Raw genomic sequence first — 72,089 nt, 5'->3', positions numbered from 1 at the left:
GGTGAAAAAAATTGAAAAACGGTGAAAAAGGTGAAAAATGGTGAAAAAGTGAAAAAGGTGAAAAAAGTGAAAAAAGTGAAAAACGGTGAAAAAAGTGAAAAATGGTGAAAAAGTGAAAAAAGGTGAAAAACGTGAAAAATGGTGACAAAAATTGAAAAACGGTGAAAAAGGTGAAAAATGGTGAAAAAGTGAAAAATGGTGAAAAAAGGTGAAAAAGGTGGAAAAGGTGAAAAAAGTGAAAAACGGTGAAAAAAAATGAAAAATGGTGAAAAAGGTGAAAAAAGGTGAAATAGTGAATTACGGTGAAAAAAGTGAAAAATGGTGAAAAAGTGGAAAAAAGGTGAAAACGTGAAAAATGGTGAAAAAGTGAAAAATGGTGAAATAGTGAATAACGGTGAAAAAAGTGAAAAATGGTGAAAAAGTGAAAAAAGTGAAAAAAGGTGAAAAAAGTGAAAAATGGTGAAAAAGTGGAAAAAAGGTGAAAACGTGAAAAATGGTGAAATAGTGAATAACGGTGAAAAAAGTGAAAAATGGTGAAAAAGTGAAAAATGGTAAAAAAGGTGAAAAAAAGTGAAAAACATGAAAAATGGTGAAAAAGTGAAAAATGGTGATAAAAATGAAAAAAGGTGAAAAAAGTGAAAAATGGTGAAAAAAGTGTAAAGTGAAAAAAGGTGAACGCGCCCAAGCTGGGCTGCAGCTCTCTCAAGCTGCTCCACATCTTGTCTCAGAAATTTGACTATTTAAATACATTTGGGCATGGACAGGACTAAAGATACAGAGGAATCCTATGCATCACCTCTCTGGCAACAACTACAGCTCATCAGGAATTATGGAATACTTTGGATGGCTGAGATTTAAACTGGATTAAAATTGGACTTGGACTGAAAATGCCTAGCCTGCTAGGAGCTGACCTCAAACTTTGAAATTCTTCAACTTTCTTCAACCCTCAGCTCCTGATCCTTCTGTAAGTAACGGAAATGGCAAAAAACACCTTGTGAGCTTTCTATGTTATGACTATCCTATTTCTACATTTATTCCAAACTTTTTAAATTGAAACAAGGAACTGTCTTAATTTGTTTTAATCTGGAGCATCTCCTTTTTTTTCTGAGAAGTACAGCTTGCAAAAGACTCCTTCCCTTTGATCTCAGCAGGGTGTCTATCAGCTGTCCAAATGCCTCCATTAAAATACTCAGCTGAGATGCTTATCTATATTGCAACCTCTGTTCCCAAGAAACTCTTACAAATAGATTCTGCTTTGATTACCCCTCTAAAATCCTTTGGGATTCTCAAGAAAACAAGGCGGGGGAAGAGGGGAGGAGGTGCAGGCACCCATAAATCAAAGCCAAAGCAATCATCACATATCTATAAATCAGCTGTATCAGTAAAGGACCCAGATAACAGAGACAGCTGACACACTCCTGATTACAACCCCCAGCCAGGAGCTAGGAACACAGACCTCAAAGTCAAGGGAAACAACATTAAAGCAGTACTCTGCAATGCCAGGTCCATAAACAACAAAACAGCAGTTATTCATGATCTAATAGAGGCTTCAGATCTAGCTTTAATTACAGAGACATGGTTGGATCAGAACTCAGGACCCACTCTCGCAGCTGTGGTACCAGACAATTACTCAGTTTTACACTGTGAAAGGCAAAACCGCAAGGGCGGAGGATTAGCTCTGTGCTTCAAATCCAGTTTGAATATTAAACCCCTTGCTGTAGCCCCCACCCACTCTTTTGAATGTCTAGCAGCCCAGCTCTCAGCTGGAAAAAAAATAAACATACTGCTTGTCTACCGACCCCCTGACGCTGGCTCAGCTTTTCTCAAGGAAATAGCAGAACTTGTATCTTGCATAACACTGAAACACCCTAGGTGGATAATTCTTGGAGACTTTAACGCACGGGTAGATACACACTCTTCCCAATTTGGAACTAAGCTACTTCTCTCCATGAATGAACTGGGCTTCTCTCAAGCCGTCAACCTCCCTACCCACAAAAAAGGACACACTTTGGACCTCATTTTCCATTCAGAACTCCTAATATCCAATGTGGAAATTGATCCAGTAGTTTGGTCAGACCACCACACTGTCCACTTCTCCTTTACAGCACCGGCTACAAAACACCAAGTGAAAGAACTAATAAAATATCGTTCCTTGAAAGGTTTGACACCCCAACACCTTCAGAACAGCCTCAATCTAGGTGGACTGACAGATCACAACTTAGGCCTTGAATCCATGGTCCTTAAATATAACCACGATGTCTCAGCCGCTTTTGACGCCATAGCTCCCTTAAAGATTAAACGTTCTGCACCATTACATCACGCTCGCTGGTTTGACAACTCTATAAGGGAACTAAAGAAACAGGGACGCAGACTGGAACGAAGGTGGCGCAAACATCAGTCTCCTGATGACAAACTTTCCCTAATTGCTCACCTGAAAAAATATCAAACGATGATTAACAAAAAGAAGTCCTTATTCCTGTCTCACGAAATTGCAAATGCAGCCAACAGACCTGCCCAACTCTTCCGCACGGTTGACAGTCTCTGCAATCCATCTTGCAGGAAATCCAGCATCAGACCTTCACAGGAACTGTGCGAGAAATTTGCCCACTTCTTCTCAGACAAAGTCTCCTCCATACGATCTGCCATTCAATTCACAGCCCCAGAAACCCATGCAGAGCCATATAACAGGTGCAAAAATAGCCTACCACCATGGTCTGATTTTAAGGTAATCACTGAAAAAGACATCTTGGATATCCTCTCAAACCTTCGCCAGACTACCTGCGATCTGGACCCTGGCCCCACTAAGTTCATGTTGAAATGCCCTGAACTATTTACACTGGCATTCCACAAAATAGTCAACGGCTCCTTACAAGAAGGGTGGTTTCCCTCTACTCTGAAAGAAGCAATCGTCAGGCCTCTACTCAAGAAACCATCCTTAGACCCAGATGCTCTAAACAGCTACAGACCTGTCTCAAACCTCCCCTTTCTGGGAAAAGTTATTGAAAAGGCTGTCTACCTCCAACTTGAAGCCAGGCTCTCCAGAAACAACATCCTTGACCCTCTTCAATCTGGTTTCAGGAAATATCACAGCTGTGAAACAGCCCTCACCCAGATTTGCAATGATCTGCTTATTGCAAGAGACAAGGGTCAATGTTCCATCCTGATTTTGCTCGACCTCTCAGCGGCTTTTGACACAGTCGATCATGAAATCTTACTCAACAGGCTACAAGAGTACTGTGGCATAGATGGCATTGTTCTCCGGTGGTTCAACTCCTTCCTGGCTGGCAGAACACAAAGGGTAACCTTAGGGCCCTTCCTCTCCAACCCTGTACCACTAAAATACGGTGTACCTCAGGGCGCAATATTATCCCCTTTACTGTTCACCATATACATGCTGCCACTTGGAGAAATCATACAAAAACATGGCCTGACATATCATTGCTATGCTGATGACACCCAGCTATATTTGTCATTCAAACCTGATGTCACAGACCCTACTCCACAAATAAACGCATGCTTAGCTGAGCTTCAGGAGTGGATGAATAATAATTGGCTAAAACTTAATGCTGACAAAACTGAGGTTCTTGTTATCGAGGGCCAGGGCTCAACAGCAAAGCAGCTCCAGTCTCAACCAACACCGCTAAGGATAGGGAGCTCAGACCTGAACAACTCAGACTGTGTGCGCAGCCTGGGAGTAGTGTTGGGCGAACATCTAGATGTTCGGGTTCGGGCCGAACAGGCCGAACATGGCCGCGATGTTCGGGTGTTCGACCCGAACTCCGAACATAATGGAAGTCAATGGGGACCCGAACTTTTGTGGTTTGTAAAGCCTCCTTACATGCTACATACCCCAAATTTACAGGGTATGTGCACCTTGGGAGTGGGTACAAGAGGAAAAAAAAATTTAGCAAAAAGAGCTTATAGTTTTTGAGAAAATCGATTTTAAAGTTTCAAAGGGAAAACTGTCTTTTAAATGCGGGAAATGTCTGTTTTCTTTGCACAGGTAACATGCTTTTTGTCGGCATGCAGTCATAAATGTAATACATATAAGAGGTTCCAGGAAAAGGGACCGGTAATGCTAACCCAGCAGCAGCACACGTGATGGAACAGGAGGAGGGTGGCGCAGGAGGAGAAGGCCACGCTTTGAGACACAACAACCCAGGCCTTGCATGAGGACAAGAAGCGTGCGGATAGCATGCTTTGTACCACCATGCAGTCATAAATGTAATAAAGATAAGTGGTTCAATAAACAGGGACCACGCGGCAACGCTAACCCAGCAGCAGCACACGTGATGGAACAGGAGGAGGCGCAGGAGGAGAAGGCCACGCTTTGTGAGACACAACAACCCAGGCCTTGCATGAGGACAAAAAGCGTGCGGATAGCATGCTTTGTACCGCCATGTAGTCATAAATGTAATAAAGATAAGAGGTTCAATAAACAGGGACCACGCGGCAACGCTAACCCAGCAGCAGCAGCAGCAGCAGCACACGTGATGGAACAGGAGGAGGCGCAGGAGGAGAAGGCCACGCTTTGTGAGACACAACAACCCAGGCCTTGCATGAGGACAAAAAGCGTGCGGATAGCATGCTTTGTACCGCCATGTAGTCATAAATGTAATAAAGATAAGAGGTTCAATAAACAGGGACCACGCGGCAACGCTAACCCAGCAGCAGCAGCAGCAGCAGCACACGTGATGGAACAGGAGGAGGCGCAGGAGGAGAAGGCCACGCTTTGTGAGACACAACAACCCAGGCCTTGCATGAGGACAAAAAGCGTGCGGATAGCATGCTTTGTACCGCCATGTAGTCATAAATGTAATAAAGATAAGAGGTTCAATAAACAGGGACCACGCGGCAACGCTAACCCAGCAGCAGCAGCAGCAGCAGCACACGTGATGGAACAGGAGGAGGCGCAGGAGGAGAAGGCCACGCTTTGTGAGACACAACAACCCAGGCCTTGCATGAGGACAAAAAGCGTGCGGATAGCATGCTTTGTACCGCCATGTAGTCATAAATGTAATAAAGATAAGAGGTTCCATAAACAGGGACCGGCAACGGTAACCCAGCAGCAGCAGCAGCAGCACACGTGATGGAACAGGAGGAGGCGCAGGAGGAGAAGGCCACGCTTTGTGAGACACAACAACCCAGGCCTTGCATGAGGACAAAAAGCGTGCGGATAGCATGCTTTGTACCGCCATGTAGTCATAAATGTAATAAAGATAAGAGGTTCCATAAACAGGGACCGGCAACGGTAACCCAGCAGCAGCAGCAGCAGCAGCACACGTGATGGAACAGGAGGAGGCGCAGGAGGAGAAGGCCACGCTTTGTGAGACACAACAACCCAGGCCTTGCATGAGGACAAAAAGCGTGCGGATATAGCAGCAATGCTTTTTGCCGCCATGCAGTCATAAATGTAATACAGATGAGAGGTTCAATAAACAGGGACCGGAAACGCTAAACCATCCCAGATGTTCATCGGTCATGTTACTTGGTTGGGGTCCAGGAGTGTTGCGTAGTCGTTTCCAATCCAGGATTGATTCATTTTAATTTGAGTCAGACGGTCTGCATTTTCTGTGGAGAGGCGGATACGCCGATCTGTGATGATGCCTCCGGCAGCACTGAAACAGCGTTCCGACATAACGCTGGCTGCCGGGCAAGCCAGCACCTCTATTGCGTACATTGCCAGTTCGTGCCAGGTGTCTAGCTTCATGCCCGGTTTCAGGTCCAGCGGTGCCAGCCACAAATCCGTCTGTTCCTTTATTCCCCTCCAAATTTCCTCCCCTGTGTGCTGCTTATCCCCAAGGCAGATCAGCTTCAGCAACGCTTGCTGACGCATGCCAACAGCTGTGCTGCACTGCTTCCACGATCCTACTGCTGCTGGTGCTGGGTTAGCATTTCCGGATGAGGTACAGCTTTGAGATGCGTTGGAGGAGAAGGAGTCAGAGAGGTAGGTGCTGCTGTTGTTATCCAGCTGTTTGCGGCGTGGGCAACACCCGCGCCGTAGCAGGTGAGGAATCGCTGCCAGGCTCCACAAGGTTCACCCAGTGCGCGGTAAGGGAGATGTATCGACCCTGGCCGAACGCACTCGTCCAGGTGTCAGTGGTGAGGTGAACCTTGCAGGCAACGGCATTCTTCAAGCTTCGGGTTATTTAGCTGACCACGTGCTCATGCAACTCAGGCACTGCAGAGCGCGCAAAGTGGTAGCGGCTGGGAACAACGTAACGTGGGATGGCCACTGACATCATGCCCTTGAAGCTGTTTGTCTCCACCACTCGATATGGCAGCATTTCGCAGGCCAGAAGCTTGGCTATGCTGGCTGGCTGTTACTGCCACGGCCCGGGGGTCATTTGCTGGCAATTTCCTCTTGTGCTCAAACATCTCAGAGACAGACAACTCAACCGTAGCGCTGCACACCGAAGGGCTGTTGGTTGTTGTGTTTGATGAACACTGGGAGACCTCAAGAGCACTAGTCCGGAAAGTGACAGTGTCAGCATCGTCTGATGTTTGTGAATGTTGTGAACCACGCAATGGCTGGGCTACTGCTGCTGCTGAGGCGGGTCTGGTGGTGAGTCTGGTGAACCCAAGGGAGGCAGTGTTGCTGGTGGTACCCTGTCCTGCCGCGTTTGCCCACAGAGTGGGATGTTTGGATAGAATGTGGCGGCTCATGCTGGTGGTGGAGAGGTTGTTAATACTTTTCCCCCTGCTCAGGCGGGTCTTGCACACCTTGCAAATCGCCATGGTAACATCCTCAGTGCAGTCTTCAAAGAAAGCCCAGACTTTAACTGGCTGAGGACTCGGACCTCGTGCGTGATGTGCTGGTGCTGCTTAACCCACTGCTGGACGCTTGAGAGGTCATCCAAGTAATTATCTGGTCCTGTTCTTTTGGATCTGTGAGGGTTGTTGTCCTGGACAACATGGGCAGTATTGAGTGGGTTTTCTTGGGTGCTCCCCTGTGGCCTGTACGTGAACCGTCAGGGGAAACACCTCTTCCCTTGCCCCTCCCTCTTTCACCGGATTTCTTCCTCATTTCACTTATCCTTAAAGTACACGCTGACTGGCAGCAGTACAGTGGCAGTACAGAAATGCTATACAGTGGTGGGTGAGCGGTGTACCACTATTGTCAGCAGTGACACAGAGCACAATGCTATACAGTGGCGGGTGAGCGGTGTACTACTGTTCCCAGCAGACACAGAGTGGAAGTAAACACAATGCTATATAGTGTGGCTGAGCCGTGTACACAGAGTGGCATTAAACACAATGCTATATAGTCTGCTATATAGTCACCCCGAACAGGGTGATGTTCTGCAGAACCCGAACAGTGGCAAACACTGTTCGCCCAACACTACTGGGAGGGAACGCAGATTTTAGTACCTAAACACACGATACAACATGTTTTCCGGGGTCGGACTCTGAGGCACATACAGATGGTCCCGATCATCATCCTCATCATACAACTCTTCTCCTGAGTCTGACCCACCCACCACCTCTGCCACCCCAACATCCCCAGACACAGACCCCTCATCGTCCTCAACATTAACTTGGGATGCTGGCCTGAGCCAGACCTCCTCCTCCACATCAGGCCCCATCATCTCCTCAATGGCAGCCCTCATTAATCGCTCTGGCGACGGACTGATGGACACAACGTTCTCCTCCGGGGAGGGCTGCTGCTGACCACTGGCTGCTGGGGTGGATGTTATAGCTTGCGTGGGGCGTTGGCTGTTGCTGTTGTTGGGAGTGCTGCTCACAGCGGAGGTCTCTGGGGAACTCATGTTGAGCTCATATAGTGGTTGACGGTGAGTGGAGTATTACTGATCCCAGCAATATACACACTGACTGGCAGAGTACGCAATGCTATATAGTGTGGCTGAGCGGTGTACACAGAGTGGCAGTAAACACAATGCTATATAGTCTGGCTGAGCGAGCGGTGTACTACTGTTCCCAGCAGAATCAGAGTGGCAGTAAACAATGGTATATAGTCTGGCTGAGCGGTGTACACAGAGTGTCAGTAAACAATGGTATATAGTCTGGCTGAGCGAGCGGTGTACTACTGTTCCCAGCAGAATCAGAGTGGCAGTAAACAATGGTATATAGTCTGGCTGAGCGGTGTACACAGAGTGTCAGTAAACAATGGTATATAGTCTGGCTGAGCGGTGTACACACAATGCTATATAGTCTGCTATATAGTGTCAGTAAACAATGGTATATAGTCTGGCTGAGCGAGCGGTGTACTACTGTTCCCAGCAGAATCAGAGTGGCAGTAAACAATGGTATATAGTCTGGCTGAGCGGTGTACACAGAGTGTCAGTAAACAATGGTATATAGTCTGGCTGAGCGAGCGGTGTACTACTGTTCCCAGCAGAATCAGAGTGTCAGTAAACAATGGTATATAGTCTGGCTGAGCGGTGTACACAGAGTGTCAGTAAACAATGGTATATAGTCTGGCTGAGCGGTGTACACACAATGCTATATAGTCTGCTATATAGTGTCAGTAAACAATGGTATATAGTCTGGCTGAGCGAGCGGTGTACTACTGTTCCCAGCAGAATCAGAGTGGCAGTAAACAATGGTATATAGTCTGGCTGAGCGGTGTACACAGAGTTTCAGTAAACAATGGTATATAGTCTGGCTGAGCGGTGTACACAGAGTGTCAGTAAACAATGGTATATAGTCTGGCTGAGCGGTGTACACAGAGTGGCAGTAAACACAATGCTATATAGTCTGGCTGAGCGAGCGGTGTACTACTGTTCCCAGCAGAATCAGAGTGGCAGTAAACAATGGTATATAGTCTGGCTGAGCGGTGTACACAGAGTGTCAGTAAACAATGGTATATAGTCTGGCTGAGCGGTGTACACAGAGTGTCAGTAAACAATGGTATATAGTCTGGCTGAGCGGTGTACACAGAGTGGCAGTAAACACAATGCTATATACTCTGGCTGAGCGAGCGGTGTACTACTGTTCCCAGCAGACACAGAACAGTGAACAGAATGCTATATAGTGTGGCTGAGCGAGCGGTGTACCACTATTCCCAGCAGACACAGAACAGTGAACAGAATGCTATATAGTGTGGCTGAGCGGGCGGTGTACCACTATTCCCAGCAGACACAGAACAGTGAACAGAATGCTATATAGTGTGGATGAGCGAGCGGTGTACCACTATTCCCAGCAGACACAGAACAGTAAACAGAATGCTATATAGTGTGGCTGAGCGAGCGGTGTACCACTATTCCCAGCAGACACAGAACAGTGAACAGAATGCTATATAGTGTGGCTGAGCGAGCGGTGTACCACTATTCCCAGCAGACACAGAACAGTGCACAGAATGCTATATAGTGTGGCTGAGCGAGCGGTGTACCACTATTCCCAGCAGACACAGAACAGTAAACAGAATGCTATATAGTGTGGCTGAGCGAGCGGTGTACCACTATTCCCAGCAGACACAGAACAGTAAACAGAATGCTATATAGTGTGGCTGAGCGAGCGGTGTACCACTATTCCAAGCAGACACAGAACAGTGAACAGAATGCTATATAGTGTGGCTGAGCGAGCGGTGTACCACTATTCCCAGCAGACACAGAGTGGCAGTAAACAGAATGCTATATAGTGTGGCTGAGCGAGGTACACAGAGTGGCAGTAAACAGAATGCTATATAGTGTGGCTGAGCAAGCGGTGTACTACTATTCCCAGCAGACACAGAGTGGCAGTAAACAGAATGCTATATAGTGTGGCTGAGCGAGGTACACAGAGTGGCAGTAAACAGAATGCTATATAGTGTGGCTGAGCAAGCGGTGTACTACTGTTCCCAGCAGTGACACAATGACAGGGGGGACCCTGGCTAGCGTGGCTGGAGCGCGAACTACCCTGCCTGCCTACCCAAAGCTAAACCCACAGACAAATGGCGGAGATATGACGTGGTTCGGGTATTTATTTACCCGAACCACGTGACCGTTCGGCCAATCAGAGCGCGTTCGGGTCCGAACCACGTGACCCGTTCGGCCAATCACAGCGCTAGCCGAACGTTCGGGGAACGTTCGGCCATGCGCTCTTAGTTCGGCCATATGGCCGAACGGTTTGGCCGAGCACCGTCAGGTGTTCGGCCGAACTCGAACATCACCCGAACAGGGTGATGTTCTGCAGAACCCGAACAGTGGCGAACACTGTTCGCCCAACACTACCTGGGAGTACTGATTGATGGGAAATTAAGCTTCAGGAATCAAATCTCAGCTGTTGTGAAACAGTCCTTCTTTCACCTAAGGAATATTGCAAGGATTAAACACCTAATTCCTTCAGAGGATCTTCCAACCCTAGTTCATGCCTTCGTCACATCAAGGTTAGACTACTGCAACGTCCTCTACACAGGCCTGCATAAGAAAGACTTACGCCGCCTGCAATTAGTACAGAATGCCGCCGCAAGGCTGTTAACGAGCCAACCCCGCCATTGCCACATAACACCAACCCTGAGCTCACTCCACTGGCTACCGATAAAATGGAGAATTCTGTTTAAGATTGGCTTACTGACATTCAAATCCTTGCACAATCTGGGCCCTGGATACCTGAAGGACTTGTTACAACTACATCACACGCCCCACAATCTTAGATCAAAAGGACGTAACACCTTGGTCACCCCCAGAGTCCACCTCAAAACCTTTGGAGACAGAGCCTTTTGTCATGCTGCCCCTACACTTTGGAACTCCCTGCCACACCCAATCAGGACAGCCCCATCCCTGGAAGCATTTAAGTCTAAACTGAAAACCTACCTTTTCAGTCTGGCATTCATGAACATCTGACTATCTCCTCTGTAACACAACCCAGCCTGAAACCCTGTATTAATCTGAGACACAGCTATGCGCTTTGAGTCCTATGGGAGAAAAGCGCTTTACAAATGTTATTGTATTGTATTGTATTGTATTCTGTTCTGTCTCCTGGGATCGCGCTAGCTACTTTTTGCTAGCGCTGGGGATCCTTCTGTTCTGTCTTCTGGGATCGCGCTAGCTACTTTTCGCTAGCGCTGGGGATCCTTCTGTTCTGCTACTCTGTACCTGGATCACGCTAGCCACTTTTCGCTAGTGCTGTGGATCCTATCTCTCGTTTGTCCCTGTTTTCGTGTGTCTGTCTTGTCCGCTACGCTTGCTGCAGGCTCGGTGAGGTAACCGTTAAGCAAGCGCTCGCGTCCTCTTTTTCATGTTTGTCTGTTAATGGTTAGTTAGGCGTGCTTGTCTCTATTGTGCTTATCACGTGGAGATCGCGCATAACCGCGTGCACTGTTGCGAATGAGTGCGGTGTTCGTGGTTAGCTAGCGTTTGTTATTTTCCGTATCTCCTTATTGTATTTGCTGTGCCTTTGCTACCCTCGTATTCTATCCTGATCTGCCTTGTGTCACGTCTGGCGATCGCACCTCCCGCGATCGCGTTCCTATTTCGTATCTGCTGTTGTGTGTGCGCGGTCGTGGGGTGGCGACTGGATTGGCGCACACACATACAACCTATCCCTTTGCTCAATCTCATTCGCAATCGCCTCTCTTGCGATTGCGTTCTGCGCTTCGTACAATTCCTGTCTGGCACTTGTGGAGGTACAGAGGATTGGTTCCTCTGCACTCCCCAGCGCCAACTGCCGACAGGAATTTCCCTCTACAGGAGCGTAGCACCTTTTGCTGGGTGCCTGCAAATATACGCTTGTGGAGGATTTCCGTCGTGTCAGCGCACGCGTTGTGCGCTGATCACGGAGAAAGTTCCACAATCGTTACAGGTCTGAGTCTAAGGTCACACGAAGCATTTGCAACAGCAGACAAGTTGCGAGTGATTCTCGGAGGCTTAAGAAGCGGAGGAGACCCCTCGGCCACGCCCATGCTCATCAACCAATTAGAGCTGCCGAAAGTCTCCTCTGACGTCAGCCAACCGGCAGGTCAGCTGACGCGCCTCCTCCCCGCATAAAGGTCCTGTCTGTGCGCACACGACAAAGCCACCCTATGAGCTAATGACAATCCCCTCGGCGTGCTAGACGCCGGAGGGACAGGAGAAACGCCCGACAGGGAAACCGAAGCAGCTGCGGGGGCATCCTGACTGCCCGCAGCTGCATCTCCACAAAATGTTACATGGGGAAATTGCTATTCAAAGCGTTTTTTCAAGAGCTATACCTTTCGCCATACCTTCCGTTGAGGCAAATCGCCCCCCAAAATGGTACAGGCAGCGCTTTGGTGAGAGGATTGGAATCGAACCGCTCATATGTGAACACTCTCATAGGGAATCATTGCACAAGCGCTTTTAGGGCAATTTTGAAAATTGCTGGCGCTTAAAAAAAGCCAAAATCGCCCTTAGTGTAAACAAGCCCTAACTGCTGGCTTCATTTGTATAATTCCCATTTTGTTTTTCAAAGTTTAACTTTAGTACATCAAATCTCCCATCAGCTGCACACACTGTAATATAAGGAACAATGAAAAAAATAAACAAATAAAACATATATTATAGAGAGTTGTGTTGTAAGTGATAAATCACTGTTTTTTGTTACAGCGGTTGTAACACGTTCCAAAAGAACTTCCAAAAAAACACTAATAATGAAATAATCCTCAATAGTATCATACATTCCATATATAATATTATAATGATGGAATGCAGAGTCCATCAGTAAGAATAAAAAAAATCAATTAGAAAGAATAAAGAATGTGTCAAAGGACAATACTTGTCTTTTCACATAGATTTTAACTGCTAGCTTCATATGTATAGTTCTCATTTTGGTTATCAAAGTTGAACTTTGGTACATCAAACATCCCATCAACAATGGAGCAAATAGAAACAAATAAGACAGATATTATAGAGAGTTGTGCTGTAAGTGATGAATGACTGTTGTTTTTTGTTACAGCGGCTGTTACACTTTCCAAAAGAACTTCAAAGAAAACAGACATCATGCAAGATTCCATCCATGGTGACCAGGAACCAGAAGAGCAGAACGTGACAGATGACAGATTAGTGACATCACATGAACAGAGTGACAGCTGCAATGAGTCAGAGTACAACCCCTCTAATGATGAGCTGGACACCCACTCTGACACAGAGGAGCAAGAGCAAACGACAACATCCAAAGGAAAGTCGGAGTTCTCCTGTGATGAGTGTGGGAAACACTTCATATATAAATCCTCTCTAACTATCCACCAGAGGCTTCATATGGGAGAGCAGCCTTATGAATGTTCAGAGTGTGGGAAACATTTCACTCAAAAACAAAATCTTCAGAGTAATCAGCATATCCACACTGGGGTGAAGCCTCTTCACTGTGACGGGTGTGGAAAAGGGTTTCATTGTAAATCAGCGCTTATAACCCACCAGAGGTATCATACAGGAGAAAGGCTTTTCCAGTGTACAGAGTGTGGGAAAAGTTATGCTGCAAAAAACATACTCCGTACACATAAACTGTCCCACATGGAAATCAAACAATTTTCATGTTCTGAGTGCAGTAAAAGCTTCCCCACCAGAGGCCAACTACAACTCCACCACCTTGTCCATACCAGAGAGAAGCTGCATGAGAGTCCTGAGTGTGAGAAATGTTTCTTTACAAAGTCACATCTCAGCAGCACCCACCTAACAACTCATAGCAAAGAGAAACACTATAAGTGTTCTGAATGTGGAGAAGGTTTCCACCTTAAAAGTCACCTTGTTCAACATGAAAGCTGTCATATGGTAGAGAAACCATTTAAGTGCAGTGAATGTGGGAGAAAGTTTACCCAGAAGTCTGATCTTCTTACACATGAGAGAAGTCATACAGCAGAGAAGCCGTTTGAGTGCCGTGAATGTGGGAAGGGGTTTTCCACTAAGTCTGGCCTTCATATACATGAGAGAAGTCACACAGGAGAGAAACCGTTTCAGTGCAGTGAATGTGGGAAGGGGTTTTCCACTAAGTCTTATCTTTATGTACATGAGCGAAGTCACACAGGAGAGAAACCGTTTGAGTGCCATGAATGTGAGAAGAGGTTTTCTACTAAGACTGGTCTTCATATACATGAGAGAATTCACACAGGAGAGAAACCATTTCAGTGCCATGAATGTGGGAAGGAGTTTTCCACTAAGTCTTATCTTCATGTACATGAGAGAAGTCACACAGGAGAGAAACCGTTTGAGTGCCGTGAATGTGGGATGGGGTTTTCCACTAAGTCTAATCTTCATACACATGAGAGAAGTCACACAGGAAAGAAACCGTTTGAGTGCTGTGAATGTGGGAAGGGGTTTTCCACTAAGTCTAAGCTTCATATACATAAGAGAATTCACACAGGAGAGAAACCGTTTGAGTGCCCTGAATGTGGGAAGGGTTTTTCCACTAAGGCTGAGCTTCATGTACATGAGAGAAGTCACACAGGAGAGAAACCGTTTGAGTGCCCTGAATGTGGGAAGGGGTTTTCCACTAAGGCTGATCTTCATGTACATGAGAGAATTCACACAGGAGAGAAACCGTTTGAGTGCCGTGAATGTGGGAAGGGGTTTTCCACTAAGGCTGAGCTTCATGTACATGAGAGAAGTCACACAGGAGAGAAACCATTTGAGTGCCCTGAATGTGGTAAGGGGTTTTCCCAGAAGTCTAATCTTCATATACACGAGAGAAGTCACACAGGAGTGAAACCATTTCAGTGCCATGAATGTGGGAAGGGGTTTTCCACTAAGTCTAATCTTCATATACATGAGAGAAGTCACACAGGAGAGAAACCATTTCAGTGTCGTGAATGTGGGGAGGGGTTTTCCACTAAGTCTAATCTTCATATACATGAGAGAAGTCACACAGGAGAGAAACCATATGAGTGCCGTGAATGTGGGAAGGGGTTTTCCACTAAGTCTAATCTTTATAGACATGAGAGAAGTCACACAGGAGAAAAAAACGTGTCATTGCTATGAATGTGGGAAGGGGGTTTCCACTAAAGCTGGGCTTCATAGACATGAAAAAAGTCACACAGGAGAGAATCTGTTTGAGTGAAATGAATGCGGGGAAAAAGTTCCTCTGTAAGTCTAAACTTCCTAGACACTTTGCCTCAATTCGCGAAGCTTATCTCTTGTCTTTAATAACTCTTCTGAGCTGTTTGTACTGTTATCGCCATGGTAACTGTAGAAACAGCTCAGAAGAGTTACCACTTAAGGACCGGGGCTGTTATTGCAGATCTGCGCTGCGTGGGCTCTCAGCCCGCAGCGCAGATCGTGTGCACGGCAGGGCAATCAGACTTCCTCACCTTTATTCCTCACCTTAACTCCATATCCAGCTACTGCCATCTCCAACTCAAAAATATATCTTGCATCCGTCCCTTTCTCACTCAAGACTCAACCAAAATGTTAATACATGCTCTTATAATTTCTCGTCTGGACTACTGCAACGTACTACTTTGTGGACTACCTTCTAACAAACTGGCCCTGCTCCAGTCGGTACTGAACTCAGCTGTCGTCTCATTCATCTTTCTTCTCGATCTTCCTCAGCTGACCCTCTTTGTCAAGCTCTTCACTGGCTTCCAATTAACCAGAGGATCCAGTTCAAACTCCTAACTCTAATCTACAAAGCTCTCCACAATCTCTCTCCCCGGTACATATCATCACTCATTGCCAGATACAAACCCAATCGCAATCTCAGATCTGCACACGATCTTCTGTTGTCCTCCTCTAGAATCACCTCCTCACATTCCCGCTTACAAGATTTTGCACGCGCTTCACCCCTTCTCTGGAATCCCCTCCCACAACACATCCGCCACTCGCCAACCTTTGTTACTTTTAAACACTCTCTAAAAACTAATTTGTTCCGACAAGCATATGCGCTACCCTAGGCCACTTCCCTTTGTCCTAAGACCAAATTACACTCCTACTGGGTATCCTAAAACACACTGCCTTTATATATTTCATAGTATACTACCCCTCATCTTGTTTCCCCCCATTCCCTTTAGATTGTAAGCTCGCAAGGGCAGGGCTCTCTCCCCCTTTTGTGTCTTGGAAATCATTATACATTTTATTCATCATGTTACTTTTATCACTGTCATTACCACTGTATATTGTATTCTGTATGCTGTATCATTTTTTGTCACTAATTATGTATCTTGTATATTAGTGTACACCATTGTCTGTATTATGTACCCCATGTTTGTTTCTTACTTTGTACAGCGCCACGGAATATGTTGGCACTTTATAAATCAATAATAATAATAATAATAATCGTTACAGCTCCTCCTATTTCTTTCATTAGATCGAGTATGTGTTGCAATTGTCTATTTGGATCAGGAAGAAAGATCATAATATCGTCTGTGAACATTGCACTGGACAATCTAGTGCCCCCCAATTTCATGCCCTCCATATGTCCCTTCACTATCCGAGTCATTGGCTCCAGTGCCAAATTAAAGAGCAAGGGTGAAAGGGGGCACCCCTGTCTTGTACCTTTTTCCAATTGAAATCTAGGAGAAAGAAAGCCAGGGGTATACATTTGACCATATGGGTTTGTATGCATGGCCCTGATAAGATTGCAAAATACGCATCTTGTCCAACACTGCTCACCCAGTCCCAATGCATATTGTCGGAAGCCTTTTCAGCATCGACTAGTAGCACAGCATAATTCTTACAGGTTTTAGGATAGGCTTTGACATAATCTTGAGCTATAAAGAGTTTGCGTATGTTTGTTATTGCAGATTTACTGCGTATGAACCCTGTTTGGTTAGGGCTAACAAGTTTAGGCCTTAAGTCTGCCAGTCTATCAGCCATGATTTTAGAGAGGAGCTTGAGATCCTAATTGATAAAAGATATTGGCCAGTATAAACCTAGGGAGAGGGGATCTTTACCTGGTTTTAATAGACGCTTAAAGGGACTCTGAGCTCAAATAAAAATAAAAATCTGAACTTACCTGGGGCTTTCTGCAGCCCAGTGTAGGTCGGAAGATCCCTCGACATCCATCTGGCTCCTCTCCTAGGCCCCGCTCAGAAATGGCTCCGCGGCAGCTTCCCAGCGACACTGGGCCCGAGTGTGGGGCTCCTTCCTCCTCATACGTCACTGCTGTCATCACCACGCCGGCCGCCTCGCATCATCACTTTGGTCGGTGTGACAGTATGGCGCATGCACGATTAAAGCGCGCATGTGCAGTACTGTCACGCTGGCCCCCGTGATTTTGGCTCGGAACAGAAGTTATATACTCCCAATTACACATTACAATCATTCCTCCTACTTCAACCATGATTGGATACTTACACAATATCTGAGCTAACTATTGGAACACACAGTACTGCATAAATGAATACATCAATACATATAAATACTTAAAGAGGAACTCCAGTGAAAATAATGTAATAAAGAAAGTGCTTCATTTTTACCATAATTATGTATAAATGATTTAGTCAGTGTTTGCTCATTGTAAAATCTTTCCTCTCCCAGATTCACATTCTGACATCTATTACATGGTGACATTTTTACTGTGGGCAGGTTATATAGCTGCTCCTAGCTGTTTTGGCTGTTGCAGACAGCTATAAACAGCCATTTCCTGTCTGTGAACATTGTTACATTGTGGCAGTTTGCCCAGAGTACCGTACGGTACCAGAGCCTCTTGTGGGAGGGGTTTCAGCACAAAATCAGTCATACAGCGCCCCCTGATGGTCTGTTTGTGAAATGCAATAGATTTGTCATGTAAAAGGGGGTATCAGCTACTGATTGGGATAAAGTTAAATTCTTGGTCGGAGTTTCTCTTTAAATAGACAAGGTCAGTTAGTCATCAGTTGTTATTAGAGGTATTTGCTTCAATAGAAGCTTGTTTAATGTAAATTTAGTTTTACTACTGAGATTCACACGGGGCCATCTCTTATCTACAAGACAGAACAAATAGTCCCTAATAGCACATTCCAAACCCATGAAACCAAGTGGAAGAAGAGAACTAGTCTTTTATGAGCAACTATAAAAAACAAAGGGAGTGTGGCAAAATGGCTTACAGGTGGCCATTTTATTATAATGTTATCAATTTTACTTCAGGTTCTCCAGCCATCATCCAAACTTACTGACTTTACATACGGTAGTCTGATAATAAGTCGGACTTAGCTTGAGTAACAGGGCAAGCCCTAGATGTGCCTATCTTCTTTGACATTCAAGAATGCATTAAAGAGAAGCTGTCAGCCATACTATCTCAGAAAAAACACACATATATAAGTAGATAAATACTTGCTCTACTTACATAACAGATGTATGGCACTGATTTTAGTGATTTTTCTATAGTAAAAAAAAGAAAAAATCCTTCTTAGGATGTGTCTGTGTCTATCTTGAAGTCAATACTGAAGTAATTTCCTCCCTTACTCTCCTATGCCTGATTGTGTATACATTGAACGCCCTCCTCCCAGTCTTCAGGCACTCCCACCCAGCTCTGCAATAGAAAGTGCATTGTCTCAGCATGAGAAATATTGGCCAATCAGAGAGGAAAAAAGGTGTGGGAGGGGGAAACAGGAGGAAAAGAGGCTTCAGCCAATCAGGCTGCATTAGTGAAGTCTGGGGGGAAAGTTAAAAAAAAAGACAACCCAGCATGCCCTGCAACTTCCTTTGTGCGGCTATGCACCAAATAAGAGTCAGGTAACCTGGGAAATTATCATTTATCAACAAGAAAAGTAATAGTGATTTTTAACTTTTTGGATTGCCTGGTTAGCATCCCTATTACTTGTTAATCAGATAAAAATAAAGAATTGATTTTTTTGATTTTATGCCTGACAGTTACACTTTAAAATCACCCCTTTGGATAAGTTTAGCATGCCCAGAAGAGGTTGTTTGAGATAACAAGGAAGTAAAGAAAGGTTTATCTTCAGCTGTGGGAGCATATACTTTCATTATCTCAAATACATCACAGTGAACCTGCAGTCTGATTCGTACCCATCGGCCTTCATTGTCACTGCTATACTCTAGTACCTTACCTTGTAAACTTTTGTGTAGTAGAATTAGGACCCCTGATTTTCTCTCTTGCGCTCGGGAACCAAAAACTTGACCCACCCAAGACATATATATAAATGGGTCCCTAGTTAAATGTGTTTCCTGCAGTAATGCAATTTCAGAATGCATTTTCTTAAAGAGGAACTCCAGCCTAAGCCAACATACTGTCATTAAGTTACATTAGTTATGTTAATTAAAATAGATTGGTAATATAATCTCTTACCCACACTGTTTTAAAAGAACAGGCAAATGTTTGATTTCATGAGGGCAGTTATCTTTTTGGTTGAAAGGAGGTGACAGGGAGCATGAGACACAGTTCCAACTGCCCTGTGTTCTGAGCACCTCTTCCAGTTGCTAGGCAACGTGAACAGCAACATAGGAAATCCCATCATGCTCTGCACAGCATCAGGGAAAAAAAGCCTGGGCTTTTTTTCTTTGATGAGGCGGAGCTTAGGTAAAAATGCAGCTAAAAATGATGCTTTGGTAAAAAAAAACAAAGTTCTGATGCTGTGAAACTGTTAAAGAAACACCAGGCCTTTTCAGTTCTGCTGAGTAGATTTTTAGTCCGGAGGTTCACTTTAAGGTTTCTTAACACAATTTTGCTTCAATATTTCTATATTATTTTATAACAATCAATCAATAAAAAAAAATACAGACTGGTATAATGAGCTGCCCTTTCGGGACCCAGGAAATATAAATAGCATATTCTATCAGTCACAGCAAAGTGATAAAGAATATCTAAAAACCTTAACCAGTAAATACAATGGAGTAACCACAGTAGTGAGAAGACTATAAAAAATTAACTGAACATTCTTATAAATGTCGCTAAAATGAATTAAGGGAATAACTGAGGGAAGGGGGGGGGGGGGGGTGTAGATATGTAGGTAGAAAAAAACAAAGTCTTGTAAAAGTAATACCTTTTAAGTACCAGACGTGAGTGTCTCAGCAAGAGAGGGTAGTCTGGGGAAAGATTTTAGACCAATTTTGAATGTTGTGGAGGAATGAGTTAGTGGAAGCATTTCTGTCAGTGATACATTTCTCTGTGTGGAGGTGAAAATCTATTTTATAGAATATAGAGCGTCAGTGGCGTAGCATTAGGTATAGCAACCATAGCGTTGCTATGGGGCCCTTGGTAGCCCTACGCCACAGGGGGTCCGTGCCTCTCAGAGGACTTTTTTTTTTTATTACCACTGCCAGTCCGGGCCCCCCGATCATTTTAGAAGAGCGGGGCCCTCCCAGGCCCTCCCCCGGCCTCCTTCCTCTGATAAGGTGGCTGGTGAGGAGGGGGACTAGTTGGCGGCGCATTGATCCTCCCTGGCGGCCGGGCCCGATACTTACTCTATAGTTCCGGGTTTCCGGCCACCCAGGGAGGCTGAAGGAGTCGGAGGAGTGACGTGCGACCAGGAGGGAGCGTCAGCGGACCGTGGACTGGCTGCAGTCACAGTGCCCGCACTGCCTATCCTCAGAGGACCAGAGCCGGAGCAGAGGAGGCAGAGCTGCCCTCGAGGCACTCGAGGAGTGACGCACTCGAGGAGAGCGGAGCACCGGTCCTGACACCACGCAAGCTGCAGGCAGCATAGGTAAATGCTCCCCCACATAGCGATTATTGTCTGGTAAATGCTCCCCCACATAGCGATTGTCTGGTGGATGCTCCCCAACATAGCGATTATTGTCTGGTGAATGCTCCCCCACATAGCGATTATTGTCTGGTGAATGCTCCCCCACATAGCGATTATTGTCTGTTGAATGCCCCCACATAGCGATTATTGTCTGGTGAATGCTCCCCCACATAGCGATTATTGTCTGGTGAATGCCCCCACATTCTGATTATTGTCTGGTGAATGGCCCCACATTACGATTATTTTCTGGTGAATGCTCCCCCCCCCACATAGCGATTTTTGTCTGGTGAATGCTCCCACATTGCGATTATTGTCTGGTGAATGCTCCCCCACATAGCGATTATTGTCTGGTGAATTCTCCGACATTGCGATTATTGTCTGGTGAATGCCCCCACATTGCGATTATTTTCTGGTGAAAGCTCCCCCCCACATAGCGATTATTGTCTGGTGAATGCTCTCCCACATAGCGATTATTGTCTGGTGAATGCTCCCTCCCATAGTGATTATTGTCTGGTGAATGCTCCCCACATAGCGATTATCGTCTGGTGAATGCTCCCCCACATAGCGGTTATTGTCTGGTGAATGCTCCCCCCCATAGCAATTATTGTCTGGTGAATGCTCCCCCCACATAGCGATTATTGTCTGGTGAATGCTCCCCCCATAGCGATTATTGTCTGGTGAATGCTCCCCCCCACATAGCGATTATTGTCTGGTGGATGCTCCCCCCCACATAGCGATTATTGTCTGGTGAATGCTCCCCCACATAGTGATTATTGTCTGGTGAATGCTCCCCCCTATAGTGATTATTGTCTGGTGAATGCTCCCCCACATAGCGATTATTGTCTGGTGAATTCCCCGACATTGCGATTATTGTCTGGTGAATGCCACCACATTGCGATTATTTTCTGGTGAAAGCTCCCCCCCCCACATAGCGATTATTGTCTGGTGAATGCTCCCCCACATAGCGATTATTGTCTGGTGAATGCTCCCCCCTATAGTGATTATTGTCTGGTGAATGCTCCCCCCACATAGCGATTATTGTCTGGTGAATGCTCCCCCCCATAGCGATTATTGTCTGGTGAATGCTCCCCCCCCACATAGCGATTATTGTCTGGTGGATGCTCCCCCCCACATAGCGATTATTGTCTGGTGGATGCTCTTCCACATAGCGATTATTGTCTGGTGAATGCTCCCCCCCCCACATAGCGATTATTGTCTGGTGAATGCTCCCCCCCACATAGTGATTATTGTCTGGTGAATGCTTCCCCCCACATAGCGATTATTGTCTGGTGAATGCTCCCCCCCACATAGTGATTATTGTATGGTGGATGCTCTCCCCCCACATAGCGATTATTGTCTGGTGGATGCTCCCCCCCACATAGCGATTATTGTCTGGTGGATGCTCTTCCACATAGCGATTATTGTCTGGTGAATGCTCCCCCCCATAGCGATTATTGTCTGGTGAATGCTCCCCCCCCACATAGCGATTATTGTCTGGTGGATGCTCCCCCCCACATAGCGATTATTGTCTGGTGGATGCTCTTCCACATAGCGATTATTGTCTGGTGAATGCTCCCCCCCCCACATAGCGATTATTGTCTGGTGAATGCTCCCCCCCCCACATAGCGATTATTGTCTGGTGAATGCTCCCCCCCCATAGCGATTATTGTCTGGTGAATGCTCCCCCCACATAGCGATTATTGTCTGGTGAATGCTCCCCCCCATAGCGATTATTGTCTGGTGAATGCTCCCCCCCCACATAGCGATTATTGTCTGGTGGATGCTCCCCCCCACATAGCGATTATTGTCTGGTGGATGCTCTTCCACATAGCGATTATTGTCTGGTGAATGCTCCCCCCCCCACATAGCGATTATTGTCTGGTGAATGCTCCCCCCCCCACATAGTGATTATTGTCTGGTGAATGCTTCCCCCCACATAGCGATTATTGTCTGGTGAATGCTCCCCCCCACATAGTGATTATTGTATGGTGGATGCTCCCCCACATAGCGATTATTGTCTGGTTAATGCTCCCCCCACATAGCGATTATTTTCTGGTGAATGCTCCCCGCACATAGCGATTATTTTCTGGTTAATGCTCCCCCCACATAGCGATTGTCTGGTTAAATGCTGCCCACTTTACGATTTCCGGTCAAATGCTGCCCGCATAACGCTTATTTTCTGGTGAAATGCTGCTCTCTTTACGATTATTTTATGGTGAAATACTGCCCACTTTATGATTTCTGGTGAAATGCTGCCCGCATAACGCTTATTTTCTGGTGAAATGCTGCTCTCTTTATGATTATTTTATGGTGAAATACTGCCCACTTTACGATTTCTGGTGAAATGCTGCCCGCATAACGCTTATTTTCTGGTAAAATGAAGCTCTCTTAACAAATATTTTATGGTGAAATGCCGCTCTCTTTTCGATTAATTTATTGTGAAATGCTGCTCTCTTTACGATTAATTCAGGGCTGAGGAGTCGGAGTCGGGGCCATTTTGGGCACCCGGAGTCGGAGTTGGAGTCGTTGATTTCATAAACGTCGGAGTCGGGAGTCGGATGATTTCTGTACAAAATCCACAGCCCTGTTAAGTATTGGACTGAGGAGTCGGAGCCATTTTGGGTACCTGGAGTCGGAGTTGGAGTCGTGGTTTCATAAACTGAGGAGTTGGAGTCGGAAGATTTTTGTACCGACTACACAGCCCTGGATTAATTTATGGTGAAATGCTGCCCGCTTTACGATTAATTTCTAGTGAAATGGGGGGTGGGGGTGGCGGCGCGGGGGGGGGGGGAGGCATACAAAAAATTTGCTATGGGGCCCAGTCATTTCTAGCTACGCCCCTGTAGAGCGTACTGAAGATATGTCAGGGGATTTCCAGTTGGAGGCTATTGCTAATCTGGTGGCAATTAGAATATGAGAAATAATCAACTTATCTGCTTTAGGAATAAAGGCGCGTACACATGCCAGACTTTTTTCAACTATGGGTCATCAGATCCACCCGGCGGAACAGTCAAAGCCAGTCTTATCAGTCTGCCGACAGTTTGTACTGATGTGCAACTGTTGTCAGAACAACCGCTCCGCGGGCGGGTCTGAGGAAGCCGTAGTTTAAAAAAGTCAGGTGTGTGTACGCTCCTTAAGTTGGGTGTTTAAATGTAAGATAGCCAAGCAGGTTAGCGCTTACCTGGGGTGCGCAACCCCTTAACATTCCAGGAAGTGACTTTTATAGACATGTTATCCTGGGTCTATGAATCTGACTGTGAATTGTGACCAGTATACCCAGGGCCGCCATCAGAAATTTTTTGGTCCCAATTTTTGCTTCCCCCTCCCGAGATGAGTACACCCAGGCAGAGCTGGGACAAGGTCCTCCAGCACCCAAGGCTGAGACACCAAAGTGCCCCCCCATCCCCCCGACCCCAGCTGTCACACACTGATTGCTATTAGACTTAAGCTCAACACACACCATACAATCTTGGTTGTACAGATTTACCAAATCTATGTAGTATAAGGGCCAACAGATTTAAAAATACCTTGAATGATTGATTGGATAAGCTCTTATACTACATGAAAGTGGTAAGATTGAACAACCACGATTGTATGGTGTGTGTTGAGCCTAAGAGAGGCCCCAGGGCCCCCAAATCTTAATCTCTAGTTATCAGGCTTGCAGACACTGCCATGAATCCCCTTTTTCTTATTTCTCTGTGCTTAAAAACATTAGGGGAATGATAGCTGAGTGAGTTGTGCGCCCCCTCCTACATGGCGCCCAGAGGCTGGAGCCTCTCTAGCCTCTGCCTCCACCCGGCCCTGTCCCGAGGGGCATTACAGTAGTGGTTTAGTGCAGTACTGCTGATCTACCATTATACCACTATACCACCGTGTCCAATTGAAAAATGCACTGTTTGATTGTAATTTTGATATATTGTTGCCACGGATTGATTTAAATTATGATCGATGTGGGTGGTTGATAATCACCAGATTCGATCATAGTGAAAGAATCTGTGGGTAAAAATGAATGCATGTATTGACAGCTATAGGCTAGGGTTACTAATAACAAGATTGGGGTGATTAAATTGTGAAGGTAAGGGGGGGCAAAGTAGAGAGTAACAGGGAATATTTTAATTGCCCTATTCTCCTGGCGGACTAAAATTGCTGCTGTGGCCATGGCCCCTACGCCCCTGCAGGCAGGGACATGGACACTGCTCTCCTGTGTCTTCAGTGCACTGGTCTGAAGTACTACCACTGCCCACTGCACCAGACGGTGCAGCAGGGATCAGGACTCAGAGGAGTCAGAGGAGGTAAAGGAGCATGGGGTGGGGGAAAGGAGGCAGGTGGGATGGGTAGGAAGGGTTAAGGTTAGGTGTGGGAAAGGGGGTGGTTAAGGTTAGGCATCGACATTGGGAGGGTTCACTGTGAGAATATGCATGGGTTTAGCTATAGAAAAATTTCAGTACGGTGGGATGCGAAAGTTTGGGCAACCTTGTTAATTGTCATGATTTTCCTGTATAAGTCGTTGCTTGTTACGATAAAAAATGTCAGTTAAATATATCATATAGGAGACACACACAGTGATATTTGAGAACTGAAATGAAGTTTATTGGATTTACAGAAAGTGAGCAATAATTTAAACAAAATTAGGCAGGTGCATAAATATGGGCATTGGGCACCAGAAAGAAGAAATACAATCAATATTTAATAAATCCTTCTTTTGCAGAAATTACAGCCTCTAAATGCTTCCTGTAGGTTCCAATGAGAGCCTGGATTCTGGTTGAAGGTATTTTGGACCATTCCTCTTTACAAAACATCTCTAGTTAATTCAGGTTTGATGGCTTCCGAGCATGGACAGCTCTCTTTAACTCACACCACAGATTTTCAATTATATTCAGGTCTGGGGACTGAGATGGCCATTCCAGAACATTTTACTTGTTCCTCTGCATGAATGTCTTAGTGGATTTTGAGCGGTATTTAGGGTCATCGTCTTGTTGAAAGATCCATCCCCGCTGCAGCTTCAGCTTTGTCACTGATTCCTGGACATTGGTCTCCAGAATCTGCTGATACTGAGTGGAATCCATGTGTCCCTCAACTTTGACAAGATTCCCAGTCCCTGCACTGGCCACAGAGCCACACAGCATGATGGAACCACCAGCATATTTTACTGTAGGTAGCAGGTGTTTTTCTTGGAATGCGGTGTGGGACAACGGCTGGGAGCGGAGATGCAGCATGGGACACATAGGCTGCCGGGGCAGAAGGAAGCTCCAGGTAATTAGATCTGATTTTTAATTTTAAATGCCTGATGTTTCCTTTAATACTGATATTTTACCATTAGGATTACTGGGTGCCAAAATGTCTACGCACCCTTTTTGACGTACCCATTACCTATGTATCCCCGAGGCAGGTGAGCAGGTGGTGGAGGCACAGACATATTAAAAAGTTTCACTTTGCAGCTTCTAAGCAGCACAGCTTTTTCATGGCCCTGGCTGGCCATACACACACTAGGTGTGGATTTTATCATTTCAAGTGGACTTTGTATCTCTGCCCTTTGGTAACACCCAATGAATGGAGATCACACACCTGGTTATCTACACAGAGGTGTAGGGGGGCTGGGCACACTAGTGCTGCTGTGTAGTGAGCTTTCTGTCACTCTCACTGACTCTTCTGGTGTATCACAGAGCAGGCTGTGTGTGCAGATCTCTGCCTGGCCCCACAGGTTATACATCTCTGAGCAGTATAGTGCTGTGCAGGTCTGAGATGAGAGGAGTGCGCAGTGTGAAGGTGACGGTGTGCCAGCAGGAAGGAGCAGATACAAGTTACATTCTATCTGCAGGAAAAGAGCTGGAGAGGACAGGAGAGCAGACAGGCAGCTCACAGCCCACTGGTGAGTAGACAGAGGCTGCTCAGCTCACTGGGACACTATTGGGTGGGTGGGGGGACACTAGTGTGTGTTGTATTGTGTTACTTGTCACTTATGAAAAAAATTAGTTACATTTTTGGAGTGCATATTGTTATGGTACTGGGCAGTTCAGCGCGGGGTGAGCAGAATGACGGCTCTCCCCACTGCCGCAAAGCTCCCCGGCGGTGTTAAATACTATTCCCCCTCCAAGTTGTCGCAACTCTGAGGGAGATGTAATTCAGGGCCTGGCAGCTGCCTGCGCCCTGAAGTACCGATATACGCACCCTGCACAGCATTAAATTGCCGCTATTGGGCGCCCACCGCCCAGCCCCGCTGAGCACTGTGCGCCGAAATAACCTGCTTCAACGTTTTTGATATCCTCCATTTTGTGTTGCCCATCTCCAATTTGTGATATCTTAGCTTAGCATAGTATAGAAAAGTTTTGTGTGGTATTTGTGTGGTATTTTCTAGAAAAAGGGTCTCTCAGCTTCACACGCCAACAAGCACATGATCGCTATCAGAGGTTCAAGACTTCACACACCAGCCTAGACCCTCTGAGGACACAGGACAAACAACTTGCTATGTGGACTATGTGCTCACATTTCTGACTTGAGGCCAAATGCTTAACAACAAGTGTGATCGGTTTAACCACTTGAGGACCGTAGCATAGCTCCCAACTGTCCCTCTTTCAGAGGGACAGTCCCTCTTTGGGAGCCCTGTCCCCCTATCCCTCTTTAATCCTCATTTGTCCCTCTTTCAGGACTTTGTCCCTCTTTCTATGTAAATATATATATTTCTCTACTAAAAAATGTGTTTGATTGACTTTAAATCAGGGCTGCCAAATAGGTCGATCGCGATCTACCGGTAGATCACGACCACCTGATTGGTAGATCGCGGCCTCATGGCCTCGTCCCATTGAATTTTGCGGCCAGCAGCTCTAGAACGCGTCCTATCAGATTCTGCTGCTGGCTGCTGATCTAGCGGGGAGAGAGGCGCGGCTGAGAGGCCAGGGGCGGCTCTGCCATGACGCATTGTCATGGCTGGGGGTGTGGCGCTGGAAGCAAAATTTCCTCCTCAATGCGCGCAGCCCGCCGGAGCCTCCCTCAGCCGCCGAAATGGATTATCTGCTCTCCAGGCAGCTGCGGCTGAGGGGGGTGAAGAGCAGGAGGCTCGGAGCTGGAGGGAGGTAAGTTGCGTGTACCCGGTAGTGTTGGGCGAACAGTGTTCGCCACTGTTCGGGTTCTGCAGAACATCACCCTGTTCGGGTGATGTTCGAGTTCGGCCGAAGACCTGATGGTGTGCGGCCTTTTAAGTTCGGGTTCGCCCCGAACTACTAATTGGCCGCCGAACAGGGCCGAACAGGGCCCCTGTTCGGCCGAACAGGGCCCTGTTCGGCCGAATACTGCCCCCCTATGGGGTCGCAGGCATAAGGGGGGAGCATGCCCCGATCGCGCGGGGGGGGGGGTCGGAAATTCCCCCCACCCCCTCCGCTAGCGATCCCCCCTCTGCCCGCTTCCCCATACAAAAGTTTCAGGAAGTACCGGTCCGGTGGTAGTGGGTGGCTGGCAGTGGGCGGCACTGTGAAGTGAGTGACTGAGGAGGAGGAGTCCGGAGAGTGACGCGTTGAGGGAGGCCGGGCAGCGGGCGGTTCAGCAGTAGTACCGTACTACTGCTGAACCCGTACTACTGCTGGCCCTGGCCATGGCTAACCTACACTAAGGGCTCCTATACCCAGCTAACCTATACTAAGGGCGCATATACCTGGCTAACCTATACTAAGGACACATACACCCAGCTAACCTATACTAAGGGCTCCTATACTCAGCTAACCTATACTAAGGGCACATATACCTGGCTAACCTATAATAAGGGCTCCTATACCCAGCTAACCTATACTAAGGGCACATATACCTGGCTAACCTATACTAAGGACACATACACCCAGCTAACCTATACTAAGGGCTCCTATACCCAGCTAACCTATACTAAGGGCACATACACCCAGCTAACCTATACTAAGGGCTCCTATACCCAGCTAACCTATACTAAGGGCACATATACCTGGCTAACCTATACTAAGGGCTCCTATACCCAGCTAACCTATACTAAGGGCACATATACCTGGCTAACCTTTACTAAGGGCACATATACCCAGCTAACCTATACTAAGGGCTCCTATACCCAGCTAACCTATACTAAGGGCACATATACCTGGCTAACCTATATTAAGGGCTCCTATACCCAGCTAACCTATACTAAGGGCACACAAACCCAGCTAACCTATACTAAGGGCTCCTATACCCAGCTAACCTATACTAAGGGCACATATACCTGGCTAACCTATACTAAGGGCTCCTATACCCAGCTAACCTATACTAAGGGCACATACACCCAGCTAACCTATACTAAGGGCTCCTATACCCAGCTAACCTATACTAAGGGCACATATACCTGGCTAACCTATACTAAGGGCACATATACCTGGCTAACCTATACTAAGGGCTCCTATACCCAGCTAACCTATACTAAGGGCACATATACCCAGCTAACCTATACTAAGGGCACATATACCTGGCTAACCTATACTAAGGACACACATACCCATCTAACCTATGCTAAGGGCACATATACCTGGCTAACCTATACTAAGGGCTCCTATACCCAGCTAACCTATACTAAGGGCACATATACCTGGCTAACCTTTACTAAGGGCACATATACCCAGCTAACCTTTACTAAGGGCACACATACCCAGGGCCAGTGTGGTTTGAATTATAAAACAACATATTTTTCTTATGAAATCTGTATGAAATGCATGACTAGGGGTGTGACGGGGGCATGATCAGGGGTGTGGCAGGGGCGTGGCTTAAGTGTCCCTCTTTCTCATCTCAAAAAGTTGGGAGGTATGCCGTAGGCTCACACTCCCCTAGTGACCAGGCTATTTTTTACAATTTAGGCCACTGCAGCTTTAAGGCCTCGCCGCAGGACCGTACAACTCAGCACACAAGAGATTCCCCCCCTTTTCTGCCTGTTGGTGGGTTTTGATCCCTGACAGCATGTTTGTTTATTTTTATTTTTTTGTCTTTTAAAATAAATAAATTTACATTTTTTTTTAATACAGGCCCTCCACCCCCCTGCTAGCCAATCACTGCTATCGGCTATCATAGGCATCAGCCTATGACAGCCGATCGCTCCTGGTGCTCTGTAGGGGACAGCCGAGTGGCACGGCTGTCCCCAGTACAGCGTTGCCTTATATAGGAAGTGCTGTACATTGTAACGGATTTGCCATCTAACAGTATCCTAGCGCCGATCGCCGATGGGAGACTGATGACGGAGCGGAGCTCCATCTTTCAAGCAGAGGTGTGCGTGCATTGGCATGCGCAATCTCCTGCAAAACCCCACCCCAGGACTGCACGCCAATTGGTGTTGAGCGGTCCTGTGGCTGCCGCTGTGTCCCCGCCAATTGTCCTGGAGCAGTCATTAACAAGTTAAAGGATACCAAATATCAAGAAGGTAAAAGAAACGGGGGGAGAGCAGGCATATACTCTTACCTGTCCTCAGGGCTGGATTTGTACTTTCCAGTGCCTTAGGCCTGCTGTCACCAAGTGCCCCCCCCCCCCCCAAAAAAAATATTTTGTCCAACCCTCTGACTTCTGACTAGCCTTCACTGGTTTGAATGGGCTCATTTCAGTTGTGCTGCTCTGCCCCTCAGTCAACAAATAATTCCTGTAATTTGCGCTCCTGCACGAATGTGCACTGCAGCCGATAGTGTTCTGGGCATGCATACTTGAGAAATAACGCTGATGTATGACCGGTACTTGTCAAGAATGCATAACACTGTACCTGCTATGGGCAGGAGCGAGAAATTACAGGGATCGCGAGTGGCCAGAGCATGTGCTGCTTCTTTGTCCTCTGTGCGACTGGCTGCAGTCGGAGCCACAAACAGGTGGCAGGGCAGTGCAATGGAGAGAGGCCCATCCAAAACAGAGAACAGGTAAGTAGAAAACATCCTGTCAAGACCCTCTTTGGATGTTCTGTTGTAATTAGAGTGGATCTGAACTCAGAACTTCCTCTCTGCTCTAAAAGATATGCAACAACATAACCTTTAAATAAAAACACTTCTTTGTCTACTTCCTGCTTTTATGGAAGCTGACATATTTCTAACATCCTTTGCTTTCAAATGAGCTTAGATGTTGTGGCAGTCAGGTGACACATTGTAGAGATAAATTACAATTTGTGATTAGACACAGAGGAGGGGGAATTAGACAGGCTCTCTACATACGTACATTTCTCTGTTTTCCTTCTGTCCTGTGCAAGAGTTCAGCTCCACTTTAAAGCATCTGAATGACTGTTATTTATATTTTCTGAAAAATCTATGCATCTCTTTTGAATGCTGAATGTACATATGGTGGTGTTCTCTAACATATTGACAGTATACAGCAACAAAGTATGAAGAAGGCTTATTAGCAGAAAGCTTTCTCTTTTTCTTTTAAAGTGAAGGTCCAAGCAAAAAAAAAAAATGAGTTTCACTTACCTGGGGCTTCTACCAGCCCTATGCAGCCATCCTGTGCCCTCGTAGTCACTCACTGCTGCTCCAGTCCCCCGCTGGCAGCTTTCTGACCTCGGAGGTCAGGGCCGAATTGCGTACATTTTTACACATTCCCGCTAGTGCAGGAACATTAACACATACATTTTTACGCGTTAGTGGTGCAACGCGTACATTTTTGTTCCTGCACTAGCTAGAATGCGTAAAAATGTATGCAATGTGGCCCTGACCTCCGAGGTCAGAAAGCTGCCAGCGGGGGACTGGAGCAGCAGTGAGTGACTACGAGGGCACAGGATGGCTACATGGGGCTGGTAGAAGCCCCAAGTAAGTGAAACTCATTTTTTTTTTTGCTTGGACCTTCCCTTTAAGCAATTAAATGGTATCATCCTGATTCAAAACGTTCTGCTTTCACTGATGGCTAAGATGGTACAATGCTCTACTGCTACATGAAAGCAGAAGGATTCCAAACCAAACACGCTAGCTTAGAGGTAGTAACAGCTCAGGTGTCCTTTAAAGTCACAGTTTAGCAATGAAAGGGAAGCAAGCAGTTCTCATAGATGGTAGGAGATGAAGGACAGAAATGAGTCAGGAAAGAGTTAACTGAATCAGACAAGCGATCACTGCTAGCTAGGAAAAAAAAGAGAGAGTCATAAATTAGGATTAGTTAAAGTAATTTACAACTGCTGGGTCGGTGTCAAAGCTGTAAAAGAGGTGAAGAAACTAGCAGACCTCACTGATGTTTGGGAATGCCTGCATTAAAACTCAGCTAAATTAGTTCTATCTGCTTTGTAATGTAAATCCCTGGCATTTCTCACATCATCTGTATGTCTATCATACAGAAGAATGGTGACAGTTATGATTGATCCTGATTGTTATAACACATCAGGAAATGTGAGAGAGAGAAGCAGGGATTGGGGAACTCTGGAATTCAGCAGAGCAGGGCACTGCCTGGCTGCGCTGCGGGACCAGAAGAGATGATTTACTTTGACATATGACCTCTTCTCTCTCCAAGTCATGCCGCCCTTCTTATCTTATCTGATTTAACGCCCTAGGCCGTGGCCTTTCTGGCCTTTCCAGAAATCCGGCCATGCCTGTCCTGATGCCTGTCACCTCCCCCATTCTCCTCTCTGCCCCCCGCATTGTGCTTAAAACCCCCCCCCCTTTTCCCAGGACGCTCTTCTGGGTCACAGGAGTCGTACTTTAATGCATAGGTGCTGCCCAAATCCCAACAGCATGCATCCGTGCCCGGGAGCAATCTGCGCATGCGTATAATGTCACTGCACCTGACGAATGTGGGCTGTTGGATTCGAGCAGCCCAGGCAGCGCCTGCGCATTAAAGTCTGACTCCTGCAACCCAGGAGAGGGGGTGGTGGCTTGTTTTAAGCATAATGCGGGGAACAGAGAAGAGAACGGGGGGAGCGACAGGCATCAGGAAAGGTAAACGTATATGCCTGCTCTCCCCGTTTTTTTTTTTTACCTTTTTGACATCTGGTATCCTTTAAAGCTTTGTTCTATAGATGTGAATTCCCACTGTCATCAGATGCAATTTGTTACTTACCCCATATGCTGGTGACATTTATTTTACCCTTGATTGAGCAATAAAAGCAAGCTATATTTTTATCTTGAAACTGATTCATTGTTAATTTATTTTATATGACACAACCCAGGCAAGACAGCCTGTCCTGCACTCAGTCCAGCCCTGTGTGTAAATGCAGAGTATAGAGCAGCACAAGCTGTGTTCTTATCTACTTGCCAGAGTCCAGTGCTGTGCTTCCACCTGTGCGTTCACTGCTCAGCCTAGTGCCCGGCATCTACTACCACATGTAGGATGGTTACACACGACATGAGAAGAGTGAGATACTGGCACTAGAGGGAGCAGGAGATGGACAGGATGGATGCACAGACTGGACTTCATCACAGAGATGAGAGCACAGCTTCTGCTGCGCTATACTCTGCATTTATACACTGGGCTGGGGGGGGGGGGTGCAGGAGTGAGATGGGGACAGATAGTGGCACAAGGGGACAGACATAGGCACAGGGGGACAGAAAGGTGCACAAAGGGGGGTAGAAGAAGGCAAAGTGGGACAAAATAGTGGGACAGAATAATGCAGCACAAAGGGGTACAGAAAGAGGCACAATGGGGGAAAGAAAGAGGAGCAGGGGGACAGAAGGAGGTGCAGGGGTGTAACAATCACCCCCGCAGTGGATGACATGGGGAAAAGCCTTGTCCCGGCAGCTCTGGGGGTTGCACAGGGCCATTTTTATGTGCAGTCTGGGCACAGCCCAGGAGGGGGTGCAGCAGACACACACATCTTCAGCGCTCCCACCATTCAGAATTTAGGAGCAAGAGAAACAGAAGATCCGGGCACCAACCAATACTTGCAAAGTCAGGTTTTATTCACCCCTCACACCGTTTCTGATTTATTGCCTCTGAAGAAGCAGGACATCCTGCGAAATGGCTGTTAGTCCAGAATCTTGTATTGTATGTCGGATGGTGTGAGGGGTGAATAAAAGGTGACGTTGCAAGTATTGGCTGGTGCTCGGATCTTCTGTTTCTCTTGCTTCCTCTTTGAATCTCCATTCCGGAGGCACAGCCATTGCACCTGCCACCCCTCTACTGCTAGTCAGACATCTCTACCTCTCATTACACATCCAGAAATGAGAGCAGCAGCCAGGCAGGGAGACTCACCTCTTCCACATTCCATGTGCTTCCAGTTTTCTATGTTTTTTCGTTGCTCACTGTATTTCCTGATTAGCAGAAGTAGAGTGAGCAGTGGTGACAGAGAATACGGGCGGGCGTGGAGCTCTAGCGCATGATGTGCAGAAGAGGTGAGTCCCATGCCCGGCTTCTGCTGCTCGATGCGGCGCTGAAGGGGGGCCCGAAGTGAGGGAAGGGGGAGTCAGGCCCCCCTCCCTGCAGTTGTGTTTCTGCTGCTCCTCCCTCCAGGCCACCTATGCAGGGGGCACCTATACCAGGCTACCTATACTGGGTGCACCTATACCTGGCATCCTATATTGGGGGCACCTATACCAAGCTACTTATACTGGGGACAACTATACCAGGCAACTTATACTGGAAATGTTTTTTTTTTAAATATCCTACCTGGCCTGCCTTTCAAACTACTGTTTTGAGGAGAAGGAAGGGGGCCCCATCCAAAGTTTTGCAGTGGGGCCCAGTGACTTCTAGTTACACCCCTGCACAAGGGGGCAGAAGTAGGAAAGGGGGGGGGGGGAGCAGATGGAGGAACAGGGGGACAGAAGGGACTGAAGGAGGCACATGGGGAAGGATGGAGGGACAGGGGGATGCACGGGAGGGAGAGGTGGCACAGTGGAGGCTGCTTGCAACTTGCAAACAAAGTATTCAATGCACTCAACAAGTCAGAGTGTGCTCTGGGCACAAACGTTAGAATGTGGGAGTAAGGGGTTACCCTTGAAACAGCACCACTCTAGTATTTAGAAGGAAATTACAAATCTGTATTCAATAATTTTGCAATCCATATGGAAAGCTTTAAAAGATAAAAGCAATTAAAAACAAGCCTCAGATGCCAATCCATAGATAATACTGTATATGATATAAACATGTATCAATAATGTCATAAATTGAGTAAATAAACAGACCTGGTATACCAATAATACCTGCACATTGTCTAATTAGACAGTGTGTCAGTATCTGAACCCGGGTTCAGGCTTGTATCAAAAAAGGGCGCCTGGAAAAAAGGGTGCGGGGTATAGCCGAAATTTTAAGTTTTAATGCAAAACCATATTTTTCTTTTAAGGGGTTGTAAACGAAAATTTAGTGCTAAATAGGTTAAATAAACGGAAATGAAATGGCAAAATACCGTCTATGACAACAAACGAATTCTGAAAAGAAACGTCAAATATCGTGTATAAGAAAAACGATATTTACACTTGTATTAAGCATAGCAATGCAATGGTAGGTTTTACAGATATTTTACTGTAATTATACCAAACTGTAGGCTCACACAGATCTCTCCCTATCCCTATCCCTAACCCCTAGACCCCTCTTTGTTTAAATATATATAATTTAATAAATTGTATATATTACATATATTGTGCTGTAACTATACCTAACCTTACTCTCACACAGAGCCCTCCCTGTACCTATCCCTAACCCCTAGACCCTCCTGGTGGTGCCTAACCCTAAGACCCCCTTGGTGGTACCTAACCCTAAGACCCCCCTGGTGGTGCCTAACCCTAAGACCCCCCTGGTGGTGCCCAACCCTAAGACCGCCCTGGGTGTGCCTAACCCTAAGACCCCCCTGGTGGTGCCTAACCCTAAGACCCCCCGGTTGGTGCCTAACCCTAAGACCCCCCTGGTGGTGCCTAACCCTAAGGACCCCCCTGGTGGTGCCTAACCCTAAGACCCCCCTGGTGGTGCCTAACCCTAAGACCCCCCCGGTTGGTAGCTAACCCTAAGACCCCCCTGGTGGTGCCTAACCCTAACCACCCCCCTGGTGGTGCCTAACCCTAACCACCCCCTGATTGCATATATTATACTGTAACTATACCTAACCCTCCCTGTACCTATCCCTAACCCCTAGACCCCCCCTGGTAATGCCTAAACCTAACCATCCCCACCGCACAAACACCCTAAACACATATAAACAATAATATATTTAATCCTTAAAATACTTCTCTACAAATAACATGAATAAAATAATTTATATATTTGTAATAGAATAAATAGCTTTAAAATAGCCTTAAAATCACGTATACATTAATATTATTGTAAGGCTTGGTGGTGTATTCTTCACAGTCAGCATGCAACGCATGAGCTGACGTGGAGGAGGTACACACACTAGCACAAGGAAACAGGCTATCCCTAGTATAGTGGAGGGGAGGACTGACTCCAATAGGAGATTGTGGCGCACAGAGCCGGTGCAGATCTGACAGCCACAAACAATGCTTTCGTTATAACGTCTCAGCGCAAAGTAGCGCTGAGCGCATAAACCAGAACTGAGGAGATCAGGACAGGTAAACAGAATGAACGCTTGCTTAACTAGCCACTACTTAGTGACAGCAAGCGTCCACAATAACACAGACTGGAATGAGGCAGCCAATGCGTTGCGGCGATGGCGTGCCTCACAAAGACAGGACAGGATAGTCAGGAAATAGCAGGATCAAGATAGATGAACGTAACACAGACAAATATACAATAAGTATGTATTCCTAGCGTATTACAATTACAGCTATCAATGAAACTATTTGTAACGTCTGACTAACATATGTATATATCGGCAATGAACCGATATATGACATAAGCAGGAACGCTGACTAGGACTGGAGTAATACAGGGAACAGGACTCAGAAGGATTCGCTATCTCCTCGCAGAGATGAACGCAATCCACAAACGGTAACAGAACAGGATTCAGAAGGATTCGTTATCTCTTCGCAGAGATGAACGCAATCCACAAACAGTAACAGAACAGGATTCAGAAGGATTCGTTATCTCTTCGCAGAGATGAACGCAATCCACAAACGGTAACAGGACAGGATTCGGAAGGATTCGTTATCTCCTCGCAGAGATGAACGCAATCCACGAACAGGACCAGGAGCAGGATACTAGCTCAGCACGGGTGCTCACGAAACGCGCAAACTACCAAAACGTGCTGAAAAGCTGACTAACTGCACACAGGATATAAACAGTTCTTGTACATATACATCAGCGACACTGATGTATCAACGTAACACGAATACAAGGAAAATAATAAACGTGCTGGTATGCATATATATGGGCAATGAACCAATATATGATGCAAAACCAGCAAAGTATCTTTTAGAACAAGAAACACGAACGGGGCTGAAGCGACAGCAAGACAGGCTCAAACTGAAGCTATGAAAACCCAAGGAAACCCTGCAGGAAGCAGATCTTTATACTGAGGTCATCCAATGGGAGCAGACATGCAGATTCCCACACAGGTGAATGATAATCAGTCACAAGCTGACAGCAGGGAAAGGCCGACAAAGCTATGCAGCTTGCATGAAAAGAGATCAGAACTACCTGAGCTGCAGCACTACTACTTCCAGCAATGCCTGCTGCAGCAGCGATCATTACAGTACCCCCGCCCTTAAAAGCGGATTCCAGACGCTTTTCAAAACTGAAATTCCCAACAAAACAGTCTGACTGATAATTCATGATGACCGGGACAGCCCGGCAAGACCGAATTCCAGAATCAGTCCCCACAAGACTGGACCCATCAGAACCAGAACCTACAGAACCATGCCCATCAGTACTACAAGCCCCAGTGTGACACCCATCAGAACCATGATTTCCAGAAGAAAGCCCTCCGAAACTCACTGAGCGATACCCACCGCCTTCCAGGAACCGTTTAAAAACGCCAAAGCCTTTGCAATGCCCACCGGGACTGTCTTTACCAACACAAAACCCACTGTTGAACCAGTCCAAGGCACCAGGACAAGTTTTCTCAGAGACCTCCCAGAACACCTTGAAGCTCCAAAGAGATCCCCATAGGTCAGAATGCCCCTGAGGCTCACATGGAGAACTATCAATAACCCCTATGGAACCTAGGGCAATTCCCGAGTCAGGGCCACAAGGACAAACATCAAGATCAGGGCTTTCAGGGACCAGAACCATCTCTGGGCATGCAGGCAGACTGGCAACATCAGAACATGTTCCCACTAAGGAAGCATCAGAGCACGCTAACACCTTAGACACACTTGGGCATTCTGGCACACAAAGAACATCTGGGCACACTGGCACAAGAGAAACCTCTGGGCATGTCAAGGAACTTTGAGCCTCAGGGTCAGCCAAGACAGGACCAAAACCAGGACTGGCCAAAAAAAAATCATCATGACTAGACTTCGCAACTACTGGACTTTTACACGAGAATGCAGGATCAGACTTAGATGTCGCTGATTCCAGCAAAGTCAGTAACAAATCAGATTCAGGGGCACTAACAAGACAGGACAAATCTTCTGATGTATGCACTGAACCAGATAGGGACTCCACAACTACCTCTGGACTGGACAGAGACTCATCTAATACACTGGATTGGAGTTCATGAGGCGCTGCAGAACAAGTCAGTATTGCAGCAGCCCCCACCGGACTAGGCAAAACTGAAGAATTCCCTGGACAGGAAGGGGACTCTGGAACCTCTGCCACAGCGGCCAGAGAACCAGAATCTTTCAGGATACAGGGCTGGGTTTCAGGAACACTCATCAGACCGGACTGAAATTCTGAGATTTCTATTATTTTGACCAGAGAATCAGAATTATCCATGTTACAGGGCAAGACTTCTGAAACATTCAGAGGACAGGGCTGGAGTTCCTCGGCTGTTACAACACTGGAGAGGGACTCAACAACATTGGTTAAATCAGACTGTGTACAGGGCAAGGTATCTAACACACTTGCTGACGAGGACAATATTTCAATGGCTTCTGCTTTGCTGGGCAGAAATTCATCAAGTTTTATTAGAGCAGACTGTAATTCCAAAACAGCTGCTAGACAAGTGAATATTACTGCAAAACCAACTGAGGTAAGCAGTGCCTCAGACTCCTCTGCTAGAGGGTCTGAAGTATCCAAAGTACTGGGTGAAGCATAAGACTCTGCGACCACAGCTTCACTGGACAGGATCACTGAACAGTCCATATTGCAGGGCAAAACCATGGAAGCACCTGCTGGACAGCATAATGATTCTGTGACCTGAGTTTCATTGGAGAGATCTGCTGCACAATTCATGGTACAGGGCAAATTTATTGGAACATTTTCTGAACAAGGTAATAATTCTGCAATTTCAGGTTCACATAGCAGATGCTCTGAGCTATTCACGAAACTAGAGCGAGGTGTAGAAACAGGAAGATCAAGACACAATGTTTGCGCATCTGAATCACCATTCAATTGGAAAATTGGAAAATTCAGATGCTGGGGTTCTGAGGTTTCTGGACAGGATTGCTGGGACTCGGAAACTGATGTAGTGCATCTATTGGCATCTGCTGGATCAGACAGGAGTTGAACTTTATTAACACAGGTAATTTCTGCAGAAGTGTTTGCAGAGACAGGCAAGATTTTTCTGGTGTCTGTTTCACTGAACAAAGACTCATGAGTACTGGCTAGGCTGGACTCAGAAGTCAGCAGGACCTCTGGATTCTCTGCTGAGAAAGTTGTGCAGGGCAAAATTAAGAAAGTATAAGTGGCTTCTGTTTTACTGGGAAGTAACACTGAGTTATCCATGGTACAGGGTGGAATTGCAGGAACTTCAATTTCACACAAAAAGAGCCCCGAATCACCTGCTGAATCAGCCAAAGGTGCTGAAGCAGGCGGGTCAGAACGCCAAATTTGCGAATTCGGAGTCACATAAAAATCATCCAAAATCAGTTCCCACACATCAATCAAAGGAGCCACACAGTCATACCTACACACACCAGCCTCTATTAGGTTATAGGCTGACTTAATGCATGCGTTCAATACCATTTCACTTTTTGCACTGTAAAATTGACAAAATGAACTTGAATCATTCTTCCATTCACAGACCAGGGCTTCCATCTCTCCTTTCTCAAATGGAGGATTCCAAGCATACTTAACAGGCAGATCATAGTTTGCAGATATGATTGTGGCAGGGACATATATTGGGTTAATTAGCAGGTGATTGGCAGATTCCTTATTCTTAAGAATCTCCAATACCTGTAGCAAGTGTTGAACTGTAGTGTATGCAAATTTTCCTTGCTTCACAAATAAGTTGATTTGTTCAATACTCTGTAATATCTCCTCATAATCATACTCAGATAATTCTTTTAAACAAAAATCTTTATTTTCCCTAGCCAGTGATGAAAGTTCATTAGTAGTTTTATAAGTCCATTTAACTCCCCTGAAAGACAATTGCATTTCATTATCTGTTAATGGCAGAATCTCATTATAGGTCTCAGTCGTTAAGGATAACGACTCTGCAGATCGGACACGTTTCTTAGAACGTTTGCGTTTTGCCTTAGACCCTGCTGTTTTTGGTGATTTATTCAAGGCTGCAGGAAAATTATCAGTAACACTTTCTGCTTGCTGAACATTTTTGCAAGCAATTGAAGGAGAAGCTGATTGGCCTGCTGCCAGGAGTTCATTAAGAGGAAAAGGCAATGGATCTATGCGCAACCAGTTATGGATCACAAACGCTAGAAATTCCAGCGGTCTCTCTTTCAAATCGGAATGATTGAGAACATCAAATGCCCACTGGAATAATTCCCCTTTAAACAAAATATAACTTAGTTGGAGTGCCCAGGTTGAAACAGGAGTCGCTTGGAGATCGGGATTGGCCAGGAACCTGGCACATTCAGAGAAAAACTCATTTTCTGTTTCAGAGTTAAGTTCTTCAAATTTCTTAAAGGAACAGGAACCATAATTAACAGTGTCATACTTTCTGGGAATCCCCCCACAATGGGGATTGGTAATGGGGTTTTCATAATGTAAGGCTTGGTGGTGTATTCTTCACAGTCAGCATGCAACGCATGAGCTGACGTGGAGGAGGTACACACACTAGCACAAGGAAACAGGCTATCCCTAGTATAGTGGAGGGGAGGACTGACTCCAATAGGAGATTGTGGCGCACAGAGCCGGTGCAGATCTGACAGCCACAAACAATGCTTTCGTTATAACGTCTCAGCGCAAAGTAGCGCTGAGCGCATAAACCAGGACTGAGGAGATCAGGACAGGTAGACAGAATGAACGCTTGCTTAACTAGCCACTACTTAGTGACAGCAAGCGTCCACAATAAGACAGACTGGAATGAGGCAGCCAATGCGTTTGCAGCGATGGCGTGCCTCACAAAGACAGGACAAGATAGTCAGGAAATAGCAGGATCAAGATAGATGAACGTAACACAGACAAATATACAATAAGTATGTTTTCCTAGCGTATTACAATTACAGCTATCAATGAAACTATTTGTAACGTCTGACTAACATATGTATATATCGGCAATGAACCGATATATGACATAAGCAGGAACACTGACTAGCACTGGAGCAATACAGGGAACAGGACTCAGAAGGATTCGCTATCTCTTCGCAGAGATGAACGCAATCCACAAACGGTAACAGGACAGGATTCGGAAGGATTCGTTATCTCCTCGCAGAGATGAACGCAATCCACGAACAGGACCAGGAGCAGGATACTAGCTCAGCACGGGTGCTCACGAAACGCGCAAACTACCAAAACGTGCTGGAAAGCTGACTAACTGCACACAGGATATAAACAGTTCGTGTACGTATACATCAGCGACACTGATGTATCAACGTAACACGAATACAAGGAAAATAATAAACGTGCTGGTATGCATATATATGGGCAATGAACCAATATATGATGCAAAACCAGCAAAGTATCTTTTAGAACAAGAAACACGAACGGGGCTGAAGCGACAGCAAGACAGGCTCAAACTGAAGCTATGAAAACCCAAGGAAACCCTGCAGGAAGCAGATCTTTATACTGAGGTCATCCAATGGGAGCAGACATGCAGATTCCCACACAGGTGAATGATAATCAGTCACAAGCTGACAGCAGGGAAAGGCCGACAAAGCTATGCAGCTTGCATGAAAAGAGATCAGAACTACCTGAGCTGCAGCACTACTACTTCCAGCAATGCCTGCTGCAGCAGCGATCATTACAATTATAAATAGAGAAAAGTATTTATAAATATATAAAATACAATAGATAGCCTTACAAGCATTAGAAATCTTAAAATAACAGTAAAATTAAAAGCGATATTTTAGTAACTATAATCAACGCATTATAAGTGTAAAAACAAAGTTAATACCAAAAGCGATGTATTTCTAATACAATAAGGTTGAAAATGGTATTTACGCATTATACATATGAAAACAAATTTTTAAATGATCAAAGAAGTGTAAACGAAAATGTAGTTGTTATACTTTTGTAAGCGAAATTTTTAAACGAAAAAATAAGTAAAAACTGATATAAGCGAAATTTAAAAACGAAAAAATAAGTATAACACAAACTCAAAACGAACTCGTAAACGATATTTGTTATAAACCTTATTCTGTGAACAAAAACTTTTGTTAACACGATCCCTGTAACTGCTATTTCTCGGGCGCCCTTTTTTCCTGTCGGGCGCCGAATAGCCGATATTTTGCATTGCAGTCTATGGCGGCGCCCTTTTTGTCCATTATCCCTGTGCGCCCTTTTTTACTAGCACCCGGGTTCAGTACTGTGTAAGACAGGGGGAGCTGTGTATAAGGCAAAGTGGCAGGCAGGCATCCTGTGCCCGTGCAGCCACTCACCGATGCTCCGGCCCCGCCTCTAGTTCACTTCTGGAATTTCAGACTTTAAAGTCTGAAAACCACTGCGCCTGCATTGCCGTGTCCTCGATCCCGCTGATGTCACCAGGAGTGTATTGCGCAGTCCCAGTATGGTCTGTGCCTGCGCAGTATGCTCCTGGTGACATCAGGGGAAGCGAGGACATGGCAACGCAGGCGCAGTGGTTTTCAGACTTTAAGTCTGAAATTCCAGAAGTGAACTAGAGGCGGGGCCGGAGCATCAGTGAGTGGCTGCGTGGGTACAGGATGTGTGCGGGGGACCATTAGAAGCCCCGGGTAACTTCAAATCATTTTCCCCCGACCCCCTACAGTATCCCTTTAAATGTCCTAGCTCGAGGTGAGGAGCCTGGATTCTGTGTTTTTTATATTGTATTTGATCCTTTGTGGCTAGGATTTTATCTAGTGCTCTCCCTCTTCCCCTATTAGTGATCTTAGCACACACACAGCTTGCTGGTGTGTGCCCATGGTACATATGTAAGGATTAGCAGCCCTTGCAGGATTAGTTAGATGCACTATCTGTCCCAGAGAGGACGTTAAGGATACAGTATGTTCTCCTATTCCTTAGACAGGTTTTGATGCGCTGAATGCGTACATGTTTGTGCTATGCATGTTACAGGGCCAGAGTTAGGACACATACGACACTAGGCTACCTATATGTGGTGTATGTGATTACGCAAGAGACTTTATTCTTCTAACGAAGATCCCAGCTTTTAACTTAGCTGCAGGGACAGCATTGATTGCTGTATGATTTTTGTGAATGGATTTGCATGAAGATGTGCGGAAGTTCATTATGACTTTGCTGTTTTGCTTGCCACACCCCTTCCAACACCTCCCCAATACTTCTGCAAGTGTTTAAATGTCCTAGCTCGAGGTGAGGAGCCTTGATTTTGTGTTGTTTTTTTTTAGAGTGGTCCTCAAGGGGCTGGAGGAAGCCCCAGGTAAGTATAAAAAAGGCCCAGTGTACCATCTCAGTTACGCTTTAAGGTTCCTGAAATTTTTGACACTTAAGCTGTGTCGCATTTATACAACAGTACATTTTAGATTACGTATGAATTATTTTAATTACTTACATCTTAGTGAGATTTTTTTCAGTACAATTTAGGCTTTCTTTGGGTAATATTTTTTCCCAGAACTAATTTATAGTTTAGCAATAGGTGAACAGAGGCGCAAGCAGGATAAAAATGGATAAAACTTTTAAAACTTGCTTGGAGGAAGTGGTGGACTTACCTCCACAAAGCAGACACGAAAGATTGTCTGAATAGTCTGAGGCGCTACACCTGCTATTGACGAACTTCTGTTTTGTCCCCACGTTTATTGCCTGATGAAGCGGGCTTGGCCTGCGAAACGCGTTGCACTTTTTGGGGTACTATTTATTAAATGTGATTACTACTATTCAGACAGTCTTTCGTGTGTCTGCTTTATGGAGGTAAGTCCACCACTTCCTCCCAGTAAATTTTAAAAGTTTTATCCATTTTTATCCTGCTGGCGCCTCTGTTCACGTACTGTGATACCGTGTCCACCCCTGGTGGAGGGGTGATCTACCCCTTTCTTCTGATCTACAGAGAGTGGCTTCTTATTCCTGAGTGAGGACAGGTCTAATCTCCTCACCTGCCTATACAGTGGTTGCCTGAGTGGTAACCCATGTTTGTGAGTATACATTCTCACAGATTATTTATACCTTATTTGTGCTAACAACATACTACACTATATCGGTCTCTCGGTCTCTCTATATTTTATAGTTTAGCAAGTGCAGATATCATGTCCCTCACTTAGCAAGTGCAGATATCATGTCCCTCACTTAGAAAGTACAGATATTATGTCTCTCACTTAGCAAGTGCAGATATCATGTCCCTCACTTTAGGCCCATACACACGTCGGATTTTTGCGAACGACCCGTCGTTTGAGCGTTCCGTCGTTCACTCGTTCGCACGTCAAATCCGACGTGTGTACAGACTATCGTTCGGGTGATAAGACTGGTCGGCGGATCGCTGGAAACCAGTCTTATCACGCGAACGATAGTCCGTACACACGTCTGATTCCGCGTGCGAACGACTGAACGACGGGACGTTCAAACGACCCGTCGTTCAGAAAAATCCGACATGTGTATGGGCCTTTAGAAGGTGCAGATATTACCGTATTTTCCGCCGTATAAGACGCACTTTTTCTCCCCCCCCAAAATGGGGAGAAAAAGTCCCTGCGTCTTATACGGCAAAGGCAGGGAATCCCCGACTTACGAACGCCCGCCGATAGGAACCGCGACCCGCCGCCACGTCGGGAATTCCCTGCACTGCCCCTTATGTGCTGCTCTGTCCTGCGTGTGTCCATGGCTCCCCCGTGTGGTCCGCGTTCTGCCAACAAACTGTTGCGTATGACCGCAAACACCGCCGCCGCTGCTTGTGCATACGTTCCTCCTGTGTGGTCCGCAACTGCCCGCTTGTGCCCCCGCTTGAGTCTACGCTTTCCCCCCGGTGTAAATGGCTAGACCGCGCTCATCTTACCTAAGTCAGTGCCTTCTGCGGGGATCGGAGACCTGTCTTCACTTCCGCACTTCCACTCTAGTAATTGCTTCTGCTGCGTCATCAGCAGAAGCCTTCACTAGGGGGAGCCGCGTGTGTGAAGACAGGTCTCCGATCCCCGCAGAAGGCACTGACTTAGGTAAGATGAGCGCGGTCTAGCTATTTACACCGGGGGGATAGCGTCGACTCAAGCGGGGGCACAAGCAGGCAGTTGCGGACCACACAGGGGGGACGTAGGCACAAGCGGCGGCGGGTGTTTGCGGTCATACACAACGGCAGTTGTGGACCACCCAGGGAGAACAGGGACACTTGGGAACGTACGGAGGACAGCAGGGGACATACAGGGGATATACTTGGGACAACAGGACACACGGGACAGCAGGGTACGTACCAGAGGCACACATACAGGGGACAGCAGGACACACCTTCGTGACACATTAAGGACATACTGGGAGCAGCAGGGGACATACTGGGAACAGCAGGACACACATTAGGGACATACAGGGAGCAGCAGGGGACATACTGGGGACAGCAGACACACATTAGGGACATATTGGGAGCAGCAGGGGACATACTGGGGACAGCAGACACACATTAGGGACATATTGTGAGCAGCAGGGGACATACTGGGGACAGCAGGACACACATTAGGGACATACTGGGAGCAGCTAGGGACATACTGGGTACAGCAGGACACACGTTAGGGACATACTGGGAGCAGCAGAGGACATACTGGGAACAACAGGACACACATTAGGGACATACTGGGAGCAGCAGGGGACATACTGGGGACAGCAGGACACACATTAGGGACATACTGGGAGCAGCAGGGGACATACTGGGGACAGCAGGACACACATTAGGGACATACTGGTAGCAGCAGGGGACACCTGGGGACAGCAGGATACCCACTAGTGACATACTGGGGACAGTAGTACACACACTGGGGACAGAAGGGGACACAGGAGGACACCAATTAAGGGAGAACATTTACAAGACGCTCCTGGAACATGGACGCACCAGGTTTAGTATATATATATTTTTCCCTTGTTTTTTGCTCCCTAAACCTAGGTGCGTCTTATATTCTGGAGCGTCTTGTACGGCGCGAAATACGGTATGTCTCTCACTTAAAGAGACTCTGAAGCGACTAATAATTGTAATTTTTCCCTGGTAGTTCGCTTCAGTAGTCTCAGTAGATGTAAACCGCCGCATCCCCGCAGCAAAATGAAGGGTTTATACCCCCCAAATCCCGGGACAAAATCCACCACCTTCTTGGTCATGGATTCTGCTGCCCTGAGAGGCAGAGCTTTCAGCTGCAGCTCTGTCTCCACTGACGTCAATCGCCGTGCGGATCTCCGCCTCTCCCTGCCATTTTCTGCGAAGGAAGACTGAGAGGAGCGGGGAGGCGTCCAGTGAAAAATGGCGGCGGTTAAATAATGGTGCCCCCTTCTGCCCGATATTTGTTTAAAACAATATTTATCGTTTTACAGCACAAAATAGTGTAGACCTTGTGAATGTAATTTATCATTTTAAAACCTGCTTTTTTTGTCCTGCCTGAGTGTTATTTATCGTTTTAAGCCCTGCTTTGCTGCCCACTGACTTTAACGTTTAATAGCAAAACCCCCTTAAAAGCTAAAAACACCAATTTGCTGGTTATGTTAAGAAGAACAGTGGGAACAAGAGGAAAAAAAATTCAAAAAGACCTTATAGTGTTTGAGAAAAACGATTTTACATCGTCATTTTTTTTTTTTAATTTCCTACCAATTTTTTTTTATTTTCAGATGGTGGGAAATTTTAAAAGAATATGACGTGGGGTCTCCCCTCCCGAGCCTCAGTAACCCCTTGTCTTCCATGCAGGCTGGGATTGCCAGAATGCGGAGCACCGGCCAAATGGGGCTTCATACCCTGAGCTATACCAGCCCGCCTTCCCTTCTCCCCCGAAGCACTTGTCCAATCTATGGAAAAGGGGCTCTTCCCCACCTCCGGTGCCCCAGGAGGAGGTGGGGGCGACGACTTCCTGGGGGGGGGGGGGTTCATGGCAGCATCTGGGAGTCCCCTTTAAGAAGGGGACCCCCAGATGCCCATCCCCCTCCCAGGAGAAAAACCCATTTTCACAAAGGGTTAAAAATGACCATAAATACTTACCTGTACCTTTAAAAAAAGTTCCCATGCCAATATCCTTGGGGAAAAGGTCCCACGCCAATATCCTCTAATCTTGCGATTTTCTTAGGTTGATTGAAGATCTCCGCTGACCGCCGCCACACACGCCACAACTTAGTATAGCTGAGAGTGCGTCCTATGAGGACACTATACCGCCGGCTCCTGCTGCCTTCCCTGCCTCCCCACCTGTCACCCACACCCATGCTGGCACCCAGTGCACCCATGGGTTCACTGGGTGCCAGCGTGGGTGAGGGTGACACAGAGAGGCGGGGAGGGCAGTGGGAGCCGGCAGTATAGCATCCACATAGGACGTGCTCTCAGCTATACTAAGTATAGCTGAGAGCAAAAAGCATCTTTAAATTTTGGCTCCAAGGCTTCCCATTGGTACCTTATTGACCAATAGGGATCCTCCTGATCCCCATTGGACTGTTAAGGAACCAATGGGGAGCCTTGGAGCCAAAATGTAAAGATGCTTTTTGCTCTCAGCTATACTATAGCTAAGAGCAGTGGGGCGGGGCGGCGTGTGTGGCAGCGGTGCGTGGTAATCTTCAATCAATGTAACATAAGATCGCAAGATAGAGGATATTGGTTTGGGACTTTTTCCTGAGGATATTGGCGTGGGAAATTTTTCTTAAAGGTACAGGTAAGTATTTCTGAAGATTGCAAGATAGAGGATACTGCCATCGTGGGACATAACAGATTATAGCGTGGGACCTTTTCCCGAGGATTTTGGCGTGGGAACTTTTTCTTAAAGGTACAGGTAAGTATTTCTGAAGATCGCAAGATAGAGGATACTGTCGTCGTGGGACATAACAAATTATAGCGTGGGAGCTTTTCCCGAGGATATTGGCGTGGAAACTTTTTTTAAAGGTACAGGTAAGTATTTCTGGTTAATTAAGATTAATAAAATACTTTTTTCTCGTTGTTGTGTTTTTATTTCTTTTAACACTTTATGGAGATGGGTAAGGGGTACTTTGTACCCCTATACTCATTTCTCCTGGGAGGGGGGCGGGCATCTTGGGTCCCTTTCTTAAAGGGGACTCCCAGATGCCACCATGAACCCCCCAGGAAGTCATCATCCCACCTCCTCCTGGGGCACCGGAGGTGGGGAACAGCCCCTTGTCCATAGTTAGGACAAGGGCTCCAGGGGAGAGGGGAAGGCTTGGCCGCCCCTTTTCCCCAGAGCCCCCCCCCCATACCATGGACCATGCGGGCTGGTATAGCTCAGGGTGCGAAGCCCCAGTGGGCTAGGGCTCCACATTCAGGCTATCCCAGCCTGCATGGGGACACGGGGTTACAGAGGCTTGGCAGGGGGGACCCATGCCATTTTTTTTTAATTTCCCACACTCAGCACATTAAAAAAAAAATTTGTTTTAAATATTGTTTCCCACTTTTTAACATATCCTGCAAATTTGGTGTTGCTAGGATTTAAAGGGCCTTTGCTATTAACTGCTAAAGTCGGTGGGAATTGTTTCCCTAAGAACTGTCATTTACACATTTAAATCTATACATTTTTCCTTCTAAATTTTAAAATCGATTTTCTCAAACAGTATAAGGTCTTTTTGAAAGAATGTTTCCTCTTGTTCCTTAACATTCCCTGCAAATTTGGTGTTTCTGGCATTTAAGGGGGCTTTGCTATTAACCGCTAAAATCGGTGGGCATTTAATTTTCCCATGGTCAAAAGGAGAACTTTAAAATCGATTTTCTCAAAAACTTTAAGGTCTTTTGAAAAAAAAATGTTTTCCTCTTGTTCCCACTATTCTTCTTAATATAACCAGCAAATTTTAATTTTCTAGCTTTTAAGGTGGCTTTGCTATTAAACGTTAAAGTCGGTGGGCAGACATTTTAAAAACGGCAGCAGAGCAGGGCTTAAGACGATAAATAACGTTCAGGCAGGATAAAAAAAGCAGGTTTTAAAACGATAAATTACGTTCAAAAGGTCTGCGCCATTTTTTAACATTTAAAATGATAAATATCGTTTGATAATGTAAGTGAATAGGGCGCCATTTTTATCTGTCAGCGCTGTGCGCTATTTTTCACTGTTCCGGGCGAGGAGAGGCGGAGATCTGCAACGATTGACTTCAGTAGAGGCAGAGCTACAGCAGAAAGCTCTGCCTCTTTTAAGAAGCGCTCCCCGGATTTTCCCATGGGGCTTTGGGGGGTCTAAAGCCCTCGTTTTGCCGCGGGGATGCAGCGGTTTTCATCTATCAACATCTCTAAAGCGAACTAAAAGGTAAAAATAACTATTTGTAGTCGCTTCAGACTCTCTTTAAGTGCAGATATTATGTCCCTCACTTAGCAAGTGCAGAAGTTTTCCTAAGGTAGCAAGTGCTGATACCATGCCGCCTGCTTAGCAAGTATAGATATTTGACTTGATTCACTAAGCTTAACGGGCTAAGTAGGGTAGGTTAAACCGGTGAGCGTGGTCCTATTGCATGGGGTGCACTCTTAAGTTGCGCACGCACCTTTGAAGTGCTGCACTATTTGGTGTAGTGCAACCGCGATACTTCACTAGCTGCTACTACATGAATTAACGTAATAGCGGCCACGCTAGTAAATTATCGCAGTTGCGCTACATCACATCGCGTGGAACTTCAAAGAAGCATGCGTAACTTAAGAGCGCCTGCTATGCAACAGGACCACACGTAGAGTGCACTCACTGGTTTAATGCACTCTGCTTAGCATGTTAAAGAGAAACTCTGACCAAAAATGTTACTTTATCCCAATCAGTAGCTGATACCCCCTTTTACATGAGAAATCTATTCCGTTTCACAAACAGACCATCAGGGGGGCGCTGTATGACTGATATTGTGGTGAAACCCCTCCCACAAGTAACCCCTCCCACAAGAAAAGTTCAAACTTTTGGCAGTTTCCTGTCTGTGAACCTTGTTGCATTGTGGGAAATAGCTGTTTACAGCTGTTTCCAACTGCGAAAAACCATGCAGCAGCTACATCACCTGCCAACAGTAAAATGTTCACTGAAGTTCCCCTTTAAGCTTTAGTGAGTCTACTCCATTGTGTCCCTTTTTTTTTTAGAAAGTGCAGGTTTTATGACCACACACACACACACGCACGCACGCACGCATTTCTCAATGCATATTCCCCTCACTTCTCACACATAACTCTCCCCAGTGATCTGCAGCATGTAAAAAAAAAAGCATTTATCACAACATATCACCTCCCCTCACACAAATGACGCCCCCCCCAGTAGTCACATGAACTGTGGCCTGCAAAATATCCCCCCACCACCACATACACACACACAATTTATAATAATTTCCAAGCCGGTCGCTGTTGATCTGTAATTCCTTCCACTCCCCCTCCCCCATTTTTTTTTACTATTCCTACAGTTTTAGGGGTACAAGCACCAAACGTTCCACACCTCTTTGCCTTGTAGCAGGTTCCTGTGCTTTACTAAGCGATCTCACCCTTCGCACCCTGGGATGGACAACCAAAGACCCCTTTTTGCCATTGACTTTGGCAGGGAAAATTGTCTAATCACTTCCAGTCTTACAGTTTTGAAGCTACAGTCTCCAAACTTGGACCACCTATTCTTGATGTCAACCCGAATTAAAATGTAATTTTTGAAACATGCCCAAAATTGGGTGGAGCTTAAAACAAACTGTCATAATTTAACTATTTTCTAATAGCTAGACAGGTAGTTTGCCAAAAGTACTGCTTTGAAACTACAGTCAACTTGGACCAAATATTTTTGACATTGGCAACTTTCCAAAATTTAGGAAAAGTGGGTGGAGCCTACAAAAGCCATTCAAATATCAGCCATTAATTTTAAAAATGTAAATGGTAGCCATTGTTAATAATAGCGTTTTCAAACTTGGCAGAGTGGGTCATGGGGCGACTAGGATCACAACTGGACAAAATCAGATTTTTCCAATCAAATTGCACAGTTGGTCCAATCTGACTTGTCCATTCTGATTAGTTTAATCATGCAATGTGATTGGTCCAACTGTGTAATCTGATTGGTCCTATCACATACCTCCCAACTTTTTGAGATGAGAAAAAGGGACACTTAAGCCACACCCATGCCACACCCATGGTCACGCCCCACAGCACCCCTAATACCATAAAGATTTCAAAAGAAAAATATGGTGTTTTATTATTCAAACCACATTGGTCCTTTCTATCCTGGTTAATTTACCTTCATAGTAAAATTTTAAAATTAGTAATATATCAATTTAAAGGTTGGGAATAAACTTTAGAGTCAATCAAACACATTTTTAGTATAGAAATATATATATTTATATAGAAAGGGGGACAAAGTCCTGAAAGAGGGACAAATGAGGAGGAAAGAGGGACGGAGGGACAGGGCTCCCAAAAAGGGACTGTCCCTCTGAAAGAGGGACAGTTGGGAGCTATGCGTATCATTCAATGTGACTGGTCTAATTGTGCAATGTAAGCTAGTAAAAATGATTTCTGAAAACATATTCCCCCAATTCACATGCATCTTCCCCCAATAATCAAAAGAGCTGCTAACCCCACCCATGCCACCTCCACATTGATCTTCAGCATGTAAAATTCTCTCCACTTCCCACCCCCCCATGACACCCCCCGTCCAGTAGTCAAATGAACAATTGCACAGCAGTGTCACCTAACATGCAAGATACTCTCAGAAGCCATCAGCATGGTGCCTGTTTCTTCTGTTGGAGTGCATTGCTCCTCTGCATCCGCCAGGTGTTAGTGTATGGAAATCTATTAGGGGGCTGAACAAAAACGCTCAGCGTGCTGAATCCAGCCTGCAGGCCATACTTTGGGGACCACCGTAGAGGCGTAGCAATGGGTATAGCAACCATAGCGTTGCTATGGGGCCCGCAGCAGCCCTATGTCACAGGGGGCCCGCAGCTGATAGGACTTTTCTTTTTTAAATTATGCCAGCCCGGGTCCCCCTCCCTCACCTCGTCGGGCCCCCCTCCTTTTATCAGCGGCGGGAGAGCGGCATATACAGCAGGCTCCGGCGGGTTAATCAGACGCTAGAGGTTCAGCTGCCTCCAGGCTACGCTGTCTCCTCTGTATTGCTGCTCACACCGCTTCCTGGTTTATTGCAAGCAGCAATACAGAAGAAACACCGTAGACCAGGAGGCAGCTGAACCCCTAGCGTCTGATTAACCCTCCGGAGCCTGCTGTATATGCCGCTCTCCCGCCGCTGATAAAAGGAGGGGGGACCCCAGGTGAGGCAGGGGGGATAGGAGTTGGGCCCCTACCCCACTAAACTACTTGGCTACCCACCCTCCCACCCGGCTACCTAACTGCCCACCCTCCCACCCTCCCACCCGGCTTCCTAACTGCCTACCCTCCCACCCAGCTACCTAAATGCCTACCCTCCCACCCAGCTACCTAACTTCCCACCCTCCCTCCCGGCTACCTAACTGCCCACCCTGCCTCCCAGCTACCTAACTGCCCACCCAGCTACCTAACTGCCTACCCTGCCACCCAACTACTTATCTGCCTACCCTGCCACCCAGCTACCTAACTGCCTACCCTGCCACCCAGCTACCTAACTGCCTACCCTGCCACCCAGCTACCTATCTGTCTACCCTGCCACCCAGCTACCTATCTGCCTACCCTGCTACCTAACTGCCTACCCTCCCACCCGGCTACCTATCTGCCTACCCTGCCACCCAGCTACCTATCTGCCTACCCTGCTACCTAACTGCCTACCCTCCCATCAGTCTACCTATCTGCCTACCCTGCCACCCAGCTACCTAACTGCCCACCTGGCTACCTATCTGCCTACCCTCCCACCCGTCTACCTATTTGCCTACCCTGCCACCCAGCTACCTAACTGCCCATCTGACTACCTATCTGACTACCCTCCCACCCGTCTAGCTATCTGCCTACCCTGCCACCCAGCTACCTAACTGCCTACCCAGTGCAGTGCATATACTGCATTTTGTGGGGAAATTTGGTGACAATCTGATTGCATTTTGTGGGGAAATTTGGAGACAATCTGATTGCAATTTGTGGGGAAATCTGCCAACAATCTGGTTGTATTTTGTGGGGAAATCTGCTGACAATCTGGTTGCAATTTGTGGGGAAATCTGCTGACAATCTGGTTGCAAATTGTGGGGAAATCTGCCGCCAATCTGGTTGCATTTTGTTGGGAAATCTGCCGACAATCTGGTTGCATATTGTAGGGAAATCTGCAGACAATCTGGTTGCATTTTGTGGGGAAATCTGCCAAAAATCCAGTTGCTTTTGGTGGGGAAATCTGCCGACAATCTGGTTGCATACTGTGTGGAAATCTGCCGACAATCTGGTTGCAATTTGTGGGGAAATCTGCCACCAATCTGGTTGCATTTTTTTGGGAAATCCGCCAATCTAGTAGCATTTTTTTGGGAAATCTGCCGCCAATCTGGTTGCAAATTGTGGGGAAATCTGCCACCAATCTGGTTGCATTTTGTTGGGAAATCTGCCGACAATCTGTTTGCATATTTGTGAGAAAACGCGGAAGAGCAGCCGCAGGGACTCAGAGTAAGGCGGCTGATTCCGCGTTTAACATGGCAGCTTGCGCGCCTGGGCCGGTATCTGCTAGTTTGACTGAGCGCGGAGGAACCGCCGCATGTCCTGTGAACAGAGCGGCGGATTCCGCGTCAGACGCAGCAGGTTGCACGCATGGGTCCACAGTTAGCAGTGCGGATGAACGCGGAGAAACCGCCGCATGCTCGGATAGCAGTGCGGCAGGTTCCGTGTTCAGCACAGCAGATACATTACAACACATGTCTAGTGTGGCTGGGACTGATAGTGCACACAGGTTCAGAAGGACGCGCGCGCTAAGAGGCAAAGCTTTTATGACAGTCAGAAGGGTGTCAGCTGACCAAGCCGGTCAGCTGACAAATCTGTCAGGTTTCATTGGTCCAGCACTCAGGGGAGGCGCTGAGGAGCGCTGGAGTATATATACTGGGTGCTGGTCATTTCTCTGGTGTCTGGCGTTGCGATCACTACATGGTAGCACTCAGACCTTTTGTCAGTATCTGTGTTATTATCTAGACCAGTTCCAGGGTGTTGATGACCAAGTACCTCAGACTAGGAATTCTGTTATTATCTGTGTTATTATCTAGACCAGTTCCTGGGTGTTGATGACCAAGGACCTCACACCTCAGATTAGGAATTAGCTTACCATCTGTGTTATTATCTAGACTAGTTCCAGGGTGTTGATGATCAAGGAGCTCACACCCAAGTCTAGGCATTGTTGATTATTTGTTATGACCTTCTGCTTTCCTGACCATTCTTCTGATCTCTGATTTTGTACCTTGTCATTCTGATACTCTGTTGCCAAACTCTGCTCGTCTTAGGACTCCGCATCTGTCTCCTGTCTCTGTACCTTATCTGTCTGTGTGAGATAGTTCACAGATCTGTCAGTGACACTTCCTCATTGGTGTCACTCATGTTCAGTCCTTCCTACTCTCAGTCTGACTCCCCCCTCGGGAGAGTCCAGGCTAACGGAAGGAACTTGCTATTGTGCAGTACTCCTTACTGTCCTTGTTCCTGCTCCTGAGGTGCAGTCCTCAAAGTATTACTGTTGCACCAAAACACTGTTATCACTCAGGTGTCCAGAGGTTAGAGATATATCTGATTATCGGTGATACTGCAGATCATCAATAATTGGGTATATATCTGTATTCTCGGTGATACTGCAGATCACCGGTAATCAGACCCTCTCTGTGTTACACCGATCGTTACAGAACGTCAGGCTCGATGGTCATTATTTTTCTCGAGGTTCAGATTTATAATTACGTACACTCCGGGTAGTAAAAACATTAAGGTAGATGCCTTGTCCAGATGCTTTGAGCCAGAGACAGCACAGCCCTCAGACCCTGAGACTATTATCCCACAGAAAGTGATACTGGCAGCCACAGAGACTTGGAGGAACTGGATTCAGACGTTAGGTCCCTTCCAGCAGGACGATCCTGAGGGGAAGCCTGAGGGGGTCATGTTCGTACCATTGCCGTTCAGTCTCCAGATACTGCAGATGTTCCACTCCCACAAAAATGCTGGACATCCTGGAGCCGCCAGAACACAGGACCTGGTTGCTAGGTGTGCTTGGTGGCCTTCTTTGGCAACCGACTGCAAGGAGTATGTGAGAGAATGTGCAGTGTGTGCAAAGAGCAAACCCTCCCGTCTGGCACCTGTGGGAACATTGCAGCCTTTGCCCACCCCGAGTGAACCATGGACCTATTTGTCCATGGATTTTGTGGGTGAGCTCCCGAGGTCTGAAGGTATGTCGGTCATTTGGGTGGTAGCCGACAGATTCAGTAAAATGGCCCATTTCGTGCCCCTGAAAGGACTCCCCTCGGCCCAGGAGTTGGCCGATCTCTTCATCATGCACATTTTCCGGCTACATGGCATTCCGGAAAATATAGTGTGAGATCGGGGAGTCCAATTTGTTTCAAAATTTTGGAGGGCATTTTGTCATCAAATGGGCATGGAACTGTCATTTTCGTCAGGCTACCACCCACAGACCAATGGTCAGATGGAGAGAATTAATCAGTCACTAGAACAGTTTCTAAGGTGTTATGTGGCGGATGCACAGAATGATTGGGTCAAGTTCTTGCCGTTTGTGGAATTTGCACACAATAATTTGAAAAGCTCTTCCTCTGGATTCTTTCCGTTTCAGGTGGTGACTGGAAAGTTGCCTAAATTCTCCCCACTGCCAGTGGCTTCCACTTCGTTTCCAGCTTTGGAGGCTTGGCAAGAGTCTTTTAAGAATATTTGGGGGATCGTGAAAAACAATTTACAGAAGGCCTTTCAAAGCCAAAAAGGTCAAGCTGACAAAAAACATTCCTTGTAGTGGAAATTTCACCCAGGAGACTTGGTCTGGGTGTCCACTCGTCATTTGACTCTGAAACAACCTTCGCCCAAGTTAGGACCCAGATTTGTGGGTCCTTTTCCGGTAACCAGGAAGATCAACAATGAAACTTATGCCATTGATCTTCCTGCCAGCATGCGTGGGGTAAAATCCTTTCATGTATCCCTGCTTAAGCCAGCAGTGCATGTGGGTTCCACTCCTCCTCCCCCTGTGATGGTAGATGACCAACCTGAGTACGAAGTGGAAAAGATTTTAGACTCACGTGTTGTACAAAACTCAGTGCAGTATTTAGTTCACTGGAAAGGGTATGGTATTGAGGAAAGAACATGGGTACCTGAGTGTCGCATGCATGCAGATGAGTTAAAGAAGGAGTTCCACGCTTTGCATCCTGAGAAACCGGGTAGGAGCTGTCCGGAGTCCACTCCTCGGGGGGGGGGGGGATACTGTGAGAAAACGCGGAAGAGCAGCCGCAGGGACTCAGAGTAAGGCGGCTGATTCCGCGTTTAACATGGCAGCTTGCGCGCCTGGGCCGGTATCTGCTAGTTTGACTGAGCGCGGAGGAACCGACGCATGTCCTGTGAACAGAGCGGCGGATTCCGCGTCAGACGCAGCAGGTTGCACGCATGGGTCCACAGTTAGCAGTGCGGATGAACGCGGAGAAACCGCCGCATGCGCGGATAGCGGTGCGGCAGGTTCCGCGTTCAGCACAGCAGATACATTACAACACATGTCTAGTGTGGCTGGGACTGATAGTGCACACAGGTTCAGAAGGACGCGCGCGCTAAGAGGCAAAGCTTTTATGACAGTCAGAAGGGTGTCAGCTGACCAAGCCGGTCAGCTGACAAATCTGTCAGGTTTCATTGGTCCAGCACTCAGGGGAGGCGCTGAGGAGCGCTGGAGTATATATACTGGGTGCTGGTCATTTCTCTGGTGTCTGGCGTTGCGATCATTACATGGTAGCACTCAGACCTTTTGTCAGTATCTGTGTTATTATCTAGACCAGTTCCAGGGTGTTGATGACCAAGGACCTCACACCTCAGACTAGGAATTCTGTTATTATATGTGTTATTATCTAGACCAGTTCCTGGGTGTTGATGACCAAGGACCTCACACCTCAGATTAGGAATTAGCTTACCATCTGTGTTATTATCTAGACTAGTTCCAGGGTGTTGATGATCAAGGAGCTCACACCCAAGTCTAGGCATTGTTGATTATTTGTTATGACCTTCTGCTTTCCTGACCATTCTTCTGATCTCTGATTTTGTACCTTGTCATTCTGATACTCTGTTGTCAAACTCTGCTCGTCTTAGGACTCCGCATCTGTCTCCTGTCTCTGTACCTTATCTGTCTGTGTGTTGACAACCTGGCCTGCCCGACCTTGAGAACTATCTACTCTATTAGAGATAGTTCACAGATCTGTCAGTGACACTCCCTCATTGGTGTCACTCAAGTTCAGTCCTTCCTACTCTCAGTCTGACTCCCCTCTCGGGAGAGTCCAGGCTAACGGAAGGAACTTGCTATTGTGCAGTACTCCTTACTGTCCTTGTTCCTGCTCCTGAGGTGCAGTCCTCAAAGTATTACTGTTGCACCAAAACACTCTTATCACTCAGGTGTCCAGAGGTTAGAGATATATCTGATTATCGGTGATACTGCAGATCATCAATAATTGGGTATATATCTGTATTCTCGGTGATACTGCAGATCACCGGTAATCAGACCCTCTCTGTTTTACACCGATCATTACAATATTGTGTGGAAATCTGCCGACAATCTGGTTGCATTTTGTGGGGAAATTTCCCCACAAAGTGTTTGGGTGGGAGGTCTGAGGTCCGTGGGGTTGGAAGGTCGTGGAGGGAGCATAATTTTTTTTTGCTATGGGGTCCAGTCATTTCTAGCTACACCCTGCCTGGACCACAGGTCTAGAGGAAGGCCTTGTAAATGGCTTTTATCGTCTACAACAGTGAGATCTGAGAAATAATTGGTTCAGTCTATGTAAAGATTATATCAAGCATGGCTTTCTATTTTCTTTTATTGATTTTTGGAGAATGGGAGAAGATGCAAATATGTATTCTTTACAGTTCCTCCAGTATATTGTGAAGACTGATATCTAGAATACAGATGGCCCAAACTGTTCGCCGGCTGACATTATTTTGCAAACTTCCGCTGCTCAACCCTCTCCCTATAGATCATCATTGAGCTAAACTTTAACCCCTTAACTCACAGTCAGCAGACACATGGCAGCCAATCAGCTCGCACCCCCTCCTGAACCCCCTACCCTCCTATTAAAAAGCAGTTGCGGTGGCCATATTGGATTCATTATCTTCTGTTTTGCCGGGTTTGCCTGTTCGCGAACATTTGTGGAAGTTCGTGTTCACAAACCCAAAATTTGATGTTCGCGACATTTCTAATTTAGAATTCCCTCACCTATCTATGCAAGCAAATTGCAACAGGTTTACCCCCTAAACACCACATTTGGAGCAGTCCATATCACCAGGTCATAACTACCACAACTGACACTATTAATGAAACAATCCTCAATAGTATACATAACATATACAAAATTATAATGATAGAATGGAGGGTCCATGAGTAGGAAAGCAAAATTTGTCAGTAAAAATAAGAATGTGTCAAAGGACAATACATGTCTTTTCACATAGAGATTAACTGCTGGCCTAATGTGTATAATTCTCATTTTGGTTTTCAAAATTTAAATTTGGTACATCAAATCTCCCATTAGCTGCAAACACTGTAATGAATGAAACAAACAGAAACAAATAAGACAGATATTATATGGAGTTGTGCTGTAAGTGATGAATGACTGTTGTTTTCTGTTACAGCGGTTGTTACACTTTCCAAAACAACTTCCAAGAAAACAGACATCATGCCAGATTCCATCCATGGTGACCAGGAACCAGAAGAGCAGAATGTGACAGATGACAGATTAGTGACATCAGATGAACAGAGTGACAGCAGCAATGAGTCAGAGTACAACCCCACTAATGATGAGCTGGACTCCCACTCTGACACAGAGGAGCAAGAGCAAAAGACAACATCCAAAGGAAAGATGGAGTTCTCCTGTGATGAGTGTGGGAAATACTTCATATATAAATCCTCTCTAACTATGCACCAGAGGCTTCATACGGGAGAGCAGCCCTATGAATGTTCAGAGTGTGGGAAACGTTTCACTCAAAAATCAACTCTTCAGAGCCATCAGAGTATCCACACTGGGGTGAAGCCACTTCACTGTGATGAGTGTGGGAAGGGGTTTCATAGTAGATCAGAGCTTATAATCCATCAGAGGTATCATACAGGAGAAAGGCCTTTCCAGTGTATTGAGTGTGGGAAGAGTTATGCTACAAAAGGTATACTTAGTAGACATAAACTGTCCCACATGGAAGTCAAACAATTTTCATGTTCTGAGTGCACTAAAAGCTTCCCCACCAGAGGCAAACTACAACTCCACCACCTTGTCCATACCGGAGAGAAGCTGCATGAGTGTCCTGAGTGTGGGAAATGTTTCTCTACAAAGGCACATCTCACCAGGCACCTGACAATCCATAGCAAAGAGACACACCATAAGTGTTCTGAATGTGGAGAAGGTTTCCTCCTTAAAATTCATCTTGTTCAACATGGAAGCTGTCATATGGTAGATAAACCATTTAAGTGCTGTGACTGTGGGAGAAAGTTTAGCCAGAAGATTGATCTTCTTAAACGTGAGAGAAGTCATACAGGAGAGAAACCCTTTGAGTGCAATGAATGTGGGAAAAAGTTCATTTACAAGTCTAAACTTCATAGACATGAGAGAAGTCACACGGGAGAGAAACCGTTTGAGTGCCTTGAATGTGGGAAGGGGTTGTCCACCAAGGCTCAGCTTTATGTACATGAGAGAATTCACACAGGAGAGAAACCATTTGAGTGCTCTGAATGTGGGAAGAGGTTTTCAGCTAAGTCTAATCTTCATGTACATGAGAGAAGTCACACGGGAGAGAAACGGTTTGAGTGCCATGAATGTGGGAAGGGGTTTTCCACTAAGTCTTATCTTCAGGCACATGAGAGGAGTCACACGGGAGAGAAACTGTTTGAGTGCCGTGAATGTGGGAAGGAGTTGTCCACTAAGTCTAATCTTCATGCACATGAGAGAATTCACACAGGAGAGAAACCGTTTGAGTGCCGTGAATGTGGGAAGGGGTTTTCCACTAAGTCTAATCTTCATGCACATGAGAGAATTCACACAGGAGAGAAACCATTTGAGTGCCGTGAATGTGGGAAGGGGTATTGCACTAAGTCTTATCTTCATGTACATGAGAGAAGGCACACAGGAGAGAAAATGTTTGAGTGCAATGAATGCGGAAAAAAGTACATTTGCAAGTCTAAACTTCATGAACATGAGAGAAGTCACACAGGAGAGAACCCGTTTGAGTGCTGTGAATGTGGGAAGGGGTTTTCCACTAAGTCTCATCTTAAGTTACATGAGAGGAGTCACACAGGAGAGAAACCGTTTGAGTGCAATGAATGCAGGAAAAAGTTCATTTGCAAGTCTAAACTTCATATACATGAGAGAAGTCACACGGGAGAGAAACCGTTTGAGTGCCGTGAATGTAAGAAGGGGTTTTACACTAAGTTTGATCTTAATGTACATGAGAGAAGTCACACAGGAGAGAAACCGTTTAAGTGCCGTGAATGTGGGAAGGGGTTTTCCACTAAGTCTAATCTTCATATACATGAGAGAAGTCACACAGGAGAGAAACCGTTTGAGTGCCGTGAATGTGGGAAGGGGTTTTCCACTAAGTCTAATCTTCATATACATGAGAGAAGTCACACAGGAGAGAAACCATTTGGGTGCCATGAATGTGGGAAGGGGTTTTCCACTAAGTCTTATCTTCATATACATGAGAGAAGTCACACAGGAGAGAAACTGTTTAAGTGAAATGAATGTGGGCAAAAGTTCTTCTGCAAGTCTAAACTTCATGTACATGAGTCAAACAGGAAAGAAACCGTTTCCTTGAGCAGAATGTGGGAACCATTTTGCTGCACAACACACATTGATAACACATATGCTCATTCACACAGGTGACAAGCAGTTTGCCTGCTCAGAGTGTGGGAATCAGTTTCACGTTAAGAGAGCCCTAGGTCGGGGATCCCTAACCACCGGTCCGTGGCCCAACACCGGGCCACACAGGGTATGTGTTGAGTTGGGCTGCAGTTCCCTGCCTCACTGCAATGCAGCCGTGGCTGTAACTATTCACTCGCAGAAGTGGTTGTAACTTACTGTGACGTGCGCGCTGATCGGGCAAGCGGGAAGCCTTCAGTCCCGCCCTTTCCATAAGCTGCAGAGCTTGTTTTATATGTCGACAGCCTGTCCCCTCTATCACCACCCCTCTGGAGTAAACAAGTATCTAGTGTGCACGGCCACAAGTACAGCCACGCATTCTCAGAGTCCCAGTGTCCCTCCAGTCCCGCCCCTTTTACAAAACTGCTTAATCAGAGGCAGTGGGCAGCGACCTTGTTGGGAGCAATGTAAGCATGTCCCTTTGTCCCCAACAAACAGCACCTGCCTGCCAATAGTGACTAAGCTGAGTGGGGAGAGACTGGGGAAAAACATGTTAGAGCAAGCTAGTGTGTACTGTGCAATATTTTCTTGTTTTGTTCCTGCTGATTGTATTGCTGTGGGAGACTGCCATACACATGCCATATTGTCAGCTGAGGCAGTCGTTATCAGCCGCCTCAGCTGACTTGAGGCATTCGTGTGTATGGGCCTTTAGCTATGCACTAATCTCCACATGGCAAAGGTGCCCAGCTAAAGGCCGTACACACACCTGACTTAAGTCGGCTGAGGCAGTCGATTACGACCGCCTAAACCAATAATCAGGCATGTGTACAGTAGCCCTGACTCCTGCCCTGCAAGCAATCTGCCATGCGGATCAATTAGACTGAGTGTCTATCACCCTGGCAGATTGCTTGCAGGGACGGAGTCAGGGCTACTGTACACACACCTGATTATTGGCTACCTCAGCCGACTTAAATCATGAGTGTGTACAGCGCTTAGGGCTTAGAAAAGCATTTAGTGTCTCTGACTGCTTTTTGCTGTGTTTGTCATTTTTCTCCCCCACAGGGGGACACAGAGACGCTGCAGCGCTGCAAATGACCCCAGAAGCAGCATGTTGCTTCCTCTGTCAGGAAAATTGGGATAAAAAAATGTGCCGCTAGTGTAAACATAAAATGATGGGAAACAATGGTACTAGCACTGCCCATTCACTGGAATGGGCAGTGCTTAAACGACCACTGCGGCGGGGGTTGATTTCTTCCCATCCCCCTCTGCCGGGCCTTGGAAAGAACGTCATGCATCAAAGCGGTCCTTGGGTCCAAAAGGGTTGGGGACCCCTGCCCTACGTCATCACCTCTCTACTGTGCATACATTAACTCTAGCATCCAGTATATCCAGGCACACAAATGTCCAGATATCAGAGGAGGGTCCTTTACAGAGTCCCAGATCTCGTCTTGGTGCCCCTAAAAATAATGTTTGGTTTGATTTTCTTAATTGATTTTTTTAAAATTTGATTTTCCTTCTTAAAACAGAAGGTACTTGCGATAATTCAGCATTAAAGGAACACTATTGATTAACAACATGTTTTTTTCAGTTGAGATAGGAATTGTTTGGTAAGTGCTGTTAAGTACAGGAGGATACATTTGACTGCTAATCTGGTTGTTAACTGTTATCAAATTCCTTTCACACTTCCCTGATGCTGACTCAGCTGATTCTGACAGACCAGTGAACCTTGAGAGGAGGGGGGATTCCCTCACACTACATCTGTTAACCCTGCGTGTAACCCTGTGTGTGAGAGAAAGCTCTTAGCAGCTGCTGTGTGTATGAGAGCTGTTTTTAGAAAGCAGTGGCAAAGTATATTATGTGCAACATGAACATTTGTAATATAGTGTATGAAACCTGATTCCAGAGGCATTTCATATAACTCTGCTTCAATATTACACTGTTATCAGTATGGCAGAGTGCAGAGATTCACCTATGCAAATGAGATATTCAAAAAATAGCTAAAATCTACACACAATGAATTAAAAATTTTGCCTTTGATAATATTTAACATGAAAAGTAGGAAAATGTTTACAGAGCTAATTAGACATTCATTTTACATTGCTATTTTAGAACACTTGGTTTGATAGTGTTCCTTTAAGTGAACATCTGTGGTTATCCACAATGCACTGCTAGTGAATATGCAAATTATCTCTTTATGCCCTTAAAGCCAGGCTTGCATCCAGAACCGCTGGTGTTTAGCATCAGGGGTGAGCAGAAACTACGCCAGTGCGAATTTACGCATCGTAGTGTGCATCTACGCATCGTAGTTCGTAGGCAAAGTTTCAAAACTACGCTTACGATTTTACGTGTAGCGAAGTACCGTTGTGCGTAGTTTATTCTCCTACGCGTAGTGCACATGTGTATTGCGAAGTAAACTATGAATGCGTTATTCGCATCTATTTTTCCGCGTACGATTGTATGCTTGCAAAATTACGCATTGGAAAAGGGAATGTACGCATAGACGAGTTCCTGGTACAAGCAATTCCAGAGGAATTAATGCGTAAATGTTTCCGCATAATGGCATAAGCATCCGCGTACATACATAAACTACGCGTAATTGTATATTTTAACGCGTAGTCTACAAAATGCATACGAAGCGAATATTTGATTTCGAAGCCATAGTTTGGTGAAGCGTAATTGCGTAAAACTATGCGTAGTTCCAGCGTAGCGAAGTTGGCTGACTACGACCATCCCTGTATAGCATGATTGTAGCTTTAAATTTTACAGAGCCACATCAACCCCACATGTAGACAGTCTGTTTCGTGCTTTTTCTCCTCCTTATCAGTACATGGCAGCTGGCAGGGATTGATATGGCTCTATGGGATAGGGATCAGTACAACAGAGTAACCAAGCAGCTCAGGGTGACCCAAACCACTAGGAAAGTATAAGGGACTAAAAGAGCCCAAAAAGCCCTCCTACTAAAAGCAATGCTTGGTGTGATCTGTCTTCTTAAAACAAAAGATATTTGTAATAATTCAGCTTTAAAGAGACTGTAACAAAATTTTCAGCCTTAGTTCTTCTATCCTATAAGTTCCTTTGCCTGTTCTAATGTGCTCTGGCTTACTGCAGCCTTTCCTAATTGCACAGTGGCTGTGTTATCTCTGTTATATGGTCTAATCTGTTTTCTTCTGTCGGCTCTGTCGGGCTAAGGCTGGAATGTGTGGAATGTGCAGGGCTGCTTGTGATTGGATAGAAGCGATACACACCCTCTGCAGGCCCCCTGCAGGCTCTGTATGACTCACACACGCTGCTTATGTGAGCCTACCACAAGCTGGTTAGTTTGTTTGTAAACACTGCCTAAAACTGTTAATTACAAGCCAGGATTGCAGCAGAGAGGGGCCCAGGAGAACATAATGAATAGAATGGTATGCTTTTTGCTGTCAAAATTTTAGAGTACAGATTCTCTTTGAGTGAACATCTGTGATTACCCACAATGTACCACTACTGAATATGCAAATTATCTCTTTATGCCCTTGAAGCAAGGCCTGCCTCCAGAACCGCTGGTGTATAGCAAGCCTATAGCTTTAACTTTTATAGAAAATGTGTGAGTGCTCTGAATGCCCCAAAGTATTTACATTAAAAAAAAAATCACTTCACTGTCCGCTGTAGAATTCACACCGGTAAAAAAAAAACCATTTGCATGCCCAGATTGTGGGAAGAACTTTACTCAGAAAAGGCAAATGGTTGCACATAAATTGAAACAACACGGAGCAGAGCAGAAGACATTTTAATGCTCTGAATGTGGCAAATGTCACATTTTTTCTGAAATATGTGAGATACCATATGAGAGGCCACACTGGAGAGAGACCCTTTACTTGTGTGGGAAATGTTTTAAAGTGAAAGCACATCTGGTCACTCACCAGAGAACCCACACAGGAGAAAAGCCATATTCTTGCCCCATATGTGACAAATCTTTTGCTGACAGTGGCTCTCTGGTAAAGCACAAGATAATTCACACACAAGAGAAGCCTTTTGTGTGCTCAAAATGTGGGAAAAGCTTTAGGCAGATCCTGCACCTTGAGTCTCATCAGAGGATCCACACTGGTGAGAAACCTTTTGTGTGCACTGAATGTAGGAAGGCCTACAAAGATAAGGGAACCCTCATCCTACACCAGAAAAACCACACTGGGGACAAACGTTTTACCTGCTCTGAATGTGGGAAAAGATTCTCTATAAACTCTGAGCTTATGAAGCACAGGATGACGCACAGCGATGAGAGACCTGTCCCTTGTCTGGAGTGTGGCAAAAGTTTTATAGATAAGGAGTCTGGTCATACATCAATGGAGCCACACCGGCGAGAAACCATATGAGTGTCAGGAGTGTGGAAAATGCTTCAGCAATCATGGAATCCTTACAAATCATGTGAAAACACACACAGCTCTCTAGACTGAAAGCTTTTAACAGTGTGGGCTCTCTAAAACAAAAGTACAGAAGCATTGCTAGTCTGATTAAGGGCTGCTCTATCGGTAGCCAATAGAATGGGCAGGTACCCTAAATCTGAAAGACAAGAAGAACAACAACACGCCTCTCTGGTGTATTAACGTTTTAATCTTAAAGAGAAACTCCAGTGAAAATAATGTAATAAAAAAGTGCTAATTGTTACAATAATTATGTATAAATTATTTAGTCAGTGTTTGCCCATTGTAAAATCTTTCCTCTCCCTGATTTACATTCTGACATTTATCACAGGAGACATCTTTACTGCTGGCAGGAGATGTCAGTGGAAGGAGATGCTGCTTGCTTCTTTGGCAGTTGTAAAAAGCTGTAAACAGTTGTTATTTCCCACAATGCAACAAGGCTCCCACAGTCTAATGTCAGAACCATGGTCCTGACATCACACTGTGGGAGAGGTTTCACCACAATATCAGCCATACAGAGCCCCCTGATAATCCGTTTAAGAAAAGGAAAAGATTTATCACGGGAAAGGGGGTATCAGCTACTGATTGGGATGAAATTCAATTCTTGGTTATTTACATGGGGTGGCGCATTTGGGGGGGGGGGGGGGGGTCAGGCAGCCGGATCCCCAGTGTTGTTTCTTGGTCCTCCCTTTAGCCAGCAGCATTTACTAACCTCCCTGGCTCCAGCGATGAACCGCAGAAGACCACATCCCCCCCTCCCGCTCTTGCCGGCATCCCCGCTCATACTGCCGCTCAGTTCCGGGGCGCGGCTTGATGACATCATCAAGCCAGGACCCGGCACTGACGTCAAAGCGAGAGAAGATGCCGGCCAGAGCGTAGGGAAGCATCAATCGCAGGGGGAATGGCAGGATGGTGAGTGGATCCTTCCCCCCCCCTCCCCCCCCTGCCGCATCAGTAATGATCACTAGAGTTGGGCCGAACCTCCGATTTTAGGTTCGCGAACCTGGTTCGCGAACTTCCGCGGAAGGTTCGGTTCGCGTTAAAGTTCGCGAACCGCAATAGACTTCAATAGGGATGCGAACTTTGAAAAAAAAAATAATTATGCTGGCCACAAAAGTGATAGAAAAGATGTTTCAAGGGGTCTAACACCTGGAGGGGGGCATGGCGGAGTGGGATACATGCCAAAAGTCCCCGGGAAAAATCTGGATTTGACGCAAAGCAGCGTTTTAAGGGCAGAAATCACATTGAATGCTAAATGACAGGCCTAAAGTGCTTTAAAACATCTTGCATGTGTATACATCAATCAGGTAGTGTAATTAAGGTACTGCTTCACACTGACACACCAAACTCACCGTGTAACGCACCGCAAACAGCTGTTTGTGTAGTGACGGCCGTGCTGGACTGGTGCGCACCATGGCGAGAGTGCAGGTTTTGGTGGCTTTACAGCCCATATGGTCGCCTGGCTGATGTAGCTGAATGACAGAACAGTGACTGTCCAGCTGATCAAATTTGGTCTGACCACAATGAGGCAACGACCTTATTATCGTGGGTGTGCCCCCCGAGACACTCATCTAGGCGCCGGTTCACTAAACAGAACAGGTATACAGTGGCGGGTTCACAGAACAGGTATGCAGTGGCAGGTTCACTGAACACAACAGGTATGCAGTGGCGGGTTCACTGAACAGGTATACAGTGGCGGGTCCACTGAACAGAACAGGTATGCAGTGGCGGGTTCACTAAACAGAACAGGTATACAGTGGCGGGTTCACAGAACAGGTATGCAGTGGCAGGTTCACTGAACACATCAGGTATGCAGTGGCAGGTTCACTGAACAGGTATACAGTGGCGGGTCCACTGAACAGAACAGGTATGCAGTGGCGGGTTCACTGAACAGGTATGCAGTGGTGGGTTCACAGAACAGGTATGCAGTGGTGGGTTCACAGCACAGGTATGCAGTGGTGGGTTCAATGAACAGGTATACAGTGGCGGGTCCACTGAACAGAACAGGTATGCAGTGGCAGGTTCACTGAACAGGTATGCAGTGGTGGGTTCACAGCACAGGTATGCAGTGGTGGGTTCACAGCACAGGTATGCAGTGGTGGGTTCACAGCACAGGTATGCAGTGGTGGGTTCACAGCACAGGTATGCAGTGGTGGGTTCACAGAACAGGTATGCAGCCAGACAGGAACAAGTTAAGCCTAACTAATCTTTCCCTGAGAGACAGTCTGCAGCAGCTCGCCCTACTCTCACTAACGCAGGCAGCACATGAGTGACCGTAATGGCTGCCGCTGCCTGCCTTATATAAGGGGGGGGTGGGGCTCCAGGGGCTAGTGTAGCCTAATTGGCTACACTGGGCCTGCTGACTGTGATGTAGAGGGTCAAAGTTGACCCTCCATGTGCATTATGGGGCGAACCGAACTTCCGCAAAGGTTCGCCTGCGGGACGCGAATGCGAACCACGGAAGTTCGCATGGAACCGTTCGCAGGCGAACCGTTCGGCCCAACTCTAATGATCACTACAATCCGCTGGCGAACATAGAGATCACGTTATCAGCCGCCATACGCGATGACTGCTGATCTTTGGGGGGAGATGTCAATCTCCTGTCTTGGATGCGCACGACCGCATCAGGAGCGGAAACAGCGGGTGGCGTAAGCCCTACGCCGCGTCATGATAGAACAGCCACAGGACTAGAATTATTGTCAGTCCCCAAAAGGTTAAAACAAAAACAACATCCGCTTACCATTGTGAGAAGAGAAGGGTTTAAAATGCAGTGGGAAGAAGCCAGTGCAAGCACCATGGCCAGAGGTGCTGAGAGACTCTCTGAGCCACAATCTGGGGCACAGTGTTCCTTGAGCTGCACAATCAGCTACTGCCCCCTGTGGGATTGCTCTCATTGGCTTCACCACATGTGCTGGCACCGGCTGTCTCTTCCCACTGCATGCCAGACTCCACTCTTCATAACGGTAAGCTGATATCATTGTGTTTATTTTAAGATTAAAAAGTTAATACACCTGAGAAGTGCGTTGTTGCTCTGCTAGTGTGGACTGGTTTTCAAATCTTTCACGGGTCTGGTCCATCAGCAGAAGACATGCACCAAATAGACGCAGATGGTCCTTCTGATCACTGTGAGGTGTGAGAGGGTTCCAAAAATAAAAAAAATTGAAGTGTTGTTTAGAAATAATAATTTTAACCATTTACCGCCATCCTAACGTATTAAAACGTCATGCTTACCGCTATTAACAGCAACATGACGTTTTAATACGTCGCGCATTCCCGCCGCTGCTACCGCCGTGTGTCCGCCGCTACCGCCGCCATTACCGTCGGGATCCCGTGCTGGGTGATTGGGGAAGAGGACCGAACAGTCCTCTACCCAATTGCAGTGCCTGGAGTGAATGGACGTGACCGCGAACAGCGGCTATGTCCATTCACATAAACAGGAAATGTAACAGTTTAATAAAGTGTAAAAAAAAAAAAAAAAAAAAAAAGTGAACACGTCCTATGAGTGGCCAAAAAGTATATTACACCTACAAAATACATACATTTTCAAGTATATACACATCATTAATAAAATTACACTTCCAACCCTCCCCCCCAAAAAAAACACTTGTAAAAAAAAAAATCAGCTTAAAAAAAATAAATAAATAGTTGCCTTAGGGACTCAGCTTTTTTTATTCTATATTTTATGGGAGAAAATTAATTTTAATTTATTACATAGGGGCTTGTAATTATGGCCAGAACAAACAGAAAAATAACCACTTATATTTCAAAATAATATACTGTCGCCATACATTGTGGTAGGGACATAATCTAAACGGTTTAATTATCGGGACCACTGGGCAAATAAAACGTGTTTGTTTTATCCACAGGAGAATGTTTAATTTTAAAACTATAAAGGCTGAACACTGAGAAATAATGATTTTTTTTCTTTTTTTTCTGTTTTTCTCATTAAAATGCATTTAGAATAAAAAAATTCTTAGCAAAATGTACTATCCACAGAAAGCCTAATTGGTGGCGAAAAAAACGAGGTATAGATCATTTTCTTGTGATAAGTAGTAATAAAGTTATTAGGGAATAAAAGGGAGGAGCGCTGACAACTGAAAATTGCTCTGGTCCGTTAGAATAAAAACCCTTGGGGGTGAACTGGTTAACTAGTTCATCACTAAGGGGTTTTCCCCTTATGGACCAGAGCAATTTTTGCATTTCACCGCTCCTCCCATTCATTCCCTAATAACTTTATCACTACTTATTACAACAAAATGATACATGCCTTGTTTTCTTCGACGCCAATTAGACCTTCTTTGGGTGGTACATTTTGCTAAGAATTATTTTAATCCAAATGCATTTTATGTGAATAATAAAAAAAATGGAAAAAAATTCATTATTTCTCAGTTTTTAGCCATTATAGCTTAAAATAAAATGTGCTGTTTATTCTATTGCACTCACTCACTCCTGTTTTGGCCTTTGTAATTGCACTCCTGCTGGATCGGACTCGCTCATCCAGCATAAAATGTGTTAAAACTGCATTCTTGCCTACCATATTAACCACTTCACAACTGAGAGGTTTTACCCCTGTAGCAGTAGAGCAATTTTCACCTTTCAGCGCTCCTTCCATTCATTCGTCTATAACTTTGCCATTATTTATCGCAATGAAATGAACTATATCTTGTTTTTTTTGCCTCTAATTAGGCTTTCTTTAGGTGGGACATTATGTCAAGAATTATTTTATTCTGAATGTGTTTTAATGGGAAAATAGGAAAAAATGTGGGAAAAAAATCATTATTTTTCAGTTTTCGGCCATTATAGTTTTTAAATAATGCATGCTACTGTAATTAAAATCCATGACATTTATTTGCCCATTTGTCCCCTTTATTACACCATTTAAATTATGTCCCTATCACAATGTTTTGCGCCAATATTTTATTTGGAAATAAAGGTGCATTTTTTTTCAGTTTTGCGTCCATCCCTAATACAAGCCCATAGTTTATAAAGTTACAGTGTTATACCTTCTTGACATAAAGATTTAAAGAGTTCAGTCCCTAAGGTAACTATTTATGTTTTTTTTTTTTTTGTAATATTTATTTTATTTTTATTACAAAAAAAATGGGGAGTGTGGGAGGTAATGAGTTAATTTATAATGTAAAACTATATAGTTATAAATGAAAAATGCTTTTGGGTGTAGTTTTACTATTTGGCCACAAGATGGCCACAGTAATTTTTTGTGAATGGTCCTGTGAGCATCGGAAGGACGCTTACAGGAAGGTCAATGAGGCTGGGAAACTTTTTTCTTTCTCACAATGATCGCGCTGCTTCTCATAGAAGGGGGGGGGCTTAGATCAATGAACGGGAAAATTTTTTCCCGTTCATTGATCTCGAGCGGGCGGCGCCAGCGGCGTGCACGAGTGCGGGAGCGCGTGCACGAGCGAGCAGGAGCGCGGACAGCGGCGGGGTGCGGATATTTCCGGCCCTGGTTGTGAAAGGATGGAAAAAGGAGCAGAGATATCTGCACCTGTGGGGATAAAGTGGTTAATGTTCATTGTATTTTTATTTTTGCGCTCCTGTTATATTTTGTAATTTTGCATTCCTGCTTATGCTTGTTCTTTTAACTATACTTCTATCATTCATCGGAGCAACCGTATGTGCCAAACTCAATTCTGGGCAGGACCCAGTTGTGCTTGGCCATTCAAATATTTTTGATTCTGAAAACCCACCCATTTTATTCTTCCATTTGTCCCTGTTAAAATATGTCCCTAGTAAAATGTATGGTAAAAATATTTTATTTTGAAATAAAGGTGTATGTTTTCATTTTTGTTTTCCGTCACTAATTACAATGCCTTATTTGCAAAAATAACAGTAATATATCCTGATGACATACAGTTTAAAAAAATTGAGTCCCTAAGGTGACTATTTTTTTTTTCCTTATGTCACTTTTTTTTTTATTTTTTTATTTTTATACAAGTGTTTTATTTTGGTAACTATGGGAGGAGAAGTAAGTAGAGATGGCCCGAACAGTTCGCATGCGAACATTAAACGCGAACTTTATGCGAGTTCAAGCCGCCCCCTATACTACATGATTGGGCTAAACTTTGACCCTCTACATCACAGTCAGCAGCAGACACATGATAGCCAATCAGGTCGCACTCCCTCCTGGAGCCCCCCCCCCCCCTCCTTATATAAGGCAGCAGCGTCGGCCATGTTCTCACTGTGTGCTGCAGAATTAGTGAGAGAAGGGAGAGGTTGCTGCAGAGATTAGGGAAAGCTTAGTTAGGCTTTTTAGCTTGCACCTTGTTGATACTTGTTGCTAAAAAGCACCCCAAATCAGCTCTTTTGAGAGCTAATGTTCTTGTGATCTGTTTTTTTTTAGTGTGTGTGGCCCACTGACACTTGCATATACAGCCCTGTCTGTCACAGCTGGCCCTTGCTAATTGCTATACTGTGCCAGGCCCAGCACATCCAGTGCCTACCTGTTTACTGCACCTGACCTGTGTGACTGCTGCACATTGTATTGATACCAGTCCGTGCATACCTTTTCACTGCACCTGTGTGACAGCACGCAGTTTTTTATACCAGTCACTGCATACCTGTTCACGGTACCTGTGTGTGTGACAGCTGCAGCTGCACATTTGTAATACCAGTCCGTGCCTACCTGTTCACTGCACCTGCGTGACAACATGCAGTTTTATATACCAGTCACTGCATACCTGTTCACTGTACCTGTGTGTGTGACAGCTGCACATTTGTAATACCAGCCTATGCCTACCTGCTCACTGCACCTGACCTGTGTGACTACTGCACATTTGTAATACCAGTCCGTGCATACCTGTTCACTGCACCTGCGTGACAGCATGCAGTTTTATATACCAGTCACTGCATACCTGTTCACGGTACCTGTGTGTGTGACAGCT

General features: G+C 45.9%; 1 pseudogene; it reads left to right on the top strand.

Moving 5' to 3' along the window:
• Positions 1-11,840: 11,840 nt before the first annotated feature.
• On the top strand, positions 11,841-60,947 carry LOC137536826 (zinc finger protein 850-like; annotated as a pseudogene).
• The last annotated feature ends 11,142 nt before the right edge of the window (positions 60,948-72,089 follow it).

The sequence above is a fragment of the Hyperolius riggenbachi genome, chromosome 10 (assembly GCF_040937935.1).
Source record: "Hyperolius riggenbachi isolate aHypRig1 chromosome 10, aHypRig1.pri, whole genome shotgun sequence".
Classification (NCBI taxonomy): Eukaryota; Metazoa; Chordata; class Amphibia; order Anura; family Hyperoliidae; genus Hyperolius; species Hyperolius riggenbachi.
This window is presented reverse-complemented; position numbering and strand designations above follow the sequence as displayed.